Below are 69,495 nucleotides of genomic sequence, written 5' to 3' on the forward strand. Positions count from 1 at the left end.
AGCGGTTATATTTGAAAATAGTGATAAAAAAACTCAAAATGTGCTTCTCTGGTCGAGAAACGTCGATTTTGAAAATTCTATTAAAAATCGAGCTACATTTTTATTTATTGATCAATCGATATGAAATCACTTTTAATGAGTATTTCATAGGTATTTAAGCTAAATTCGGTCAAACATTTGTCCAGAAAAAATGCATTCAAAAGTGTACCGAAAAAATCGCATTTTTTTCTTCAAGATACAAAATCCGTGACAGCGATTTCTCATTGAAAATTGAATTTTAACAGTTTTTTGAAGGAATATCGTTATATTTGCTTGAATTAAAGCAAAAAGTACAAAAACTATGGTTTCAGCGGTTATATTTGAAAATATTAAAAAAACTCAAAATGTGCTTCTCTGGTCGAGAAACGTCGATTTTGAAAATTCTATAAAAAATCGAGGTAAATTTTTATTTATTGATCAATCGAGATGAAATAACTTTTAATGAGTATTTTATAGGTATTTAAGCCAAATTCCGTCAAATGTTTGTCCTGAAAAAAATGCATTCAAAAGTGTACCGAAAAAATCGCATTTTTTTCTTCAAGATACAAAATCCGTGACAACGATTTCTCATTGAAAATTGAATTTTAACAGTTTTTTGAATGAATATCGTTATATTTGCTTGAATTATAGCAAAAAGTACAAAAATAATGGTTTCAGCGGTTATATTTGAAAATAGTGATAAAAAAACTCAAAATGTGCTTCTCTGGTCGAGAAACGTCGATTTTGAAAATTCTATTAAAAATCGAGGTACATTTTTATTTATTGATCAATCGAGATGAAATCACTTTTAATGAGTATTTTATCGGTATTTAAGCTAAATTCGGTCAAAAATTTGTCCAGAAAAAAATGCATTCAAAAGTGTACCGAAAAAATCGCATGTTTTTTTTCTTCAAGATACAAAATCCGTGACAACGATTTCTTATTGAAAATTGAATTTGAACAGTTTTTTGAATGAATATCGTTATATTTGCTTGAATTAAAGCAAAAAGTACAAAAACTATGGTTTCAGCGGTTATATTTGAAAATATTAAAAAAAACTCAAAATGTGCTTCTCTGGTCGAGAAACGTCGATTTTGAAAATTCTATAAAAAATCGAGGTATATTTTTATTTATTGATCAATCGAGATGAAATCACTTTTAATGAGTATTTTATAGGTATTTAAGCCAAATTCCGTCAAAAGTTTGTCCAGAAAAAAATGCATTCAAAAGTGTACCGAAAAAATCGCATGTTTTTTTCTTCAAGATACAAAATCCGAGACAACGATTTCTTAAAGTAAAATTGAATTTTAACAGTTTTTTGAATGAAAATCGTTATATTTGCTTGAATTAAAGCAAAAAATACAAAAACTAAGGTTTTAGCGGTTATATTTGAAAATAGTGAAAAAAATCTCAAAATGTGCTTCTCTGGCCGAGAAACGTCGATTTTGAAAATTCTATTAAAAATCGAGGTACATTTTTATTTATTGATCAATCGAGATGAAATCGCTTTTAATGAGTATTTTATATGTATTTAAACTAAATTCGGTCAAAAATTTGTCCAGAAAAAAATGCATTAAAAAGTGTGCCGAAAAAATCGCATGTTTTTTTCTTCTTGATAAAAAATACGTGACAAAGATTTCTTATTGAAAATTGAATTTGAACAGTTTTGTGAATGAATATCGTTATATTTGCTTGAATTATAGCAAAAAGTACAAAAATAATGGTTTCAGCGGTTATATTTGAAAATAGTGATAAAAAAACTCAAAATGTGCTTCTCTGGTCGAGAAACGTCGATTTTGAAAATTCTATTAAAAATCGAGGTACATTTTTATTTTTTGATCAATCGATATCAGATCACTTTTAATGAGTATTTTATAGGTATTTAAGCTAAATTCGGTCAAAAATTTGTCTAGAAAAAAATGCATTCAAAAGTGTACCGAAAAAATCGCATTTTTTTTCTTCAAGATACAAAATCCGTGACAACGATTTCTCATTGAAAATTGAATTTTAACAGTTTTTTGAATGAATATCGTTATATTTGCTTGAATTATAGCAAAAAGTACAAAAATAATGGTTTCAGCGGTTATATTTGAAAATAGTGATAAAAACCTCAAAATGTGCTTCTCTGGTCGAGAAACGTCGATTTTGAAAATTCTATTAAAAATCGAGGTACATTTTTATTTACTGATCAATCGAGATGAAATCACTTTTAATGAGTATTTTACAGGTATTTAAGCTAAATTCGGTCAAAAATTTGTCCAGAAAAAAATGCATTCAAAATTGTACCGAAAAAATCGCATGTTTTTTTCTTCAAGATACAAAATCCGAGACAACGATTTCTTAAAGTAAAATTGAATTTTAACAGTTTTTTGAATGAAAATCGTTATATTTGCTTGAATTAAAGCAAAAAATACAAAAACTAAGGTTTTAGCGGTTATATTTGAAAATAGTGAAAAAAATCTCAAAATGTGCTTCTCTGGCCGAGAAACGTCGATTTTGAAAATTCTATTAAAAATCGAGGTACATTTTTATTTATTGATCAATCGAGATGAAATCGCTTTTAATGAGTATTTTATATGTATTTAAGCTAAATTCGGTCAAAAATTTGTCCAGAAAAAAATGCATTAAAAAGTGTGCCGAAAAAATCGCATGTTTTTTTCTTCTTGATAAAAAATACGTGACAACGATTTCTTATTGAAAATTGAATTTGAACAGTTTTGTGAATGAATATCGTTATATTTGCTTGAATTATAGCAAAAAGTACAAAAATAATGGTTTCAGCGGTTATATTTGAAAATAGTGATAAAAAAACTCAAAATGTGCTTCTCTGGTCGAGAAACGTCGATTTTGAAAATTCTATTAAAAATCGAGGTACATTTTTATTTATTGATCAATCGAGATGAAATCACTTTTAATGAGTATTTTATCGGTATTTAAGCTAAATTCGGTCAAACATTTGTCCAGAAAAAAATGCATTCAAAAGTGTACCGAAAAAATCGCATTTTTTTCTTCAAGATACAAAATCCGTGACAACGATTTCTCATTGAAAATTGAATTTTAACAGTTTTTTGAATGAATATCGTTATATTTGCTTGAATTATAGCAAAAAGTACAAAAATAATGGTTTCAGCGGTTATATTTGAAAATAGTGATAAAAAAACTCAAAATGTGCTTCTCTGGTCGAGAAACGTCTATTTTGAAAATTCTATTAAAAATCGAGGTACATTTTTATTTATTGATCAATCGAGATGAAATCACTTTTAATGAGTATTTTATCGGTATTTAAGCTAAATTCGGTCAAAAATTTGTCCAGAAATAAATTTCCATTAAAAAGTGTACCGAAAAAATCGCATGTTTTTTTTCTTCAAGAAACAAAATCCGTGACAACAATTTCTTAATGAAAATTGAATTTGAACAGTTTTTTGAATGAATATCGTTATATTTGCTTGAATTAAAGGAAAAAGTACAAAAACTATGGTTTCAGCTTTTATATTTGAAAATGGTATAAAAAACTCAAAATGTGCTTCTCTGGTCGAGAAACGTCGATTTTGAAAATGTTATTAAAAATCGAGGTACATTTTTACTTATTGATCAATCGATATGAAATCACTTTTAATGAGTATTTCATAGGTATTTAAGCTAAATTCGGTCAAACATTTGTCCAGAAAAAATGCATTCAAAAGTGTACCGAAAAAATCGCATTTTTTTTCTTCAAGATACAAAATCCGTGACAGCGATTTCTCATTGGAAATTGAATTTTAACAGTTTTTTGAATGAATATCGTTATATTTGCTTGAATTAAAGCAAAAAGTACAAAAACTATGGTTTCAGCGGTTATATTTGAAAATATTAAAAAAAACTCAAAATGTGCTTCTCTGGTCGAGAAACGTCGATTTTGAAAATTCTATAAAAAATCGAGGTATATTTTTATTTATTGATCAATCGAGATGAAATCACTTTTAATGAGTATTTTATAGGTATTTAAGCCAAATTCCGTCAAAAGTTTGTCCTGAAAAAAATGCATTAAAAAGTGTACCGAAAAAATCGCATGTTTTTTTCTTCTTGATAAAAAATCCGTGACAACGATTTCTTATTGAAAATTGAATTTGAACAGTTTTGTGAATGAATATCGTTATATTTGCTTGAATTAAAGCAAAAAATACAAAAACTAAGGTTTTAGCGGTTATATTTGAAAATAGTGAAAAAAATCTCAAAATGTGCTTCTCTGGCCGAGAAACGTCGATTTTGAAAAATGTTATTAAAAATCGAGGCACATTTTTATTTTTTGATCAATCGATATCAGATCACTTTTAATGAGTATTTTATAGGTATTTAAGCTAAATTCGGTCAAAAATTTGTCCAGAAAAAAATGCATTCAAAAGTGTACCGAAAAAATCGCATTTTTTTTCTTCAAGATACAAAATCCGTGACAACGATTTCTCATTGAAAATTGAATTTTAACAGTTTTTTGAATGAATATCGTTATATTTGCTTGAATTATAGCAAAAAGTACAAAAATAATGGTTTCAGCGGTTATATTTGAAAATAGTGATAAAAACCTCAAAATGTGCTTCTCTGGTCGAGAAACGTCGATTTTGAAAATTCTATTAAAAATCGAGTCACATTTTTATTTATTGATCAATCGAGATGAAATCGCTTTTAATGAGTATTTTATATGTATTTAAGCTAAATTCGGTCAAAAATTTGTCCAGAAAAAAATGCATTAAAAAGTGTGCCGAAAAAATCGCATGTTTTTTTCTTCTTGATAAAAAATCCGTGACAACGATTTCTTATTGAAAATTGAATTTGAACAGTTTTGTGAATGAATATCGTTAAATTTGCTTAAATTAAAGCAAAAAGTACACAAATAATGGTTCCAGTGATTATATATGAAAATAGCGAAAAAAAAACTCAAAATGTGCTTCTCTGGTCGAGAAACGTCGATTTTGAAAATGTTATTAAAAATCGAGGTATATTTTTATTTATTGATCAATCGAGATGAAATCACTTTTAATGAGTATTTTATATGTATTTAAACTAAATTGGGTCAAATATTTGTCCAGAAAAAAATGCATTCAAAAGTGTACCGAAAAAATCGCATGTTTTTATTCTTCAAGAAACAAAATCCGTGACAACAATTTCTTAATGAAAATTGAATTTGAACAGTTTTTTGAATGAATATCGTTATATTTGCTTGAATTAAAGGAAAAAGTACAAAAACTATGGTTTCAGCTTTTATATTTGAAAATGGTATAAAAAACTCAAAATGTGCTTCTCTGGTCGAGAAACGTCGATTTTGAAAATGTTATTAAAAATCGACGTACATTTTTACTTATTGATCAATCGATATGAAATCACTTTTAATGAGTATTTCATAGGTATTTAAGCTAAATTCGGTCAAACATTTGTCCAGAAAAAATGCATTCAAAAGTGTACCGAAAAAATCGCATTTTTTTTCTTCAAGATACAAAATCCGTGACAGCGATTTCTCATTGGAAATTGAATTTTAACAGTTTTTTGAATGAATATCGTTATATTTGCTTGAATTAAAGCAAAAAGTACAAAAACTATGGTTTCAGCGGTTATATTTGAAAATATTAAAAAAAACTCAAAATGTGCTTCTCTGGTCGAGAAACGTCGATTTTGAAAATTCTATAAAAAATCGAGGTATATTTTTATTTATTGATCAATCGAGATGAAATCACTTTTAATGAGTATTTTATAGGTATTTAAGCCAAATTCCGTCAAAAGTTTGTCCAGAAAAAAATGCATTAAAAAGTGTACCGAAAAAATCGCATGTTTTTTTCTTCTTGATAAAAAATCCGTGACAACGATTTCTTATTGAAAATTGAATTTGAACAGTTTAGTGAATGAATATCGTTAAATTTGCTTAAATTAAAGCAAAAAGTACACAAATAATGGTTTCAGTGATTATATTTGAAAATAGTGAAAAAAAACTCAAAATGTGCTTCTCTGCCGAGAAACGTCGATTTTGAAAATGTTATTAAAAATCGAGGCACATTTTTATTTTTTGATCAATCGATATCAAATCACTTTTAATGAGTATTTTATAGGTATTTAAGCTAAATTCGGTCAAACATTTGTCCAGAAAAAAATGCATTCAAAAGTGTACCGAAAAAATCGCATTTTTTTTTCTTCAAGATACAAAATCCGTGACAACGATTTCTCATTGAAAATTGAATTTTAACAGTTTTTTGAATGAATATCGTTATATTTGCTTGAATTATAGCAAAAAGTACAAAAATAATGGTTTCAGCGGTTATATTTGAAAATAGTGATAAAAAAACTCAAAATGTGCTTCTCTGGTCGAGAAACGTCGATTTTGAAAATTCTATTAAAAATCGAGGTACATTTTTATTTACTGATCAATCGAGATGAAATCACTTTTAATGAGTATTTTATCGGTATTTAAGCTAAATTCGATCAAAAATTTGTCCAGAAAAAAATGCATTCAAAAGTGTACCGAAAAAATCGCATTTTTTTCTTCAAGATACAAAATCCGTGACAACGATTTCTCATTGAAAATTGAATTTTAACAGTTTTTTGAATGAATATCGTTATATTTGCTTGAATTATAGCACAAAGTACAAAAATAATGGTTTCAGCGGTTATATTTGAAAATAGTGATAAAAAAACTCAAAATGTGCTTCTCTGGTCGAGAAACGTCAATTTTGAAAATTCTATTAAAAATCGAGGTACATTTTTATTTATTGATCAATCGAGATGAAATCACTTTTAATGAGTATTTTATCGGTATTTAAGCTAAATTCGGTCAAAAATTTGTCCAGAAAAAAATGCATTCAAAAGTGTACCGAAAAAATCGCATTTTTTTCTTCAAGATACAAAATCCGTGACAGCGATTTCTCATTGAAAATTGAATTTTAACAGTTTTTTGAATGAATATCGTTATATTTGCTTGAATTAAAGCAAAAAGTACAAAAACTTTGGTTTCAGCGGTTATATTTGAAAATATTAAAAAAAACTCAAAATGTGCTTCTCTGGTCGAGAAACGTCGATTTTGAAAATTCAATAAAAAATCGAGGTATATTTTTATTTATTGATCAATCGAGATGAAATCACTTTTAATGAGTATTTTATAGGTATTTAAGCCAAATTCCGTCAAAAGTTTGTCCAGAAAAAAATGCATTAAAAAGTGTACCGAAAAAATCGCATGTTTTTTCTTCTTGATAAAAAATCCGTGACAACGATTTCTTATTGAAAATTGAATTTGAACAGTTTTGTGAATTAATATCGTTATATTTGCTTGAATTATAGCAAAAAGTACAAAAATAATGGTTCCAGTGATTATATTTGAAAATAGCGAAAAAAAACTCAAAATGTGCTTCTCTGGTCGAGAAACGTCTATTTTGAAAATTCTATTAAAAATCGAGGTACATTTTTATTTATTGATCAATCGAGATGAAATCACTTTTAATGAGTATTTTATCGGTATTTAAGCTAAATTCGGTCAAAAATTTGTCCAGAAAAAAATGCATTCAAAAGTGTACCGAAAAAATCGCATTTTTTTTCTTCAAGATACAAAATCCGTGACAGCGATTTCTCATTGAAAATTGAATTTTAACAGTTTTTTGAATTAATATCGTTATATTTGCTTGAATTAAAGCAAAAAGTACAAAAACTATGGTTTCAGCGGTTATATTTGAAAATATTAAAAAAAACTCAAAATGTGCTTCTCTGGTCGAGAAACGTCGATTTTGAAAATTCAATAAAAAATCGAGGTATATTTTTATTTATTGATCAATCGAGATGAAATCACTTTTAATGAGTATTTTATAGGTATTTAAGCCAAATTCCGTCAAAAGTTTGTCCAGAAAAAAATGCATTAAAAAGTGTACCGAAAAAATCGCATGTTTTTTTCTTCTTGATAAAAAATCCGTGACAACGATTTCTTATTGAAAATTGAATTTGAACAGTTTTGTGAATGAATATCGTTAAATTTGCTTAAATTAAAGCAAAAAGTACACAAATAATGGTTCCAGTGATTATATTTGAAAATAGCGAAAAAAAACTCAAAATGTGCTTCTCTGGTCGAGAAACGTCGATTTTGAAAATGTTATTAAAAATCGAGGTATATTTTTATTTATTGATCAATCGAGATGAAATCACTTTTAATGAGTATTTTATATGTATTTAAGCTAAATTGGGTCAAATATTTGTCCAGAAAAAAATACATTCAAAAGTGTACCGAAAAAATCGCATGTTTTTTTTCTTCAAGAAACAAAATCCGTGACAACAATTTCTTAATGAAAATTGAATTGGAACAGTTTTTTGAATGAATATCGTTATATTTGCTTGAATTAAAGGAAAAAGTACAAAAACTATGGTTTCAGCTTTTATATTTAAAAATGGTATAAAAAACTCAAAATGTGCTTCTCTGGTCGAGAAACGTCGATTTTGAAAATGTTATTAAAAATCGAGGTACATTTTTATTTATTGATCAATCGATATGAAATCACTTTTAATGAGTATTTCATAGGTATTTAAGCTAAATTCGGTCAAACATTTGTCCAGAAAAAATGCATTCAAAAGTGTACCGAAAAAATCGCATGTTTTTTTTCTTCAAGATACAAAATCCGTGACAACGATTTCTTAAAGTAAAATTGAATTTTAACAGTTTTATGAATGAATATCGTTAAATTTGTTGAATTAAAGCAAAAAGTACAAAAATAATGGTTTCAGTGATTATATTTGAAAATAGTGAAAAAAAACTCAAAATGTGCTTCTCTGGCCGAGAAACGTCGATTTTGAAAATTCTATTAAAAATCAAGGTACATTTTTATTTATTGATCAATCGAGATGAAATCACTTTTAATGAGTATTTTATAGGTATTTAAGCTAAATTCGGTCAAAAATTTGTCCAGAAAAAAATGCAATCAAAATTGTACCGAAAAAATCGCATGTTTTTTTTCTTCATGATACAAAATCCGTGACAACGATTTCTTAAAGTAAAATAGAATTTTAACAGTTTTTTGAATGAAAATCGTTATATTTGCTTGAATTAAAGCAAAAAATACAAAAACTAAGGTTTTAGCGGTTATATTTGAAAATAGTGAAAAAAATCTCAAAATGTGCTTCTCTGGTCGAGAAACGTCGATTTTGAAAATTCTATTAAAAATCGAGGTACATTTTTATTTATTGATCAATCGAGATGAAATCACTTTTAATGAGTATTTTATCGGTATTTAAGCTAAATTCGGTCAAAAATTTGTCCAGAAAAAAATGCATTAAAAAGTGTACCGAAAAAATCGCATGTTTTTTCTTCTTGATAAAAAATCCGTGACAACGATTTCTTATTGAAAATTGAATTTGAACAGTTTTATGAATGACTATCGTTATATTTGCTTGAATTATAGCAAAACTTACAAAAACTATCTTTTCAGCGGTGATATTTGAAAATAGTGAAAAAACCCTCAAAATGTGCTTCTCTGGTCGAGAAACGTCGATTTTGAAAATGTTATTAAAAATCGAGGTATATTTTTATTTATTGATCAATCGAGATGAAATCACTTTTAATGATTATTTTATATGTATTTAAGCTAAATTGGGTCAAATATTTGTCCAGAAAAAAATGCATTCAAAAGTGTACCGAAAAAATCGCATGTTTTTTTTCTTCAAGAAACAAAATCCGTGACAACAATTTCTTAATGAAAATTGAATTTGAACAGTTTTTTGAATGAATATCGTTATATTTGCTTGAATTAAAGCAAAAAGTACAAAAACTATGGTTTCAGCTTTTATATTTGAAAATGGTATAAAAAACTCAAAATGTGCTTCTCTGGTCGAGAAACGTCGATTTTGAAAATGTTATTAAAAATCGAGGTACATTTTTATTTATTGATCAATCGATATGAAATCACTTTTAATGAGTATTTCATAGGTATTTAAGCTAAATTCGGTCAAAAATTTGTCCAGAAATAAATTTCCATTAAAAAGTGTACCGAAAAAATCGCATGTTTTTTTCTTCAAGATACAAAATCCGTGACAACGATTTCTCATTGAAAATTGAATTTTAACAGTTTTTTGAATGAATATCGTTATATTTGCTTGAATTATAGCAAAAAGTACAAAAATAATGGTTTCAGCGGTTATATTTGAACATAGTGATAAAAAAACTCAAAATGTGCTTCTCTGGTCGAGAAACGTCGATTTTGAAAATTCTATTAAAAATCGAGGTACATTTTTATTTATTGATCAATCGAGATGAAATCACTTTTAAAACTCTTACCTTTTACGTCACATCTGAGACCTTACAACACCGCTCCCGGATGGGCTCGATCCACCAACCTTTCGGGTAACAGCCGAACGCGCTAACCATTGCGCCACGGAAGCCCAAAAATTAAATGGTCGTCAGGTATTGTGGAAAAACTCTGACCTTTTACGTCACATCTGAGACCTTACAACACCGCTCCCGGATGGGTTCGATCCACCAACCTTTCGGTTAACAGTCAAACGCGCTAACCATTGAGCCACGGAAGCTCAGAAATTAAATGGTTGTCAGGTATTGTGGAGAAGTTATGACTTTACACGCTACATCTGAGACCCCATTACAACTCTCCCGGGTGGGCTCGAACGACCAACCTTTCGGTTAACAGGTGAACGCGGTAACCAATGCGCCACGGAAGCCCAAAAATTAAATGTTCGTCTGGTATTGTGGAAAACCTCTGTCATATTACGTTACATCTGAGACCTCACAACACCTCTCCCGGGTGGGCTCGAACCACCAACCTTTCGGTAAACAGGTGAACGCGCTAACCATTGCGCCACGGAAGCCCAAAAATTAAATGTTCGTCTGGTATTGTGGAAAAACTTTGGCTTTTCACGTTACATCTGAGACCCCACAACACCTCTCCCGGGTGGGCTCGAACCACCAACCTTTCGGTTAACAGCTGAACACGCTAACTATTGCGCCACGGAAGCTCAAAAATTAAATAATCGTCAGGTATTGTGGAAAAACTCTGACCTGTTACGTCACATCTGAGACCTTACAACACCGCTCCCGGATGGGCTCGAACCACCAACCTTTCGGTTAACTGCCGAACACGCTAATTATTGCGCCACGGAAGCCCAAAAATTAAATGGTCGTCAGGTATTGTGGAATAACTCTGATCTTTTACGTCACATTTGAGACCTTACAACACCGCTCCCGGATGGGCTCGATCCACCAACCTTTCGGTTAACAGCCGAACACGCTAACCACTGCGCCACGGAAGCCCAAAAATTAAATAATCGTCAGGTATTCTGGAAAAACTTTGACTTTTTACGTTACATCTGAGACCCCACAACATCTCTCCCGGGTGGGCTCGAACCACCAACCTTTCGGTTAACAGGTGAACGCGCTAACCATTGCGCTACGGAAGCCCAAAAATTAAACGTTCGTCAGGTATTGTGGAAAAACTCTGTCATATTACGTTACATCTGAGACCTCACAACACCGCTCCCGGATAGACTCGAACACCAACCTTTCGATTAACAGCCGAACGCGCTAACCATTGCGCCACGGAAGCCCAAAAATTAAATGTTCGTCAGGTATTGTGGAAAAACTCTTACCTTTTACGTCACATCTGAGACCTTACAACACCGCTCCCGGATGGGCTCGATCCACCAACCTTTCGGGTAACAGCCGAACGCGCTAACCATTGCGCCACGGAAGCCCAAAAATTAAATGGTCGTCAGGTATTGTGGAAAAACTCTGACCTTTTACGTCACATCTGAGACCTTACAACACCGCTCCCGGATGGGTTCGATCCACCAACCTTTCGGTTAACAGTCGAACGCGCTAACCATTGCGCCACGGAAGCCCAAAATTTAAATGTTCGTCAGGAATTGTGTAAAAACTCTGACATTTTACGTTACATCTGAGACCTCACAACCCCGCTCCCGGATAGGCTCGAACCATAAACCTATTGGTTAACAGCCGAACGCGCTAACCATTGAGCCACGGAAGCTCAGAAATTAAATGGTTGTCAGGTATTGTGGAGAAGTTATGACTTTTCACGCTACATCTGAGACCCCATTACACCTCTCCCGGGTGGGCTCGAACCACCAACCTTTCGGTTAACAGGTGAACGCGCTAACCATTGCGCCACGGAAGCCCAAAAATTAAATGTTCGTCTGGTATTGTGGAAAAACTTTGGCTTTTCACGTTACATCTGAGACCTCACAACACCTCTCCCGGGTGGGCTCGAACCACCAACCTTTCGGTTAACAGCTGAACACGCTAACTATTGCGCCACGGAAGCTCAAAAATTAAATAATCGTCAGGTATTGTGGAAAAACTCTAACACAATACCTGACTAACATTCAATTTTTGGGCTTCCGTGGCTCAATGGTTAGCGCGTTCGGCTGTTAACCGAAAGGTTGGTGGTTCGAGCCCACCCGGGAGAGGTGTTGTGGGGTCTCAGATGTAACGTAAAAAGTCATAACTTTTCCACAATACCTGACAACCATTTAATTTCCGAGCTTCCGTGGATCAATGATTAGCGCGTTCGGCTGTTAACCGAAAGGTTGGTGGTTCGAGCCGACCCGGGAGCAGTGTTGTGAGGTCTCAGATGTGACGTAAAAAGTCATAAATTTTCACAATACCTGACAACCATTTAATTTCTGAGCTTCCTTGGAGCAATGGTTAGTGCGCTCTGCTCTTATTCAAAAGGTTGATGGTTCGAGCCCACCCGGGAGCAGTGTTGTGAGGTCTCAGATGTGACGTAAAAAGTCAGAGTTTTTCCACAATACCTGACGACCATTTAATTTTTGGGCTTCCGTGGCGCAGTGGTTAGGCGTTCGGCTGTTAACCGAAAGGTTGGTGGTTTGAGCCCACCCGGAAGAGATGTTGTGGGGTCTCAGATGTAGCGTGAAAAGTCATAACTTTTCCACAATACCTGACAACCATTTAAGTTCCGAGCTTCCGTGGCTAAATGGCTAGCGCGTTCTGCTGTTAACCGAAAGGTTGGTGGTTCGAGCCCACCAGGGAGAGGTGTTGTGTGGTCTCAGATGTAGCGTGAAAAGTCATAACTTTTCCACAATACCTGACAACCATTTAATGTCTGAGCTTCCGTGGCTCAATGGTTAGCGCGTTCGGCTTTTAACCAATAGGTTGGTGGTTCGAGCCTATCCGGGAGCGGTGTTGTGAGGTCTCAGATGTAACATAAAATGTCAGAGATATCCACAATGCCTGACTAACATTCAATTTTTGGGCTTCCGTGGCTCAATGGTTAGCGCGTTCGGCTGTTAACCGAAAGGTTGGTGGTTCGAGCCCACCCGGGGAGGTGTTGTGTGTTCTCAGATGTAGCGTGAAAAGTCATAACTTTTCCACAATACCTGACAACCATTTAAGTTCCGAGCTTCCGAGGCTCAATGGTTAGCGCGTTCGGCTGTTAACCAATAGGTTGGTGGTTCGAGCCTATCTGGGAGCGGTGTTGTGAGGTCTCAGATGTAACGTAAAATGTCAGAGGTTTTCCACAATACCTGACTAACATTCAATTTTTGGGCTTCCGTGGCTCAATGGTTAGCGCGTTCGGCTGTTAACCGAAAGGTTGGTGGTTCGTGCCCACCCAGGAGAGGTGTTGTGGGGTCTCAGATGTAACGTAAAAAGCCAAAGTTTTTCCACAATACCTGACGAACACTTAATTTTTGGGCTTCCGTGACGCAATAGTTAGCGCGTTCAGCTGTTAACCGAAAGGTTGGTGGTTCGAGCCCACCAAGAAGAGGTGTTGTGGGGTCTCAGATGTAGCGTAAAAAGTCATAACCTTTCCACAATACCTGACAACCATTTAATTTCTGAGCTTCCGTGGCTCAATGGTTAGCGAGTTCGGCTGTTAACCAATAGGTTTGTTGTTCGAGCCTATCCGGGAGCGGTGTTGTGAGGTCTCAGATGTAACGTAAAATCTCAGAGTTTTTCCACAATACCTGACGAACATTTAATTTTTGGACTTCCGTGACGCAATGGTTAGCGCGTTCAGCTGTTAACCGAAAGGTTGGTGGTTCGAGCCCACCCAGAAGAGGTGTCGTGGGGTCTCAGATGTAGCGTGAAAAGTCATAACTTTTCCACAATACCTGACAACCATTTAATTTCTGAGCTTCCGTGGCTCAACGGTTAGCGCGTTCGGCTGTTAACCAATAGGTTTGTTGTTCGAGCCTATCCGGGAGCGGTGTTGTGAGGTCTCAGATGTAACGTAAAATGTCAGAGTTTTTCCACAATACCTGACTAACATTCAATTTTTGGGCTTCCTTGGCTCAATGGTTAGCGCGTTCGGCTGTTAACCGAAAGGTTGGTGGTTCGAGCCCATCCGGGGAGGTGTTGTGTGTTCTCAGATGTAGCGTGAAAAGTCATAACTTTTCCACAATACCTGACAACCATTTAATTTCCGAGCTTCCGTGGCTCAATGATTAGCGCGTTCGGCTGTTAACCGAAAGGTTGGTGGTTCGAGCCGACCCGGGAGCAGTGTTGTGAGGTCTCAGATGTGACGTAAAAAGTCATAAATTTTCACAATACCTGACAACCATTTAATTTCTGAGCTTCCTTGGAGCAATGGTTAGTGCGCTCTGCTCTTATTCAAAAGGTTGATGGTTCGAGCCCACCCGGGAGCAGTGTTGTGAGGTCTCAGATGTGACGTAAAAAGTCAGAGTTTTTCCACAATACCTGACGACCATTTAATTTTTGGGCTTCCGTGGCGCAGTGGTTAGCGCGTTCGGCTGTTAACCGAAAGGTTGGTGGTTTGAGCCCACCCGGAAGAGATGTTGTGGGGTCTCAGATGTAGCGTGAAAAGTCATAACTTTTCCACAATACCTGACAACCATTTAAGTTCCGAGCTTCCGTGGCTAAATGGCTAGCGCGTTCTGCTGTTAACCGAAAGGTTGGTGGTTCGAGCCCACCAGGGAGAGGTGTTGTGTGGTCTCAGATGTAGCGTGAAAAGTCATAACTTTTCCACAATACCTGACAACCATTTAATGTCTGAGCTTCCGTGGCTCAATGGTTAGCGCGTTCGGCTTTTAACCAATAGGTTGGTGGTTCGAGCCTATCCGGGAGCGGTGTTGTGAGGTCTCAGATGTAACATAAAATGTCAGAGATATCCACAATGCCTGACTAACATTCAATTTTTGGGCTTCCGTGGCTCAATGGTTAGCGCGTTCGGCTGTTAACCGAAAGGTTGGTGGTTCGAGCCCACCCGGGGAGGTGTTGTGTGTTCTCAGATGTAGCGTGAAAAGTCATAACTTTTCCACAATACCTGACAACCATTTAAGTTCCGAGCTTCCGAGGCTCAATGGTTAGCGCGTTCGGCTGTTAACCAATAGGTTGGTGGTTCGAGCCTATCTGGGAGCGGTGTTGTGAGGTCTCAGATGTAACGTAAAATGTCAGAGGTTTTCCACAATACCTGACTAACATTCAATTTTTGGGCTTCCGTGGCTCAATGGTTAGCGCGTTCGGCTGTTAACCGAAAGGTTGGTGGTTCGTGCCCACCCGGGAGAGGTGTTGTGGGGTCTCAGATGTAACGTAAAAAGCCAAAGTTTTTCCACAATACCTGACGAACACTTAATTTTTGGGCTTCCGTGACGCAATAGTTAGCGCGTTCAGCTGTTAACCGAAAGGTTGGTGGTTCGAGCCCACCAAGAAGAGGTGTTGTGGGGTCTCAGATGTAGCGTAAAAAGTCATAACCTTTCCACAATACCTGACAACCATTTAATTTCTGAGCTTCCGTGGCTCAATGGTTAGCGAGTTCGGCTGTTAACCAATAGGTTTGTTGTTCGAGCCTATCCGGGAGCGGTGTTGTGAGGTCTCAGATGTAACGTAAAATCTCAGAGTTTTTCCACAATACCTGACGAACATTTAATTTTTGGACTTCCGTGACGCAATGGTTAGCGCGTTCAGCTGTTAACCGAAAGGTTGGTGGTTCGAGCCCACCCAGAAGAGGTGTCGTGGGGTCTCAGATGTAGCGTGAAAAGTCATAACTTTTCCACAATACCTGACAACCATTTAATTTCTGAGCTTCCGTGGCTCAACGGTTAGCGCGTTCGGCTGTTAACCAATAGGTTTGTTGTTCGAGCCTATCCGGGAGCGGTGTTGTGAGGTCTCAGATGTAACGTAAAATGTCAGAGTTTTTCCACAATACCTGACTAACATTCAATTTTTGGGCTTCCTTGGCTCAATGGTTAGCGCGTTCGGCTGTTAACCGAAAGGTTGGTGGTTCGAGCCCATCCGGGGAGGTGTTGTGTGTTCTCAGATGTAGCGTGAAAAGTCATAACTTTTCCACAATACCTGACAACCATTTAATTTCCGAGCTTCCGTGGCTCAATGATTAGCGCGTTCGGCTGTTAACCGAAAGGTTGGTGGTTCGAGCCCACCCGGGAGAGGTGTTGTGTGGTCTCAGATGTAGCGTGAAAAGTCATAACTTTTCTACAATACCTGACAACCATTTAATTTCTGAGCTTCCGTGGCGCAATGATTAGCATGCTCAGCTGTTATTCAAAAGGTTGGTTCGAGCCCAACCGGGAGCAGTGTTGTGAGGTCTCAGATGTGACGTAAAAAGTCGGAGTTTTTCCACAATACCTGACGACCATTTAATTTTTGGGCTTCCGTGGCGCAATGGTTAGTGCGTTCGGCTGTTAACCGAAAGGTTGGTGGTTCGGGCCCACCCAGGAGAGGTGTTGTGGGGTCTCAGATGTGGCGTGAAAACTCATAACTTTTCCACAATACCAGACAACCATTTAATTTCCGAGCTTCCGTGGGTCAATGGTTAGCGCGTTCGGCTGTTATTAAAAAGGTTGGTGGTTCGAGCCCACCCGCGAGAGGTGTTGTGGGGTCTCAGATGTAACGTAAAAAGCCAAAGTTTTTCCACAATACCTGACGAACACTTAATTTTTGGGCTTCCGTGACGCAATAGTTAGCGCGTTCAGCTGTTAACCGAAAGGTTGGTGGTTCGAGCCCACCAAGAAGAGGTGTTGTGGGGTCTCAGATGTAGCGTGAAAAGTCATAACTTTTCCACAATACCTGACAACCATTTAATTTCTGAGCTTCCGTGGCGCAATGGTTAGCATGCTCAGCTGTTATTCAAAAGGTTGGTGGTTCGAGCCCACCCGGGAGCAGTGTTGTAGGTCTCAGATGTGACGTAAAAAGTCGGAGTTTTTCCTCAATACCTGACGACCATTTAATTTTTGGGCTTCCGTGGCGCAATGGTTAGTGCGTTCGGCTGTTAACCGAAAGGTTGGTGGTTCGGGCCCACCCAGGAGAGGTGTTGTGGGGTCTCAGATGTGGCGTGAAAACTCATAACTTTTCCACAATACCTGACAACCATTTAATTTCCGAGCTTCCGTGGGTCAATGGTTAGCGCGTTCGGCTGTTAACCGAAAGGTTGGTGGTTCGAGCCCACCCGGGAGAGGTATTGTGTGGTCTCAGATGTAGCGTGAAAAGTCATAACTTTTCCACAATACCTGACAACCATTTAATTTCTGAGCTTCCGTGGCGCAGTGGTTAGCGCGTTCAGCTGTTTACCGAAAGGTTGGTGGTTCGAGCCCACCCGGAAGAGGTGTTGTGGGGTCTCAGATGTAGCGTGAAAAGTCATAACTTTTCCACAATACCTTACAACCATTTAAGTTCCGAGCTTCCGTGGCTCAATGGTTGGCGCGTTCGGCTGTTAATTGAAAGGTTGGTGGTTCGAGCCCACCCGGGAGAGGTGTTGTGGGGTCTCAGATGTAGCGTGAAAAGTCATAACTTTTCCACAATACCTGACATCCATTTAAGTTCCGAGCTTCCGTGGCTCAATGGTTAGCGCGTTAAGCTGATAACCGAAAGGTTGGTGGTTCGAGCCCACCCGGGAGAGGTGTTGTGTGGTCTCAGATGTAGCGTGAAAAGTCATAACTTTTCCACAATACCTGACAACCATTTAATTTCTGAGCTTCCGTGGCGCAATGGTTAGCGCGCTCAGCTGTTATTCAAAAGGTTGGTGGTTCGAGCCCACCCGGGAGCAGTGTTGTGAGGTCTCAGATGTGACGTAAAAAGTCGGAGTTTTTCCACAATACCTGACGACCATTTAATTTTTGGGCTTCCGTGGCGCAATGGTAAGCGCGTTCAGCTGTTAACCGAAAGGTTGGTGTTTCGAGCCCACCCGGAAGAGGTGTTGTGGGGTCTCAGATGTAGCGTGAAAAGTCATAACTTTTCCACAATACCTTACAACCATTTAAGTTCCGAGCTTCTGTGGCTCAATGGTTAGCGCGTTCGGCTGTTAATTGAAAGGTTGGTGGTTCGAGCCCACCCGGGAGAGGTCTTGTAGGGTCTCAGATGCAGCGTGAAAAGTCATAACTTTTCCACAATACCTGACAACCATTTAATTTCTGAGCTTCCGTGGCGCAATGGTTAGCGCGCTCAGCTGTTATTCAAAAGGTTGGTGGTTCGAGCCCACCCGGGAGCAGTGTTGTGTGGTCCCAGATGTGACGTAAAAAGTCGGAGATTTTCCACAATACCTGCCGACCATTCAATTTTTGGGCTTCCGTTGCGCAATGGTTAGCGCGTTCGGCTGTTAACCGAAAGGTTGGTGGTTCGAGCCGACCCGGGAGAGGTGTTGTGGGGTCTCAGATGTAACGTAAAAAGCCAAAGTTTTTCCACAATTCCTGACGAACATTTAATTTTTGGGCTTCCGTGACGCGATGGTTAGCGCGATCAGCTGTTAACCGAAAGGTTGGTTGTTCGAGCCCACCCTGGAGAGGTGTTGTGGGGTCTCAGATGTAACGTAAAAAGTCAAAGTTTTTCCAGAATACCTGACGAACATTTAATTTTCGGGCTTCCGTAGCGCAATAGTTAGCGCGTTCAGCTGTTAACCGAAAGGTTGGTGGTTCGAGCCCACCCGGAAGAGGTGTTGTGGGGTCTCAGATGTAGCGTGAAAAGTCATAACTTTTCCACAATACCTTACAACCATTTAAGTTCCGAGCTTCCGTGGCTCAATGGTTAGCGCGTTCGGCTGATAACCGAAAGGTTGGTGGTTCGAGCCCACCCGGAAGAGGTGTTGTGGGGTCTCAGATGTAGCGTAAAAAGTCATAACTTTTCCACAATACCTTACAACCATTTAAGTTCCGAGCTTCCGTGGCTCAATGGTTAGCGCGTTCGGCTGTTAATTGAAAGGTTGGTGGTTCGAGCCCACCCGGGAGAGGTGTTGTGGGGTCTCAGATGTAGCGTGAAAAGTCATAACTTTTCCACAATACCTGACATCCATTTAAGTTCCGAGCTTCCGTGGCTCAATGGTTAGCGCGTTTGGCTGATAACCGAAAGGTTGGTGGTTCGAGCCCACCCGGGAGAGGTGTTGTGTGGTCTCAGATGTAGCGTGAAAAGTCATAACTTTTCCACAATACCTGACAACCATTTAATTTCTGAGCTTCCGTGGCGCAATGGTTAGCGCGCTCAGCTGTTATTCAAAAGGTTGGTGGTTCGAGCCCACCCGGGAGCAGTGTTGTGAGGTCTCAGATGTGACGTAAAAAGTCGGAGTTTTTCCACAATACCTGACGACCATTTAATTTTTGGGCTTCCGTGGCGCAATGGTAAGCGCGTTCAGATGTTAACCGAAAGGTTGGTGTTTCGAGCCCACCCGGAAGAGGTGTTGTGGGGTCTCAGATGTAGCGTGAAAAGTCATAACTTTTCCACAATACCTTACAACCATTTAAGTTCCGAGCTTCCGTGGCTCAATGGTTAGCGCGTTCGGCTGTTAATTGAAAGGTTGGTGGTTCGAGCCCACCCGGGAGAGGTCTTGTAGGGTCTCAGATGCAGCGTGAAAAGTCATAACTTTTCCACAATACCTGACAACCATTTAATTTCTGAGCTTCCGTGGCGCAATGGTTAGCGCGCTCAGCTGTTATTCAAAAGGTTGGTGGTTCGAGCCCACCCGGGAGCAGTGTTGTGTTGTCCCAGATGTGACGTAAAAAGTCGGAGATTTTCCACAATACCTGCCGACCATTCAATTTTCGGGCTTCCGTTGCGCAATGGTTAGCGCGTTCGGCTGTTAACCGAAAGGTTGGTGGTTCGAGCCGACCCGGGAGAGGTGTTGTGGGGTCTCAGATGTAACGTAAAAAGCCAAAGTTTTTCCACAATTCCTGACGAACATTTAATTTTTGGGCTTCCGTGACGCGATGGTTAGCGCGATCAGCTGTTAACCGAAAGGTTGGTTGTTCGAGCCCACCCTGGAGAGGTGTTGTGGGGTCTCAGATGTAACGTAAAAAGTCAAAGTTTTTCCAGAATACCTGACGAACATTTAATTTTTGGGCTTCCGTGGCGCAATAGTTAGCGCGTTCAGCTGTTAACCGAAAGGTTGGTGGTTCGAGCCCACCCGGAAGAGGTGTTGTGGGGTCTCAGATGTAGCGTGAAAAGTCCTAACTTTTCCACAATACCTTACAACCATTTAAGTTCCGAGCTTCCGTGGCTCAATAGTTAGCGCGTTCGGCTGATAACCGAAAGGTTGGTGGTTCGAGCCCACCCGGAAGAGGTGTTGTGGGGTCTCAGATGTAGCGTGAAAAGTCATAACTTTTCCACAATACCTTACAACCATTTAAGTTCCGAGCTTCCGTGGCTCAATGGTTAGCGCGTTCGGCTGTTAACCGAAAGGTTGGTGGTTCGAGCCGACCCGGGAGAGGTGTTGTGGGGTCTCAGATGTAACGTAATAAGCCAAAGTTTTTCCACAATTCCTGACGAACATTTAATTTTTGGGCTTCCGTGACGCAATGGTTAGCGCGTTCAGCTGTTTACCGAAAGGTTGGTGGTTCTGACCCACCCGAGAGAGATGTTGTGGGGTCTCAGATGTAACGAAAAAAGTCAAAGTTTTTCCAGAATACCTGACGAACATTTAATTTTTGGGCTTCCGTGGCGCAATAGTTAGCGCGTTCAGCTGTTAACCGAAAGGTTGGTGGTTCGAGTCCACCCGGAAGAGGTGTTGTGGGGTCTCAGATGTAGCGTGAAAAGTCATAACTTTTCCACAATACCTTACAACCATTTAAGTTCCGAGCTTCCGTGGCCCAATGGTTAGCGCGTTCGGCTGATAACCGAAAGGTTGGTGGTTCGAGCCCACCCGGGAGAGGTGTTGTGTGGTCTCAGATGTAGCGTGAAAAGTCATAACTTTTCCAGAATAACTGACAACCATTTAATTTCTGAGCTTCCGTGGCGCAATGGTTAGCGCGCTCAGCTGTTATTCAAAAGGTTGGTGGTTCGAGCCCACCCGGGAGCAGTGTTGTGAGGTCTCAGATGTAACGTAAAAAGCCAAAGTTTTTCCACAATTCCTGACGAACATTTAATTTTTGGGCTTCCGTGACGCAATGGTTAGCGCGTTCAGCTGTTAACCGAAAGGTTGGTGGTTCGAGCCTACCCGGAAGAGGTGTTGTGGGGTCTCAGATGTAGCGTGAAAAGTCATAACTTTTCCACAATACCTTACAACCATTTAAGTTCCGAGCTTCCGTGGCTCAATGGTTAGCGCGTTCGGCTGTTAATTGAAAGGTTGGTGGTTCGAGACCACCCAGAAGAGGTGTTGTGGGTTCTCAGATGTAGCGTGATAAGTCAAAGTTTTTCCACAATACCTGACGACCATTTAATTTTTCGGCTTCCGTTGCGCAATGGTTAGCGCGTTCGGCTGTTAACCGAAAGGTTGGTGGTTCGAGCCCACCCGGGAGCAGTGTTGTGTGGTCCCAGATGTGACGTAAAAAGTCGGAGATTTTCCACAATACCTGACGACCATTCAATTTTTGGGCTTCCGTTGCGCAATGGTTAGCGCGTTCGGCTGTTAACCGAAAGGTTGGTGGTTCGAGCCGACCCGGGAGAGGTGTTGTGGGGTCTCAGATGTAACGTAAAAAGCCAAAGTTTTTCCACAATTCCTGACGAACATTTAATTTTTGGGCTTCCGTGACGCGATGGTTAGCGCGTTCAGCTGTTAACCGAAAGGTTGGTGGTTCGAGCCCACCCTGGAGAGGTGTTGTGTAGTCTCAGATGTAGCGTGAAAAGTCAGAGTTTTTCCACAATACCTGACGAACGTTTAATTTTTGGGCTTCCGTGACGCAATGGTTAGCGCGTTCAGCTGTTAACCGAAAGGTTGGTGGTTCGAGCCCACCCTGGAGAGGTGTTGTGTAGTCTCAGATGTAGCATGAAAAGTCAGAGTTTTTCCACAATACCTGACGAACGTTTAATTTTTGGGCTTCCGTAGCGCAATGGTTAGCGCGTTCAGCTGTTAACCGAAAGGTTGGTGGTTCGAGCCTACCCGGAAGAGGTGTTGTGGGGTCTCAGATGTAGCGTGAAAAGTCATAACTTTTCCACAATACCTGACAACCATTTAAGTTCCGAGCTTCCGTGGCTCAATGGTTAGCGCGTTCGGCTATTAACCGAAAGGTTGGTTCGAGCCCACCAGGGAGAGGTGTTGTGTGGTCTCAGATGTAGCGTGAAAAGTCATAACTTTTCCACAATACCTGACATCCTTTTAATTTCTGAGCTTCCTTGGCGCAATGGTTAGCGCGCTCAGCTGTTATTCATAAGGTTGGTGGTTCGAGCCCACCCGGGAGCAGTGTTGTGAGGTCTCAGACGTGACGTAAAAAGTCAGAGTTTTTACACAATACCTGACGACCATTTAATTTTTGGGCTTCCGTAGCGCAATGGTTTGCGCGTTCGGCTGTTAACCGAAAGGTTGGTGGTTCGGGCCCACCCAGGAGAGGTGTTGTGGGGTCTCAGATGTAGCGTGAAAAGTCATAACTTTTCCACAATACCTGACAACCATTTAATTTCCGAGCTTCCGTGGGTCAATGGTTAGCGCGTTCGGCTGTTAACCGAAAGGTTGGTGGTTCGAGCCCACCCGGGAGAGGTGTTGTGTGGTCTCAGACGTAGCGTGAAAAATCAGAGTTTTTCCACAATACCTGACGAACGTTTAATTTATTGGGCTTCCGTAGCGCAATGGTTAGCGCGTTCAGCTGTTAACCGAAAGGTTGGTGGTTCGAGCCTGCCCAGAAGAGGTGTTGTGGGGTCTCAGATGTAGCGTGAAAAGTCATAACTTTTCCACAATACCTGACAACCATTTAATTTCGGAGCTTCCGTGGCTCAATAGTTAGCGCGTTCGGCTGTTAACCGAAAGGTTGGTGGTTCGAGCCCACCCGGGAGAGATGTTGTGGGGTCTCAGATGTAACGTAAAAAGTCAAAGTTTTTCCAGAATACCTGAAGAACATTTAATTTTTGGGCTTCCGTGGCGCAATGGTTAGCGCGCTCAGCTGTTATTCAAAAGGTTGGTGGTTCGAGCCCACCCGGGAGCAGTGTTGTGAGGTCTCAGATGTGACGTAAAAAGTCGGAGTTATTCCACAATACCTGACGACCATTTAATTTTTGGGCTTCCGTGGCGCAATGGTTTGCGCGTTTGGCTGTTAACCAAAAGGTTGGTGGTTCGAGCCCACCCAGGAGCGGTGTTGTGGGGTCTCAGATGTAGCGTGAAAAGTCATAACTTTTCCACAATACCTGACAACCATTTAATTTCTGAACTTCCTTGGCGCAATGGTTAGCGCGCTCAGCTGTTATTCAAAAGGTTGGTGGTTCGAGCCCACCCGGGAGCAGTGTTGTGAGGTCTCAGGTGTGACGTAAAAAGTCAGAGTTTTTCCGCAATACCTGACGACCATTTAATTTTTGGGCTTCTGTGGCGCAGTGGTTAGCGCGTTCGGCTGTTAACCGAAAGGTTGGTGGTTCGAGCCCACCCGGGAGAGGTGTTGTGGGGTCTCAGATGTAGCGTGAAAAGTCATAACTTTTCCACAATACCTGACAACCATTTAAGTTCCGAGCCTCCGTGGCTCAATGGTTAGCGCGTTCGCCTGTTAACCGAAAGGTTGGTGGTTCGAGCCCACCCGGGAGAGGTGTTGTGTAGTCTCAGATGTAGCGTGAAAAGTCATAACTTTTCCACAATACCTGACAACCATTTAATTTCTGAGCTTCCGTGGCGCAATGGTTAGCGCGCTCAGCTGTTATTCAAAAGGTTGGTGGTTCGAGCCCACCCGGGAGCAGTGTTGTGATGTCTCAGATGTGACGTAAAAAGTCGGAGTTTTTCCACAATACCTGACGACCATTTAACTTTTGGGCTTCCGTTGCGCAATGGTTAGCGCGTTCGGCTGTTAACCGAAAGGTTGGTGGTTCGGGCCCACCCAGGAGAGGTGTTGTGGGGTCTCAGATGTAGCGTGAAAAGTCATAACTTTTCCACAATACCTGACAAACATTTAATTTCCGAGCTTCCGTGGCTCAATGGTTAGCGCGTTCGGCTGTTAACCGAAAGGTTGGTGGTTCGAGCCCACCCGGGAGAGGTGTTGTGGGGTCTCAGATGTAGCGTGAAAAGTCATAACTTTTCCACAATACCTGACAACCATTTAAGTTCCGAGCCTCCGTGGCTCAATGGTTAGCGCGTTCGCCTGTTAACCGAAAGGTTGGTGGTTCGAGCCCACCCGGGAGAGGTGTTGTGTAGTCTCAGATGTAGCGTGAAAAGTCATAACTTTTCCACAATACCTGACAACCATTTAATTTCTGAGCTTCCGTGGCGCAATGGTTAGCGCGCTCAGCTGTTATTCAAAAGGTTGGTGGTTCGAGCCCACCCGGGAGCAGTGTTGTGATGTCTCAGATGTGACGTAAAAAGTCGGAGTTTTTCCACAATACCTGACGACCATTTAACTTTTGGGCTTCCGTTGCGCAATGGTTAGCGCGTTCGGCTGTTAACCGAAAGGTTGGTGGTTCGGGCCCACCCAGGAGAGGTGTTGTGGGGTCTCAGATGTAGCGTGAAAAGTCATAACGTTTCCACAATACCTGACAAACATTTAATTTCCGAGCTTCCGTGGCTCAATGGTTAGCGCGTTCGGCTGTTAATTGAAAGGTTGGTGGTTCGAGCCCACCCGGGAGCAGTGTTGTGAGGTCTCAGACGTGACGTAAAAAGTCAGAGTTTTTCCACGATACCTGACGACCATTTAATTTTTGGGCTTCCGTGGCGCAGTGGTTAGCGCGTTCGGCTGTTAACCGAAAGGTTGGTGGTTCGAGCCCACCCGGGAGAGGTGTTGTGGGGTCTCAGATGTAACGTAAAAACCCAAAGTTTTTCCACAATTCCTGACGAACATTTAATTTTTGGGCTTCCGTGACGCAATGGTTAGCGCGTTCAGCTGTTAACCGAAAGGTTGGTGGTTCGAACCCACCCGGAAGAGGTGTTGTGGGGTCTCAGATGTAGCGTGAAAAGTCATAACTTTTCCACAATACCTGACAACCATTTAAGTTCCGAGCTTCCGTGGCTCAATGGTTAGCGCGTTCGGCTGTTACCCGAAAGGTTGGTGGTTCGAGCCCACCAGGGAGAGGTGTTGTGTGGTCTCAGATGTAGCGTGAAAAGTCATAACTTTTCCACAATACCTGACAACCATTTAATTTCTGAGCTTCCGTGGCGCAATGGTTAGCGCGCTCAGCTGTTATTCAAAAGGTTGGTGGTTCGAGCCCACCCGGGAGCAGTGTTGTGAGGTCTCAGATGTGACGTAAAAAGTCGGAGTTTTTCCACAATACCTGACGACCATTTAATTTTTGGGCTTCCGTGGCGCAATGGTAAGCGCGTTCAGCTGTTAACCGAAAGGTTGGTGGTTCGAGCCCACCCGGAAGAGGTGTTGTGGGGTCTCAGATGTAGCGTGAAAAGTCATAACTTTTCCACAATACCTTACAACCATTTAAGTTCCGAGCTTCCGTGGCTCAATGGTTAGCGCGTTCGGCTGTTAATTGAAAGGTTGGTGGTTCGAGCCCACCCGGGAGAGGTGTTGTGGGGTCTCAGATGTAGCGTGAAAAGTCATAACTTTTCCACAATACCTGACAACCATTTAAGTTCCGAGCTTCCGGGGCTCAATGGTTAGCGCGTTCGGCTGATAACCGAAAGGTTGGTGGTTCGAGCCCACCCGGGAGAGGTGTTGTGTGGTCTCAGATGTAGCGTGAAAAGTCATAACTTTTCCACAATACCTGACAACCATTTAATTTCTGAGCTTCCGTGGCGCAATGGTTAGCGCGCTCAGCTGTTATTCAAAAGGTTGGTGGTTCGAGCCCACCCGGGAGCAGTGTTGTGAGGTCTCAGATGTGACGTAAAAAGTCAGAGTTTTTCCACAATACCTGACGACCATTTAATTTTTGGGCTTCCGTGGCGCAGTGGTTAGCGCGTTCGGCTGTTAACCGAAAGGTTGGTGGTTCGAGCCCACCCGGGAGAGGTGTTGTGGGGTCTCAGATGTAACGTAAAAACCCAAAGTTTTTCCACAATTCCTGACGAACATTTAATTTTTGGGCTTCCGTGACGCAATGGTTAGCGCGTTCAGCTGTTAACCGAAAGGTTGGTGGTTCGAGCCCACCCGGAAGAGGTGTTGTGGGGTCTCAGATGTAGCGTGAAAAGTCATAACTTTTCCACAATACCTGACAACCATTTAATTTCTGAGCTTCCGTGGCGCAATGGTTAGCGCGCTCAGCTGTTATTCAAAAGGTTGGTGGTTCGAGCCCACCCGGAAGAGGTGTTGTGGGGTCTCAGATGTAGCGTGAAAAGTCATAACTTTTCCACAATACCTTACAACCATTTAAGCTCCGAGCTTCCGTGGCTCAATGGTTAGCGCGTTCGGCTGTTAATTGAAAGGTTGGTGGTTCGAGCCCACCCGGGAGAGGTCTTGTAGGGTCTCAGATGCAGCGTGAAAAGTCATAACTTTTCCACAATACCTGACAACCATTTAATTTCTGAGCTTCCGTGGCGCAATGGTTAGCGCGCTCAGCTGTTATTCAAAAGGTTGGTGGTTCGAGCCCACCCGGGAGCAGTGTTGTGTGGTCCCAGATGTGACGTAAAAAGTCGGAGATTTTCCACAATACCTGCCGACCATTCAATTTTTGGGCTTCCGTTGCGCAATGGTTAGCGCGTTCGGCTGTTAACCGAAAGGTTGGTGGTTCGAGCCGACCCGGGAGAGGTGTTGTGGGGTCTCAGATGTAACGTAAAAAGCCAAAGTTTTTCCACAATTCCTGACGAACATTTAATTTTTGGGCTTCCGTGACGCGATGGTTAGCGCGTTCAGCTGTTAACCGAAAGGTTGGTGGTTCGAGCCCACCCTGGAGAGGTGTTGTGGGGTCTCAGATGTAACGTAAAAAGTCAAAGTTTTTCCAGAATACCTGACGAACATTTAATTTTTGGGCTTCCGTGGCGCAATAGTTAGCGCGTTCAGCTGTTAACCGAAAGGTTGGTGGTTCGAGCCCACCCGGGAGAGGTGTTGTGGGGTCTCAGATGTAACGTAAAAACCCAAAGTTTTTCCACAATTCCTGACGAACATTTAATTTTTGGGCTTCCGTGACGCAATGGTTAGCGCGTTCAGCTGTTAACCGAAAGGTTGGTGGTTCGAGCCCACCCGGAAGAGGTGTTGTGGGGTCTCAGATGTAGCGTGAAAAGTCATAACTTTTCCACAATACCTGACAACCATTTAATTTCTGAGCTTCCGTGGCGCAATGGTTAGCGCGCTCAGCTGTTATTAAAAAGGTTGGTGGTTCGAGCCCACCCGGAAGAGGTGTTGTGGGGTCTCAGATGTAGCGTGAAAAGTCATAACTTTTCCACAATACCTTACAACCATTTAAGCTCCGAGCTTCCGTGGCTCAATGGTTAGCACGTTCGGCTGTTAATTGAAAGGTTGGTGGTTCGAGCCCACCCGGGAGAGGTCTTGTAGGGTCTCAGATGCAGCGTGAAAAGTCATAACTTTTCCACAATACCTGACAACCATTTAATTTCTGAGCTTCCGTGGCGCAATGGTTAGCGCGCTCAGCTGTTATTCAAAAGGTTGGTGGTTCGAGCCCACCCGGGAGCAGTGTTGTGTGGTCCCAGATGTGACGTAAAAAGTCGGAGATTTTCCACAATACCTGCCGACCATTTAATTTTTGGGCTTCCGTTGCGCAATGGTTAGCGCGTTCGGCTGTTAACCGAAAGGTTGGTGGTTCGAGCCGACCCGGGAGAGGTGTTGTGGGGTCTCAGATGTAACGTAAAAAGCCAAAGTTTTTCCACAATTCCTGACGAACATTTAATTTTTGGGCTTCCGTGACGCGATGGTTAGCGCGTTCAGCTGTTAACCGAAAGGTTGGTGGTTCGAGCCCACCCTGGAGAGGTGTTGTGGGGTCTCAGATGTAACGTAAAAAGTCAAAGTTTTTCCAGAATACCTGACGAACATTTAATTTTTGGGCTTCCGTGGCGCAATAGTTAGCGCGTTCAGCTGTTAACCGAAAGGTTGGTGGTTCGAGCCCACCCGGAAGAGGTGTTGTGGGGTCTCAGATGTAGCGTGAAAAGTCATAACTTTTCCACAATACCTTACAACCATTTAAGTTCCGAGCTTCCGTGGCTCAATGGTTAGCGCGTTCGGCTGATAACCGAAAGGTTGGTGGTTCGAGCCCACCCGGAAGAGGTGTTGTGGGGTCTCAGATGTAGCGTGAAAAGTCATAACTTTTCCACAATACCTTACAACCATTTAAGTTCCGAGCTTCCGTGGCTCAATGGTTAGCGCGTTCGGCTGTTAACCGAAAGGTTGGTGGTTCGAGCCGACCCGGGAGAGGTGTTGTGGGGTCTCAGATGTAACGTAAAAAGCCAAAGTTTTTCCACAATTCCTGACGAACATTTAATTTTTGGGCTTCCGTGACGCAATGGTTAGCGCGTTCAGCTGTTAACCGAAAGGTTGGTGGTTCGAGCCCACCCTGGAGAGGTGTTGTGTAGTCTCAGATGTAGCATGAAAAGTCAGAGTTTTTCCACAATACCTGACGAACGTTTAATTTTTGGGCTTCCGTAGCGCAATGGTTAGCGCGTTCAGCTGTTAACCGAAAGGTTGGTGGTTCGAGCCCACCCAGAAGAGGTGTTGTGGGGTCTCAGATGTAGCGTGAAAAGTCATAACTTTTCCACAATACCTGACAACCATTTAATTTCTGAGCTTCCGTGGCTCAATAGTTAGCGCGTTCGGCTGTTAACCAATAGGTTGGTGGTTCGAGCCTATCCGGGAGCGGTGTTGTGAGGTCTCAGATGTAACGTAAAATGTCAGAGTTTTTCCACAATACCTGACTAACATTCAATTTTTGGGCTTCCGTAGCGCAATGGTTAGCGCGTTCAGCTGTTTACCGAAAGGTTGGTGGTTCGAGCCCACCCGGGAGAGATGTTGTGGGGTCTCAGATGTAACGAAAAAAGTCATAACTTTTCCACAATACCTTACAACCATTTAAGTTCCTAGCTTCCGTGGCTCAATGGTTAGCGCGTTCGGCTGTTAATTGAAAGGTTGGTGGTTCGAGCCCACCCGGGAGAGGTGTTGTGGGGTCTCAGATGTAGCGTGAAAAGTCATAATTTTTCCACAATACCTGACAACCATTTAAGTTCCGAGCTTCCGTGGCTCAATGGTTAGCGCGTTCGGCTGATAACCGAAAGGTTGGTGGTTCGAGCCCACCCAGAAGAGGTGTTGTGGGGTCTCAGATGTAGCGTGAAAAGTCATAACTTTTCCACAATACCTGACAACCATTTAATTTCTGAGCTTCCGTGGCTCAATAGTTAGCGCGCTCAGCTGTTATTCAAAAGGTTGGTGGTTCGAGCCCACCCGGGAGCAGTGTTGTGAGGTCTCAGATGTGACGTAAAAAGTCGGAGTTTTTCCACAATACCTGACGACCATTTAATTTTTGGGCTTCCGTAGCGCAATGGTTAGCGCGTTCAGCTGTTTACCGAAAGGTTGGTGGTTCGAGCCCACCCGGAAGAGGTGTTGTGGGGTCTCAGATGTAGCGTGAAAAGTCATAACTTTTCCACAATACCTGACAACCATTTAAGTTCCGAGCTTCCGTGGCTCAATGGTTAGCGCGTTCGGCTGATAACCGAAAGGTTGGTGGTTCAAGCCCACCCGGGAGAGGTGTTGTGTGGTCTCAGATGTAGCGTGAAAAGTCATAACTTTTCCACAATACCTGACAACCATTTAATTTCTGAGCTTCCGTGGCGCAATGGTTAGCGCGCTCAGCTGTTATTCAAAAGGTTGGTGGTTCGAGCCCACCCGGGAGCAGTGTTGTGAGGTCTCAGATGTGACGTAAAAAGTCGGAGTTTTTCCACAATACCTGACGACCATTTAATTTTTGGGCTTCCGTGGCGCAATGGTAAGCGCGTTCAGCTGTTAACCGAAAGGTTGGTGGTTCGAGCCCACCCGGAAGAGGTGTTGTGGGGTCTCAGATGTAACGTAAAAAGCCAAAGTTTTTCCACAATTCCTGACGAACATTTAATTTTTGGGCTTCCGTGACGCGATGGTTAGCGCGTTCAGCTGTTAACCGAAAGGTTGGTGGTTCGAGCCCACCCTGGAGAGGTGTTGTGTAGTCTCAGATGTAGCATGAAAAGTCAGAGTTTTTCCACAATACCTGACGAACGTTTAATTTTTGGGCTTCCGTAGCGCAATGGTTAGCGCGTTCAGCTGTTAACCGAAAGGTTGGTGGTTCGAGCCCACCCAGAAGAGGTGTTGTGGGGTCTCAGATGTAGCGTGAAAAGTCATAACTTTTCCACAATACCTGACAACCATTTAATTTCTGAGCTTCCGTGGCTCAATAGTTAGCGCGTTCGGCTGTTAACCAATAGGTTGGTGGTTCGAGCCTATCCGGGAGCGGTGTTGTGAGGTCTCAGATGTAACGTAAAATGTCAGAGTTTTTCCACAATACCTGACTAACATTCAATCTTTGGGCTTCCGTAGCGCAATGGTTAGCGCGTTCAGCTGTTTACCGAAAGGTTGGTGGTTCGAGCCCACCCGGGAGAGATGTTGTGGGGTCTCAGATGTAACGAAAAAAGTCAAAGTTTTTCCAGAATACCTGACGAACATTTAATTTTTGGGCTTCCGTGGCGCAATAGTTAGCGCGTTCAGCTGTTAACCTAAAGGTTGGTGGTTCGAGCCCACCCGGAAGAGGTGTTGTGGGGTCTCAGATGTAGCGTGAAAAGTCATAACTTTTCCACAATACCTTACAACCATTTAAGTTCCGAGCTTCCGTGGCTCAATGGTTAGCGCGTTCGGCTGATAAACGAAAGGTTGGTGGTTCGAGCCCACCCGGGAGAGGTGTTGTGTGGTCTCAGATGTAGCGTGAAAAGTCATAACTTTTCCAGAATAACTGACAACCATTTAATTTCTGAGCTTCCGTGGCGCAATGGTTAGCGCGCTCAGCTGTTTTTCAAAAGGTTGGTGGTTCGAGCCCACCCGGGAGCAGTGTTGTGAGGTCTCAGATGTAACGTAAAAAGCCAAAGTTTTTCCACAATTCCTGACGAACATTTAATTTTTGGGCTTCCGTGACGCAATGGTTAGCGCGTTCAGCTGTTAACCGAAAGGTTGGTGGTTCGAGCCTACCCGGAAGAGGTGTTGTGGGGTCTCAGATGTAGCGTGAAAAGTCATAACTTTTCCACAATACCTTACAACCATTTAAGTTCCGAGCTTCCGTGGCTCAATGGTTAGCGCGTTCGGCTGTTAATTGAAAGGTTGGTGGTTCGAGACCACCCAGAAGAGGTGTTGTGGGGTCTCAGATGTAGCGTGATAAGTCAAAGTTTTTCCACAATACCTGACGACCATTTAATTTTTCGGCTTCCGTTGCGCAATGGTTAGCGCGTTCAGCTGTTAACCGAAAGTTTGGTGGTTCGAGCCCACCCGGGAGCAGTGATGTGTGGTCCCAGATGTGACGTAAAAAGTCGGAGATTTTCCACAATACCTGACGACCATTCAATTTTTGGGCTTCCGTTGCGCAATGGTTAGCGCGTTCGGCTGTTAACCGAAAGGTTGGTGGTTCGAGCCCACCCTGGAGAGGTGTTGTGTAGTCTCAGATGTAGCGTGAAAAGTCAGAGTTTTTCCACAATACCTGACGAACGTTTAATTTTTGGGCTTCCGTGACGCAATGGTTAGCGCGTTCAGCTGTTAACCAAAAGGTTGGTGGTTCGAGCCCACCCTGGAGAGGTGTTGTGTAGTCTCAGATGTAGCATGAAAAGTCAGAGTTTTTCCACAATACCTGACGAACGTTTAATTTTTGGGCTTCCGTAGCGCAATGGTTAGCGCGTTCAGCTGTTAACCGAAAGGTTGGTGGTTCGAGCCCACCCAGAAGAGGTGTTGTGGGGTCTCAGATGTAGCGTGAAAAGTCATAACTTTTCCACAATACCTGACAACCATTTAATTTTTGAGCTTCCGTGGCTCAATAGTTAGCGCGTTCGGCTGATAACCGAAAGGTTGGTGGTTCGAGCCCACCCGGGAGAGGTGTTGTGTGGTCTCAGATGTAGCGTGATAAGTCAAAGTTTTTCCACAATACCTGACGACCATTTAATTTTTCGGCTTCCGTTGCGCAATGGTTAGCGCGTTCAGCTGTTAACCGAAAGTTTGGTGGTTCGAGCCCACCCGGGAGCAGTGTTGTGTGGTCCCAGATGTGACGTAAAAATTCGGAGATTTTCCACAATACCTGACGACCATTCAATTTTTGGGCTTCCGTTGCGCAATGGTTAGCGCGTTCGGCTGTTAACCGAAAGGTTGGTGGTTCGAGCCCACCCTGGAGAGGTGTTGTGTAGTCTCAGATGTAGCATGAAAAGTCAGAGTTTTTCCACAATACCTGACGAACGTTTAATTTTTGGGCTTCCGTAGCGCAATGGTTAGCGCGTTCAGCTGTTAACCGAAAGGTTGGTGGTTCGAGCCCACCCAGAAGAGGTGTTGTGGGGTCTCAGATGTAGCGTGAAAAGTCATAACGTTTCCACAATACCTGACAACCATTTAATTTTTGAGCTTCCGTGGCTCATTAGTTAGCGCGTTCGGCTGATAACCGAAAGGTTGGTGGTTCGAGCCCACCCGGGAGAGGTGTTGTGGGGTCTCAGATGTAACGTAAAAAGCCAAAGTTTTTCCACAATTCCTGACGAACATTTAATTTTTGGGCTTCCGTGACGCGATGGTTAGCGCGTTCAGCTGTTAACCGAAAGGTTGGTGGTTCGAGCCCACCCTGGAGAGGTGTTGTGTAGTCTCAGATGTAGCGTGAAAAGTCAGAGTTTTTCCACAATACCTGACGAACGTTTAATTTTTGGGCTTCCGTAGCGCAATGGTTAGCGCGTTCAGCTGTTAACCGAAAGGTTGGTGGTTCGAGCCCACCCAGAAGAGGTGTTGTGGGGTCTCAGATGTAGCGTGAAAAGTCATAACTTTTCCACAATACCTGACAACCATTTAATTTTTGAGCTTCCGTGGCTCAATAGTTAGCGCGTTCGGCTGATAACCGAAAGGTTGGTGGTTCGAGCCCACCCGGGAGAGGTGTTGTGTGGTCTCAGATGTAGCGTGATAAGTCAAAGTTTTTCCACAATACCTGACGACCATTTAATTTTTCGGCTTCCGTTGCGCAATGGTTAGCGCGTTCAGCTGTTAACCGAAAGTTTGGTGGTTCGAGCCCACCCGGGAGCAGTGTTGTGTGGTCCCAGATGTGACGTAAAAATTCGGAGATTTTCCACAATACCTGACGACCATTCAATTTTTGGGCTTCCGTTGCGCAATGGTTAGCGCGTTCGGCTGTTAACCGAAAGGTTGGTGGTTCGAGCCCACCCTGGAGAGGTGTTGTGTAGTCTCAGATGTAGCGTGAAAAGTCAGAGTTTTTCCACAATACCTGACGAACGTTTAATTTTTGGGCTTCCGTGACGCAATGGTTAGCGCGTTCAGCTGTTAACCGAAAGGTTGGTGGTTCGAGCCCACCCTGGAGAGGTGTTGTGTAGTCTCAGATGTAGCATGAAAAGTCAGAGTTTTTCCACAATACCTGACGAACGTTTAATTTTTGGGCTTCCGTAGCGCAATGGTTAGCGCGTTCAGCTGTTAACCGAAAGGTTGGTGGTTCGAGCCCACCCAGAAGAGGTGTTGTGGGGTCTCAGATGTAGCGTGAAAAGTCATAACGTTTCCACAATACCTGACAACCATTTAATTTTTGAGCTTCCGTGGCTCAATAGTTAGCGCGTTCGGCTGATAACCGAAAGGTTGGTGGTTCGAGCCCACCCGGGAGAGGTGTTGTGGGGTCTCAGATGTAACGTAAAAAGCCAAAGTTTTTCCACAATTCCTGACGAACATTTAATTTTTGGGCTTCCGTGACGCGATGGTTAGCGCGTTCAGCTGTTAACCGAAAGGTTGGTGGTTCGAGCCCACCCTGGAGAGGTGTTGTGTAGTCTCAGATGTAGCGTGAAAAGTCAGAGTTTTTCCACAATACCTGACGAACGTTTAATTTTTGGGCTTCCGTGACGCAATGGTTAGCGCGTTCAGCTGTTAACCGAAAGGTTGGTGGTTCGAGCCCACCCTGGAGAGGTGTTGTGTAGTCTCAGATGTAGCATGAAAAGTCAGAGTTTTTCCACAATACCTGACGAACGTTTAATTTTTGGGCTTCCGTAGCGCAATGGTTAGCGCGTTCAGCTGTTAACCGAAAGGTTGGTGGTTCGAGCCCACCCAGAAGAGGTGTTGTGGGGTCTCAGATGTAGCGTGAAAAGTCATAACTTTTCCACAATACCTGACAACCATTTAATTTTTGAGCTTCCGTGGCTCAATAGTTAGCGCGTTCGGCTGATAACCGAAAGGTTGGTGGTTCGAGCCCACCCGGGAGAGGTGTTGTGTGGTCTCAGATGTAGCGTGAAAAGTCATAACTTTTCCAGAATAACTGACAACCATTTAATTTCTGAGCTTCCGTGGCGCAATGGTTAGCGCGCTCAGCTGTTATTCAAAAGGTTGGTGGTTCGAGCGCACCCGGGAGCAGTGTTGTGAGGTCTCAGATGTAACGTAAAAAGCCAAGGTTTTTCCACAATTCCTGACGAACATTTAATTTTTGGGCTTCCGTGACGCAATGGTTAGCGCGTTCAGCTGTTAACCGAAAGGTTGATGGTTCGAGCCTACCCGGAAGAGGTGTTGTGGGGTCTCAGATGTGGCGTGAAAATTCATAACTTTTCCACAATACCTGACAACCATTTAAGTTCCGAGCTTCCGTGGCTCAATGGTTAGCGCGTTCGGCTGTTAACCGAAAGGTTGGTGGTTCGAGCCCACCAGGGAGAGGTGTTGTGTGGTCTCAGATGTAGCGTGAAAAGTCATAACTTTTCCACAATACCTGACATCCTTTTAATTTCTGAGCTTCCTTGGCGCAATGGTTAGCGCGCTCAGCTGTTATTCATAAGGTTGGTGGTTCGAGCCCACCCGGGAGCAGTGTTGTGAGGTCTCAGACGTGACGTAAAAAGTCAGAGTTTTTCCACAATACCTGACGACCATTTAATTGTTGGGCTTCCGTGGCGCAGTGGTTAGCGCGTTCGGCTTTTAACCGAAAGGTTGGTGGTTCGAGCCCACCCGGGAGAGGTGTTGTGGGGTCTCAGATGTAACGTAAAAAGCCAAAGTTTTTCCACAATTCCTGACGAACATTTAATTTTTGGGCTTCCGTGACGCAATGGTTAGCGCGTTCAGCTGTTAACCGAAAGGTTGGTGGTTCGAGCCCACCCGGAAGAGGTGTTGTGGGGTCTCAGATGTAGCGTGAAAAGTCATAACTTTTCCACAATACCTGACAACCATTTAAGTTCCGAGCTTCCGTGGCTCAATGGTTAGCGCGTTCGGCTGTTAACCGAAAGATTGGTGGTTCGAGCCAACCCGGGAGAGGTGTTGTGGGGTCTCAGATGTAGCGTGAAAAGTCATAACTTTTCCACAATACCTGACAACCATTTAATTTCCGAGCTTCCGTGGCTCAATGGTTAGCGCGTTCGGCTGTTAAATGAAAGGTTGGTGGTTCGAGCCCACCCGGGAGAGGTGTTGTGTGGTCTCAGATGTAGCGTGAAAAGTCATAACTTTTCCACAATACCTGACAACCATTTAATTTCTGTGCTTCCTTCGAGCAATGGTTAGCGCGCTCAGCTGTTATTCAAAAGGTTGGTGGTTCGAGCCCACCCGGGAGCAGTGTTGTGAGGTCTCAGATGTGACGTAAAAAATCAGAGTTTTTCCACAATACCTGACGACCATTTAATTTTTGGGCTTCCGTGGCGAAGTGGTTAGCGTGTTCGGCTGTTAACCGAAAGGTTGGTGGTTCGAGCCCACCCGGGAGAGGTGTTGTGGGGTCTCAGATGTAACGTAAAAAGCCAAAGTTTTTCCACAATTCCTGACGAACATTTAAGATCCGAGCTTCCGTGGCTCAATGGTTAGCGAGTTCGGCTGTTTACCGAAAGGCTGGTGGTTCGAGCCCACCAGGGAGAGGTGTTGTGTGGTCTCAGATGTAGCGTGAAAAGTCATAACTTTTTCACAATACCTGACAAGCATTTAATTTCTGAGCATCCGTGGCGCAATGGTTAGCGCGCTCAGCTGTTATTCAAAAGGTTGGTGGTTCGAGCCCACCCGGGAGCAGTGTTGTGAGGTCTCAGATGTAACGTAAAAAGCCAAAGTTTTTCCACAATTCCTGACGAACATTTAATTTTTGGGCTTCCGTGACGCAATGGTTAGCGCGTTCAGCTGTTAACCGAAAGGTTGGTGGTTCGAGCCTACCCGGAAGAGGTGTTGTGGGGTCTCAGATGTAGCGTGAAAAGTCATAACTTTTCCACAATACCTGACAACCATTTAAGTTCCGAGCTTCCGTGGCTCAATGGTTAGCGCGTTCGGCTGTTAACCGAAAGGTTGGTGGTTCGAGCCCACCAGGGAGAGGTGTTGTGTGGTCTCAGATGTAGCGTGAAAAGTCATAACTTTTCCACAATACCTGACATCCTTTTAATTTCTGAGCTTCCTTGGCGCAATGGTTAGCGCGCTCAGCTGTTATTCATAAGGTTGGTGGTTCGAGCCCACCCGGGAGCAGTGTTGTGAGGTCTCAGACGTGACGTAAAAAGTCAGAGTTTTTCCACAATACCTGACGACCATTTAATTTTTGGGCTTCCGTAGCGCAATGGTTAGCGCGTTCAGCTGTTAACAGAAAGGTTGGTGGTTCGAGCCCCCCCAGAAGAGGTGTTGTGGGGTCTCAGATGTAGCGTGAAAAGTCATAACTTTTCCACAATACCTGACAACCATTTAATTTCGGAGCTTCCGTGGCTCAATAGTTAGCGCGTTCGGCTTTTAACCAATAGGTTGGTGGTTCGAGCCTATCCGGGAGCGGTGTTGTGGGGTCTCAGATGTAACGTAAAATGTCAGAGTTTTTCCACAATACCTGACTAACATCCAATTTTTGGGCTTCCGTAGCGCAATGGTTAGCGCGTTCAGCTGTTAACCGAAAGGTTGGTGGTTCGAGCCCACCCGGGAGAGATGTTGTGGGGTCTCAGATGTAACGTAAAAAGTCAAAGTTTTTCCAGAATACCTGAAGAACATTTAATTTTTGGGCTTCCGTGGCGCAATGGTTAGCGCGTTAAGCTGTTAACCGAAAGGTTGGTGGTTCGAGCCCACCCAGAAGAGGTGTTGTGGGGTCTCAGATGTAGCGTAAAAAGTCATAACTTTTCCACAATACCTGACAACCATTTAATTTCTGAGCTTCCGTGGCTCAATTGTTAGCGCGTTCGGCTGTTAACCGAAAGGTTGGTGGTTCGCGCACATCTTGGAGCGGTTTTGTGAGGTCTCAGATGTGACGTAAACAGTCAGAGTTTTTCCACATTACCTGACGAACATTTAATTTTTGGGCTTCCGTGGCGCAATTGTTAGCGCGTTCACCTGTTAACCGAAAGGTTGGTGGTTCGAGCCCACCCGGGAGAGATGTTGTGGGGTCTCAGATGTAACGTAAAAAGTCAAAGTTTTTCCAGAATACCTGACAAACATTTAATTTTTGGGCTTCCGTGGCGCGATGGTTAGCGCGTTCAGCTGGTAACCGAAAGGTTGGTGGTTCGAGCCCACCCAGGAGAGGTGTTGTGAAGTCTCAGATGTAGCGTGAAAAGTCAAAGTTTTTCCAGAATACCTGACGAACATTTAATTTCTGAGATTCCGTGACGCAATGGTTAGCGTGTTCAGCTGTTAACCGAAAGGTTGGTGGTTCGAGCCCACCCGGGAGAGATGTTGTGGGGTCTCAGATGTAACGTAAAATGTCAGAGTTTTTCCACAATACCTGACTAACATTCAATTTTTGGGCTTCCGTAGCGCAATGGTTAGCGCGTTCAGCTGTTAACCGAAAGGTTGGTGGTTCGAGCCCACCCGGGAGAGATGTTGTGGGGTCTCAGATGTAACGTAAAAAGTCAAAGTTTTTCCAGAATACCTGAAGAACATTTAATTTTTGGGCTTCCGTGGCGCAATGGTTAGCGCGCTCAGCTGTTATTCAAAAGGTTGGTGGTTCGAGCCCACCCGGGAGCAGTGTTGTGAGGTCTCAGATGTGACGTAAAAAGTCGGAGTTATTCCACAATACCTGACGACCATTTAATATTTGGGCTTCCGTGGCGCAATGGTTTGCGCGTTCGGCTGTTAACCGAAAGGTTGGTGGTTCGGGCCCACCCAGGAGAGGTGTTGTGGGGTCTCAGATGTAGCGTGAAAAGTCATAACTTTTCCACAATACCTGACAACCATTTAATTTCTGAGCTTCCGTGGCTCAATAGTTAGCGCGTTCGGCTTATAACCAATAGGTTGTTGGTTCGAGCCTATCCGGGAGCGGTGTTGTGAGGTCTCAAATGTGACGTAAAAGATCAGAGTTATTCCACAATACCTGACGACCATTTAATTTTTGGGCTTCCGTGGCGCAATGATTAGCGTGTTCGGCTGTTAACCGAAAGGTTGGTGGTTCGAGCCCATCCGGGAGCGGTGTTGTAAGGTCTCAGATGTGACGTAACAGGTCAGAGTTTTTCCACAATACCTGACGATTATTTAATTTTTGAGCTTCCGTGGCGCAATAGTTAGCGTGTTCAGCTGTTAACCGAAAGGTTGGTGGTTCGAGCCCACCCGGGAGAGGTGTTGTGGGGTCTCAGATGTAACGTGAAAAGCCAAAGTTTTTCCACAATACCAGACGAACATTTAATTTTTGGGCTTCCGTGGCGCAATGGTTAGCGCGTTCACCTGTTTACCGAAAGGTTGGTGGTTCGAGCCCACCCGGGAGAGGTGTTGTGAGGTCTCAGATGTAACGTAATATGACAGAGGTTTTCCACAATACCAGACGAACATTTAATTTTTGGGCTTCCGTGGCGCATTGGTTAGCGCGTTCACCTGTTAACCGAAAGGTTGGTGGTTCGAGCCCACCCGGGAGAGGTGTAATGGGGTCTCAGATGTAGCGTGAAAAGTCATAACTTCTCCACAATACCTGACAACCATTTAATTTCTGAGCTTCCGTGGCTCAATGGTTAGCGCGTTCGGCTGTTAACCAATAGGTTTATGGTTCGAGCCTATCCGGGAGCGGGGTTGTGAGGTCTCAGATGTAACGTAAAATTTCAGAGTTTTTACACAATTCCTGACGAACATTTAATTTTTGGGCTTCCGTAGCGCAATGGTTTGCGCGTTCGGCTGTTAACCGAAAGGTTGGTGGTTCGGGCCCACCCAGGAGAGGTGTTGTGGGGTCTCAGATGTAGCGGGAAAAGTCATAACTTTTCCACAATACCTGACAACCATTTAATTTCGGAGCTTCCGTGGGTCAATGGTTAGCGCGTTCGGCTGTTAACCAATAGATTGGTTGTTCGAGCCTATCCGGGAGCGGGGTTGTGAGTTCTCAGATGTAACGTAAAATGTCAGAGTTTTTACACAATTCCTGACGAACATTTAAATTTTGGGCTTCCGTGGCGCAATGGTTAGCGCGTTCGACTGTTAACCGAAAGGTTGGTGGATCGAACCCATCCGGGAGCGGTGTTGAAAGGATCCAGATGTGACGTAAAAGGTCAGAGTTTTTCCACAATACCTGACGACCATTTAATTTTTGGGCTTCCCTGGCGCAATGGTTAGCGCGTTCGGCTGTTACCCGAAAGGTTGGTGGATCGAGCCCATACGGGAGCGGTGTTGTAAGGTCTGTAAAAGGTAAGAGTTTTTCCACAATACCTGACGAACATTTAATTTTTGGGCTTCCGTGGCGCAATGGTTAGCGCGTTCGGCTGTTAATCGAAAGGTTGGTGTTCGAGTCTATCCGGGAGCGGTGTTGTGAGGTCTCAGATGTAACGTAATATGACAGAGTTTTTCCACAATACCTGACGAACGTTTAATTTTTGGGCTTCCGTAGCGCAATGGTTAGCGCGTTCAGCTGTTAACCGAAAGGTTGGTGGTTCGAGCCCACCCGGGAGAGATGTTGTGGGGGCTCAGATGTAACGTAAAAAGTCAAAGTTTTTCCAGAATACCTGACGATTATTTAATTTTTGGGCTTCCGTGGCGCAGTGGTTAGCGTGTTCGGCTGTTAACCGAAAGGTTGGAGGATCGAGCCCATCCGGGAGCGGTGTTGTAAGGTCTCAAATGTGACGTAAAAGATCAGAGTTATTCCACAATACCTGACGACCATTTAATTTTTGGGCTTCCGTGGCGCAATGATTAGCGTGTTCGGCTGTTAACCGAAAGGTTGGTGGTTCGAGCCCATCCGGGAGCGGTGTTGTAAGGTCTCAGATGTGACGTAACAGGTCAGAGTTTTTCCACAATACCTGACGATTATTTAATTTTTGAGCTTCCGTGGCGCAATAGTTAGCGTGTTCAGCTGTTAACCGAAAGGTTGGTGGTTCGAGCCCACCCGGGAGAGGTGTTGTGGGGTCTCAGATGTAACGTGAAAAGCCAAAGTTTTTCCACAATACCAGACGAACATTTAATTTTTGGGCTTCCGTGGCGCAATGGTTAGCGCGTTCACCTGTTTACCGAAAGGTTGGTGGTTCGAGCCCACCCGGGAGAGGTGTTGTGAGGTCTCAGATGTAACGTAATATGACAGAGGTTTTCCACCATACCAGACGAACATTTAATTTTTGGGCTTCCGTGGCGCATTGGTTAGCGCGTTCACCTGTTAACCGAAAGGTTGGTGGTTCGAGCCCACCCGGGAGAGGTGTAATGGGGTCTCAGATGTAGCGTGAAAAGTCATAACTTCTCCACAATACCTGACAACCATTTAATTTCTGAGCTTCCGTGGCTCAATGGTTAGCGCGTTCGGCTGTTAACCAATAGGTTTATGGTTCGAGCCTATCCGGGAGCGGTGTTGTGAGGTCTCAGATGTAACGTAAAATGTCAGAGTTTTTACACAATTCCTGACGAACATTTAAATTTTGGGCTTCCGTGGCGCAATGGTTAGCGCGTTCGACTGTTAACCGAAAGGATGGTGGATCGAGCCCATCCGGGAGCGGTGTTGTAAGGTCTCAGATGTGACGTAAAAGGTCAGAGTTTTTCCACAATACCTGACGACCATTTAATTTTTGGGCTTCCGTGGCGCAATGGTTAGCGCGTTCGGCTGTTACCCGAAAGGTTGGTGAATCGAGCCCATCCGGGAGCGGTGTTGTAAGGTCTCAGATGTGACGTAAAAGGTAAGAGTTTTTCCACAATACCTGACGAACATTTAGTTTTTGGGCTTCCGTGGCGCAATGGTTAGCGCGTTCGGCTGTTAATCGAAAGGTTGGTGTTCGAGTCTATCCGGGAGCGGTGTTGTGAGGTCTCAGATGTAACGTAATATGACAGAGTTTTTCCACAATACCTGACGAACGTTTAATTTTTGGGCTTCCGTAGCGCAATGGTTAGCGCATTCAGCTGTTAACCGAAAGGTTGGTGGTTCGAGCCCTCCCGGGAGAGATGTTGTGGGGTCTCAGATGTAACGTAAAAAGTCAAAGTTTTTCCAGAATACCTGACGATTATTTAATATTTGGGCTTCCGTGGCGCAGTGGTTAGCGTGTTCGGCTGTTAACCGAAAGGTTGGTGGATCGAGCCCATCCGGGAGCGGTGTTGTAAGGTCTCAAATGTGACGTAAAAGATCAGAGTTTTTCCACAATACCTGACGATTATTTAATTTTTGAGCTTCCGTGGCGCAATAGTTAGCGTGTTCAGCTGTTAACCGAAAGGTTGGTGGTTCGAGCCCACCCGGGAGAGGTGTTGTGGGGTCTCAGATGTAACGTGAAAAGCCAAAGTTTTTCCACAATACCAGACGAACATTTAATTTTTGGGCTTCCGTGGCGCATTGGTTAGCGCGTTCACCTGTTTACCGAAAGGTTGGTGGTTCGAGCCCACCCGGGAGAGGTGTTGTGAGGTCTCAGATGTAACGTAATATGACAGAGGTTTTCCACAATACCAGACGAACATTTAATTTTTGGGCTTCCGTGGCGCATTGGTTAGCGCGTTCACCTGTTAACCGAAAGGTTGGTGGTTCGAGCCCACCCGGGAGAGGTGTAATGGGGTCTGAGATGTAGCGTGAAAAGTCATAACTTCTCCACAATACCTGACAACCATTTAATTTCTGAGCTTCCGTGGCTCAATGGTTAGCGCGTCCGGCTGTTAACCAATAGGTTTATGGTTCGAACCTATCCGGGAGCGGTGTTGTTAGGTCTCAGATGTAACGTAAAATGTCAGAGTTTTTACACAATTCCTGACGAACATTTAATTTTTGGGCTTCCGTGGCGCAATGGTTAGCGCGTTCGACTGTTAACCGAAAGGTTGGTGGATCGAGCCCATCCGGGAGCGGTGTTGTAAGGTCTCAGATGTGACGTAAAATGTCAGAGTTTTTCCACAATACCTGACGACCATTTAATTTTTGGGCTTCCGTGGCGCAATGGTTAGCGCGTTCGGCTGTTACCCGAAAGGTTGGTGGATCGAGCCCATCCGGGAGCGGTGTTGTAAGGTCTCAGATGTGACGTAAAAGGTAAGAGTTTTTCCACAATACCTGACGACCATTTAATTTTTGGGCTTCCGTGGCGCATTGGTTAGCGCGTTCACCTGTTTACCGAAAGGTTGGTGGTTCGAGCCCACCCGGGAGAGGTGTTGTGAGGTCTCAGATGTAACGTAATATGACAGAGGTTTTCCACAATACCAGACGAACATTTAATTTTTGGGCTTCCGTGGCGCATTGGTTAGCGCGTTCACCTGTTAACCGAAAGGTTGGTGGTTCGAGCCCACCCGGGAGAGGTGTAATGGGGTCTCAGATGTAGCGTGAAAAGTCATAACTTCTCCACAATACCTGACAACCATTGAATTTCTGAGCTTCCGTGGCTCAATGGTTAGCGCGTCCGGCTGTTAACCAATAGGTTTATGGTTCGAGCCCACCCGGGAGAGATGTTGTGTGGTCTCAGATGTAGCGTGAAAAGTCATAACTTTTCCACATTACCTGATTACCATTTAATTTCTGAGCTTCCGTGGCTCAATAGTTAGCGCGTTCGGCTGTTAACCAATAGGTTGGTGGTTCGAGCCTATCCGGGAGCGGTGTTGTGAGGTCTCAGATGTAACGTAAAATGTCAGAGTTTTTCCACAATACCTGACTAACATTCAATTTTTGGGCTTCCGTGGCTCAATGGTTAGCGCGTTCGGCTGTTAACCGAAAGGTTGGTGGTTCGAGCCCACCCGGGAGAGATGTTGTGGGGTCTCAGATGTAGCGTGAAAAGTCATAACTTCTCCACAATACCTGACAACCATTTAATATCCGAGCTTCCGTGGCTCAATGGTTAGCGCGTTCGGCTGTTAACCGATAGGTTGGTGGTTCGAGCCCACCCGGGAGAGATGTTGTGTGGTCTCAGATGTAGCGTGAAAAGTCATAACTTTTCCACATTACCTGATTACCATTTAATTTCTGAGCTTCCGTGGCTCAATAGTTAGCGCGTTCGGCTGTTAACCAATAGGTTGGTGGTTCGAGCCTATCCGGGAGCGGTGTTGTGAGGTCTCAGATGTAACGTAAAATGTCAGAGTTTTTCCACAATACCTGACTAACATTCAATTTTTGGGCTTCCGTGGCTCAATGGTTAGCGCGTTCGGCTGTTAACCGAAAGGTTGGTGGTTCGAGCCCACCCGGGGAGGTGTTGTGTGTTCTCAGATGTAGCGTGAAAAGTCATAACTTTTCCACAATACCTGACAACCATTTAATTTTTGGGCTTCCGTGGCGCAATGGTTAGCGCGTTCGGCTGTTATTTGAAAGGTTGGTGGTTCGAGCCCACCCGGGAGAGGTAATGTGGCGTCTCAGATGTAACGTTAAAAGCCAAATTTTTTCCACAATACCTGACGAACATTTAATTTTTGGGCTTCCGTGACACAATGGTTAGCGCGTTCAGCTGTTAACCGATAGGTTGGTGGTTCGCTCTAATCTTGGGGCGGTTTTGTGAGGTCTCAGATGTGACGTAAAAAGTCAGAGTTTTTCCACATTACCTGACGAACATTTAATTTTTGGGCTTCCGTGGCGCAATGTTTTGCGAGTTCAGCTGTTAACCGAAAGGTTGGTGTTTCCAGCCCATCCAGGAGAGGTGTTGTGGGGTCTCAGATGTAGCGTAAAAAGTCAAAACTTTTCCACAATACGTAACAACCATTTAATATCTGAGCTTCCGCGGCTCAATAGTTAGCGCGTTCGGCTGTTAACCAATAGCGCTCAGCTGTTATTCAAAAGGGTGGTGGTTCGAGCCCACCCGGGAGCAGTGTTGTGAGGTCTCAGGTGTGACGTAAAAAGTCAGAGTTTTTCCGCAATACCTGACGACCATTTAATTTTTGGGCTTCTGTGGCGCAGTGGTTAGCGCGTTCGGCTGTTAACCGAAAGGTTGGTGGTTCGAGCTCACCCGGGAGAGGTGTTGTGGGGTCTCAGATGTAGCGTGAAAAGTCATAACTTTTCCACAATACCTGACAACCATATAAGTTCCGAGCCTCCGTGGCTCAATGGTTAGCGCGTTCGCCTGTTAACCGAAAGGTTGGTGGTTCGAGCCCACCCGGGAGAGGTGTTGTGTAGTCTCAGATGTAGCGTGAAAAGTCATAACGTTTCCACAATACCTGACAACCATTTAATTTCTGAGCTTCCGTGGCGCAATGGTTAGCGCGCTCAGCTGTTATTCAAAAGGTTGGTGGTTCGAGCCCACCCGGGAGCAGTGTTGTGATGTATCAGATGTGACGTAAAAAGTCGGAGTTTTTCCACAATACCTGACGACCATTTAATTTTTGGGCTTCCGTGGCGCAGTGGTTAGCGTGTTCGGCTGTTAACCAAAAGGTTGGTGGTTCGAGCCCACCCAGGAGAGGTGTTGTGGGGTCTCAGATGTAGCGTGAAAAGTCATTACTTTTCCACAATACCTGACAACCATTTAATTTCTGAGCTTCCTTGGCGCAATGGTTAGCGCGCTCAGCTGTTATTCAAAAGGTTGGTGGTTCGAGCCCACCCGGGAGCAGTGTTGTGAGGTCTCAGATGTGACGTAAAAAGTCAGAGTTTTTCCACAATACCTGACGACCATTTAATTTTTGGGCTTCCGTGGCGTAGTGGTTAGCGCGTTCGGCTGTTAACCGAAAGGTTGGTGGTTCGAGCCCACCCGGGAGAGGTGTTGTGGGGTCTCAGATGTAACGTAAAAAGCCAAAGTTTTTCAACAATTCCTGACGAACATTTAATTTTTGGGCTTCCGTGACGCAATGGTTAGCGCGTTCAGCTGTTAACCGAAAGGTTGGTGGTTCGAGCCCACCCGGAAGAGGTGTTGTGGGGTCTCAGATGTAGCGTGAAAAGTCATAACTTTTCCACAATACCTGACAACCATTTAAGTTCCGAGCTTCCGTGGCGCAGTGGTTAGCGCGTTTGGCTGTTAACCAAAAGGTTGGTGGTTCGAGCCCACCCAGGAGAGGTGTTGTGGGGTCTCAGATGTAGCGTGAAAAGTCATAACTTTTCCACAATACCTGACAACCATTTAATTTCTGAGCTTCCTTGGCGCAATGGTTAGCGCGCTCAGCTGTTATTCAAAAGGTTGGTGGTTCGAGCCCACCCGGGAGCTGTAACGATAAGATATACCAGATGTCGCTAGTGATACCCCTCAGCGATGTATGTAGGCTACTCTCTAGCGAGACGCAGAGAGAACCGGGACAGTGACGAAATAAAACGTAGTTATTCATGTTTACATCCGTAGTAGTAATTTCTAAACAACGTTAACTAATAGTACGTTAAACTAATGATAACGACACAGTAACACAGTTTAGTAAACAAGAAAACATTACATGGTGCCAGAATTTTCGACATCACTTTTTTTTTCGAGGAGAACGAGAGTAGTAAGCCTCGGTCAGGGTGCGTAATAGCAAACCTAGTAAGCCTCGGTCAGGGTGCGTAATAGCAAAACCAAAACCAAAACCAAAACTAAAAACAATATGGCGGAACACGTGAAGTCACCCCCGGAACTTCGTTTGCGGTCTGGAAATGCACAACACGCATGGAAAGTTTTTCTGCAACGTTTTGAATTGTACGAAATGGCAACAGAACCAGCAGCAGCAAGATCAGATAAGCAAAAACTTTCCCTATTTTTAACTATCGCGGGTCAGGAAGCTATCGATGTGTATAACACTTTCACATTCGCTGCACCAACGGATAGAACTTATGACAATGTTGTCGCGCTGTTTCAAGCTTATTGCACGCCAAAAGGCAATGAAGCCCATGATCGCTACGTCTTTCTATGTCGTTTACAAATGGAACACGAGTCGATCGAACAATATGTCGTTGCATTACGGCTATTAGCACAGTCATGCAATTATCAAGCACAAGAGGACTCAATCATACGAGATCAAATTCTTGCGGGCATAAGAGATGTCAGGGTGCGTAAACAGTTATTGGCAGAGACCGATTTAACGTATAAGAAAGCCATGGCGATATGCCAAGCAGCGGAAACACTTCAGAAGCAAATGAAATCCTTCGAGGAACAAGAATCATCTTCGGCAGACAACCAGCAAATTGATTTTGTTCACAAAACTACGGCAAAGAAACAAGGGAAGCGAAGCCAGTTTGACACTAGGAAGGCCCCTAATCAAGGGAAAAATACCACAGCGTGTCCCCCTGCCAAACCGCAGGGTAAGGGCTTCATAAAGAATTGCTTTCGTTGTTTGGGAAGTCACGAGCGACGCAAGTGTCCTGCGTATAACCAGGAATGCCTACTTTGCCACGGGAGGAATCATTTTGCTAAAGCCTGCAAAAGCAACAGTAAAGGAAAGATACATGACGTAAGGGAAGATGAAGAAAACGACTTTATTATCGGTACGGCAGTCGAAGAACAAGAGACCGTTACCAAGATTTCAAGGTCACGCGACTGGATGGAGGAAATGTCACTGCAAAATCTCCCGGTCACATTCAAAATCGATACGGGTGCGCAAACGAACTTACTGCCAGTCAACCTGTTCAATCAACTGAAACCAAAGCCAGAGCTAGTTGCACGGAAGGCAAATTTAACTGCGTATGGAGGATCCCAAATCAACTCGTTAGGATCGTTTGAGGCAAATGTCAAGTACAAAGACTTTACCATCAGAACGAGTTTTGTCCTAGTCGACGCACACTTAGTACCACTCTTGGGGCTAAGAACTTCGGAAGAGTTGGGTTTGGTGAATCGAGTCAGTACTGCAGCGGTTACGTTAGAAGACGAACAGGAAGATTTCAGAAAGACAATACTAAAGGAATTCCCTAAGGTCTTTTGAGGAATTGGTTGTTTAGCCACGTCATGCAACATAAAACTAGAAGCCAACGCTGTACCAGTAGTGGTACCACCACGAAGAGTACCGTTTGCTCTGAAGGAAGGCCTTAAACAGGAGCTACAGCGTTTGGAAAACCTGGGCATTATCAGGAAAGTAGATGAACCTACTAGTTGGGTTAGTCCCCTAGTCATAGTTGAAAAGAAAGACAAAACAACAGACAATGGTCAGGAAAAGCGGCAAGATCCTAAACTTAGATTGTGTCTTGACCCACAAGTACTGAATCAAAACATCAGGCGAGAACATTATCAAATCCCGACAAAGGAGGAAATTCAAGCCGAATTGGCAGGTGCTGGCTATTTTTCAAAGCTCGATGCGGCATCGGGATTTTACCAAATTCCGTTGGACGACGACAGCCAGTTGTTAACAACATTTAACACGCCTTACGGTCGATACTGTTTCCGGCGGTTACCATTTGGAATATCGTCCGCTCCGGAAATATTTTACAAAGTATTTAGTCAAATTTTTGATGGTGTCAAGAGAGCTCGCCCAATTCATGACGATGTTTTGGTCTGGGGTTTAACATTGGAGGATCATGACAAGCAGTTACGTGCAGCGCTCAAGCGGCTGGAACAAGCAAATGCAACCTTAAATCCGGCTAAATGCGTTTTCCGTGCTACGGAATTACGATATATGGGGGAGATTATCTCAAAGGAAGGAATGAGGCCAGACCCCAGCAAAGTAGCGGCTGTGATGCACATGCCGACACCACAAACAAAGGCTGAAGTTCAAAGAGCTTTAGGTCTCGTCAACTTCGTGGGAAAGTATATCCCAAACCTCTCATCAAACACAAGGTATCTACGCACGCTGCTCAAGGACGACACTGATCCACAGAAGCTGCCTCAGCACGACAAGGAATGGCAGTATATCAAGGATACACTAACAAGTAGTCCCGTTTTGACCTTCTACGACCCAAGTCTACCTACGAAACTGTCTACGGATGCATCGAACAGTGGCTTGGGATCTGTTCTACTGCAGCAAAACAAGGAGGGACATTGGAAACCGGTTGCATACGCTTCTCGAGCCCTCACAGATGCCGAGACGCGTTATGCGCAGATTGAGAAAGAGTGCCTTGGTCTTGTTTATGCTTGTCAAAAATTTCACACATACGTGTACGGCAAAACCTTTATTTTAGAAACAGATCATAAACCACTCATAACAATGGGTAAACGAGTTTTGGCGGAAGTCCCACCTCGACTCCAAAGACTGTTTCTCAAGTTAGCCAGGTACCAATATACCATGGTGTACAAGCCGGGAAAGGACTTGGTAGTGGCCGACGCATTTTCTAGAGCCAGTTTACCTATCACGAAGGAGGAACATGAGCTGTGCGAGGAAACAAGTGAAGAGTTGCAAGTACATATCAACTCAATCGTGCGATCACTGCCAGTCAGCGAGAATATGCTTCAGGAAATACAAGAAGCAACCCGACTTGATCCAGTTTTGCATAGGGTCAAGGAACAAATTCGCAACGGATGGGTAGATACGGACAGACTAACGTCAACGTACGCTCCAATGAGATCCGAACTAACAGAAGCCAATGGCATAGTGCTGAAAGGTACAAGAATTGTCATACCCAAATCGCTACGAGGGCGTATTCTGGAACTCATACATGATGTACACATGGGGATCGAAAAATGCAGACGTCGCGCACGACAGGCGCTGTATTGGCCAAATTTAAACAGGGATATTGAAAATGCTTGCAAGAGTTGCCCCACCTGCAACAAGTTTCAATATACACAGACGCAAGAGCCGTTACTAATGCGCCCCACCCCAGCCAATCCATGGGAACGGGTGGGAACAGATATATTCCATTGTAACAATAAGGATTATCTTGTGGTCATCGATGCCTACTCCAACTACTTGGAGGTAGAAGAACTTAAATCCCTGAGCGCTCCTGCTGTGATCAAGACCATGAAGAAGATTTTTGGAAGACACGGCATTCCATTGGAGGTATTGTCCGACAACGTTCCCTACGGGTCTTCAGAGTTCGCAGAGTTTTCAAGAACGTATGGTTTCAGACATACCACGTCGAGTCCTAAGTACCCCCAGTCCAACGGCTTGGCCGAAAAGGGTGTGCAGATCGCGAAGCGATTGTTAAAAAAGTCCCTGGATTCCGGTCAAGACTACGACCTGGCTCTGTTAAGTTTTCGAACAACCCCCCAAGAACATGGACACTCGCCTGCCGAGTTGTTGATGGGTCGATCGTTGCGAACGCGGCTACCTGAGTACAAACCTCACGCTACAGGAATCGCGATACGGAAACAGACTCAAGCCATAAAAGGCAAAGAACACTCTAAGCTGAAGAAAGGGATGGCGGATCGCATTCGCAATCAGCAAGGCGTTTGGAATAGGGCTGCGGTTGTAGTCAAGGAAACCGCGCCAAGGTCCTATATCGTCGAAATGGAAGACGGTACTACGCTTCGTCGAAACAGAAGGCAGCTACGGCACGTTATCGAGCAACCATCTCCAAAACGGGTTAGCCAAACACCACTGAGACCACAGATGATAGCAACCCCGAAGTCGCCAGTCAGAGTTGCACCTACACCAGTTCAAACAACTCCTACAAGATCTCAAGAAGTTCCTATACGTTATCAAGAAACTCCGACACGGGTAGTTCCGGATGCTACACCCCAAGCTAACGTAACGGTACAATCATCGCCACTTGAAGATGCACAAGTCGGAAGAACGAACGGCGACACTTCGCGGACACATGACACCCTAACGCCAGGGTCAAAGAGTATTAGACGGTCTACCAGAAACGTCAGACCACCGAAAAGACTGAACCTTTAACTTTCAATTCAATTTAACTGTCTAGCCACTGGAGTAACAATATAGTACAAAAGTATTAAAACTAATGATAAATAACTTAACGTGTCTAAAACAAAATTTAAGCTTAATATATCAAAGGTTGTGTAACTTAAATCTAAACTGACATGTGATAAATGTAAAACAAATAATCCTTGGTTAAATGATTATCTGAGGGGAAAGATGTAACGATAAGATATACCAGATGTCGCTAGTGATACCCCTCAGCGATGTATGTAGGCTACTCTCTAGCGAGACGCAGAGAGAACCGGGACAGTGACGAAATAAAACGTAGTTATTCATGTTTACATCCGTAGTAGTAATTTCTAAACAACGTTAACTAATAGTACGTTAAACTAATGATAACGACACAGTAACACAGTTTAGTAAACAAGAAAACATTACAGGAGCAGTGTTGTGAGGTCTCAGGTGTGACGTAAAAAGTCAGAGTTTTTCCGCAATACCTGACGACCATTTAATTCTTGGGCTTCTGTGGCGCAGTGGTTAGCGCGTTCGGCTGTTAACCGAAAGGTTGGTGGTTCGAGCCCACCCGGGAGAGGTGTTGTGGGGTCTCAGATGTAGCGTGAAAAGTCATAACTTTTCCACAATACCTGACAACCATTTAAGTTCCGAGCCTCCGTGGCTCAATGGTTAGCGCGTTCGGCTGTTAACCGAAAGGTTGGTGGTTCGGGCCCACCCAGGAGAGGTGTTGTGGGGTCTCAGATGTAGCGTGAAGAGTCATAACTTTTCCACAATACCTGACGAACATTTAATTTCCGAGCTTCCGTGGCTCAATGGTTAGCGCGTTCGGCTGTTAATTGAAAGGTTGGTGGTTCGAGCCCACCCGGGAGAGGTGTTGTGGGGTCTCAGATGTAGCGTGAAAAGTCATAACTTTTCCACAATACCTGACAACCATTTAATTTCTGAGCTTCCTTGGCGCAATGGTTAGCGCGCTCAGCTGTTATTCATAAGGTTGGTGGTTCGAGCCCACCCGGGAGCAGTGTTGTGAGGTCTCAGACGTGACGTAAAAAGTCAGAGTTTTTCCACAATACCTGACGACCATTTAATTTTTGGGCTTCCGTGGCGCAGTGGTTAGCGCGTTCGGCTGTTAACCGAAAGGTTGGTGGTTCGAGCCCACCCGGGAGAGGTGTTGTGGGGTCTCAGATGTAACGTAAAAAGCCAAAGTTTTTCCACATTTCCTGACGAACATTTAATTTTTGGGCTTCCGTGACGCAATGGTTAGCGCGTTCAGCTGTTAACCGAAAGGTTGGTGGTTCGAGCCCACCCGGAAGAGGTGTTGTGGGGTCTCAGATGTAGCGTGAAAAGTCATAACTTTTCCACAATACCTGACAACCATTTAAGTTCCGAGCTTCCGTGGCTCAATGGTTAGCGCGCTCAGCTGTTATTCAAAAGGTTGGTGGTTCGAGCCTACCCGGGAGCAGTGTTGTGAGGTCTCAGGTGTGACGTAAAAAGTCAGAGTTTTTCCGCAATACCTGACGACCATTTAATTTTTGGGCTTCTGTGGCGCAGTGGTTAGCGCGTTCGGCTGTTAACCGAAAGGTTGGTGGTTCGAGCTCACCCGGGAGAGGTGTTGTGGGGTCTCAGATGTAGCGTGAAAAGTCATAACTTTTCCACAATACCTGACAACCATTTAAGTTCCGAGCCTCCGTGGCTCAATGGTTAGCGCGTTCGCCTGTTAACCGAAAGGTTGGTGGTTCGAGCCCACCCGGGAGAGGTGTTGTGTAGTCTCAGATGTAGCGTGAAAAGTCATAACTTTTCCACAATACCTGACAACCATTTAATTTCTGAGCTTCCGTGGCGCAATGGTTAGCGCGCTCAGCTGTTATTCAAAAGGTTGGTGGTTCGAGCCCACCCGGGAGCAGTGTTGTGATGTCTCAGATGTGACGTAAAAAGTCGGAGTTTTTCCACAATACCTGACGACCATTTAATTTTTGGGCTTCCGTTGCGCAATGGTTAGCGCGTTCGGCTGTTAACCGAAAGGTTGGTGGTTCGGGCCCACCCAGGAGAGGTGTTGTGGGGTCTCAGATGTAGCGTGAAAAGTCATAACTTTTCCACAATACCTGACGAACATTTAATTTCCGAGCTTCCGTGGCTCAATGGTTAGCGCGTTCGGCTGTTAATTGAAAGGTTGGTGGTTCGAGCCCACCCGGGAGAGGTGTTGTGGGGTCTCAGATGTAGCGTGAAAAGTCATAACTTTTCCACAATACCTGACAACCATTTAATTTCTGAGCTTCCTTGGCGCAATGGTTAGCGCGCTCAGCTGTTATTCATAAGGTTGGTGGTTCGAGCCCACCCGGGAGCAGTGTTGTGAGGTCTCAGACGTGACGTAAAAAGTCAGAGTTTTTCCACAATACCTGACGACCATTTAATTTTTGGGCTTCCGTGGCGCAGTGGTTAGCGCGTTCGGCTGTTAACCGAAAGGTTGGTGGTTCGAGCCCACCCGGGAGAGGTGTTGTAGGGTCTCAGATGTAACGTAAAAAGCCAAAGTTTTTCCACATTTCCTGACGAACATTTAATTTTTGGGCTTCCGTTACGCAATGGTTAGCGCGTTCAGCTGTTAACCGAAAGGTTGGTGGTTCGAGCCGACCCGGAAGAGGTGTTGTGGGGTCTCAGATGTAGCGTGAAAAGTCATAACTTTTCCACAATACCTGACAACCATTTAAGTTCCGAGCTTCCGTGGCTCAATGGTTAGCGCGCTCAGCTGTTATTCAAAAGGTTGGTGGTTCGAGCCCACCCGGGAGCAGTGTTGTGAGGTCTCAGGTGTGACGTAAAAAGTCAGAGTTTTTCCGCAATACCTGACGACCATTTAATTTTTGGGCTTCTGTGGCGCAGTGGTTAGCGCGTTCGGCTGTTAACCGAAAGGTTGGTGGTTCGAGCTCACCCGGGAGAGGTGTTGTGGGGTCTCAGATGTAGCGTGAAAAGTCATAACTTTTCCACAATACCTGACAACCATTTAAGTTCCGAGCCTCCGTGGCTCAATGGTTAGCGCGTTCGCCTGTTAACCGAAAGGTTGGTGGTTCGAGCCCACCCGGGAGAGGTGTTGTGTAGTCTCAGATGTAGCGTGAAAAGTCATAACTTTTCCACAATACCTGACAACCATTTAATTTCTGAGCTTCCTTGGCGCAATGGTTAGCGCGCTCAGCTGTTATTCAAAAGGTTGGTGGTTCGAGCCCACCCGGGAGCAGTGTTGTGAGGTCTCAGATGTGACGTAAAAAGTCAGAGTTTTTCCACAATACCTGACGACCATTTAAGTTTTGGGCTTCCGTAGCGTAGTGGTTAGCGCGTTCGGCTGTTAACCGAAAGGTTGGTGGTTCGAGCCCACCCGGAAGAGGTGTTGTGGGGTCTCAGATGTAGCGTGAAAAGTCATAACTTTTCCACAATACCTCACAACCATTTAAGTTCCGAGCTTCCGTGGCGCAGTGGTTAGCGCGTTTGGCTGTTAACCAAAAGGTTGGTGGTTCGAGCCCACCCGGGAGAGGTGTTGTGTAGTCTCAGATGTAGCGTGAAAAGTCATAACTTTTCCACAATACCTGACAACCATTTAATTTCTGAGCTTCCGTGGCGCAATGGTTAGCGCGCTCAGCTGTTATTCAAAAGGTTGGTGGTTCGAGCCCACCTGGGAGCAGTGTTGTGAGCTCTCAGATGTGACGTAAAAAGTCAGAGTTTTTCCACAATACCTGACGACCATTTGATTTTGGGCTTCCGTGGCGTAGTGGTTAGCGCGTTCGGCTGTTAACCGAAAGGTTGGTGGTTCGAGCCCACCCGGGAGAGTTGTTGTGGGGTCTCAGATGTAACGTAAAAAGCCAAAGTTTTTCAACAATTCCTGACGAACATTTAATTTCTGAGCTTCCTTGGCGCAATGGTTAGCGCGCTCAGCTGTTATTCAAAAGGTTGGTGGTTCGAGCCCACCTGGGAGCAGTGTTGTGAGGTCTCAGATGTGACGTAAAAAGTCAGAGTTTTTCCACAATACCTGACGACCATTTAATTTTTGGGCTTCCGTGGCGTAGTGGTTAGCGCGTTCGGCTGTTAACCGAAAGGTTGGTGGTTCGAGCTCACCCGGGAGAGGTGTTGTGGGGTCTCAGATGTAGCGTGAAAAGTCATAACTTTTCCACAATACCTGACAACCATTTAAGTTCCGAGCTTCCGTGGCTCAATGGTTAGCGCGCTCAGCTGTTATTCAAAAGGTTGGTGGTTCGAGCCCACCCGGGAGCAGTGTTGTGAGGTCTCAGGTGTGACGTAAAAAGTCAGAGTTTTTCCGCAATACCTGACGACCATTTAATTTTTGGGCTTCTGTGGCGCAGTGGTTAGCGCGTTCGGCTGTTAACCGAAAGGTTGGTGGTTCGAGCTCACCCGGGAGAGGTGTTGTGGGGTCTCAGATGTAGCGTGAAAAGTCATAACTTTTCCACAATACCTGACAACCATTTAAGTTCCGAGCCTCCGTGGCTCAATGGTTAGCGCGTTCGCCTGTTAACCGAAAGGTTGGTGGTTCGAGCCCACCCGGGAGAGGTGTTGTGTAGTCTCAGATGTAGCGTGAAAAGTCATAACTTTTCCACAATACCTGACAACCATTTAATTTCTGAGCTTCCGTGGCGCAATGGTTAGCGCGCTCAGCTGTTATTCAAAAGGTTGGTGGTTCGAGCCCACCCGGGAGCAGTGTTGTGATGTCTCAGATGTGACGTAAAAAGTCGGAGTTTTTCCACAATACCTGACGACCATTTAATTTTTGGGCTTCCGTTGCGCAATGGTTAGCGCGTTCGGCTGTTAACCGAAAGGTTGGTGGTTCGGGCCCACCCAGGAGAGGTGTTGTGGGGTCTCAGATGTAGCGTGAAAAGTCATAACTTTTCCACAATACCTGACGAACATTTAATTTCCGAGCTTCCGTGGCTCAATGGTTAGCGCGTTCGGCTGTTAATTGAAAGGTTGGTGGTTCGAGCCCACCCGGGAGAGGTGTTGTGGGGTCTCAGATGTAGCGTGAAAAGTCATAACTTTTCCACAATACCTGACAACCATTTAAGTTCCGAGCTTCCGTGGCGCAGTGGTTAGCGCGTTTGGCTGTTAACCAAAAGGTTGGTGGTTCGAGCCCACCCAGGAGAGGTGTTGTGTAGTCTCAGATGTAGCGTGAAAAGTCATAACTTTTCCACAATACCTGACAACCATTTAATTTCTGAGCTTCCGTGGCGCAATGGTTAGCGCGCTCAGCTGTTATTCAAAAGGTTGGTGGTTCGAGCCCACCTGGGAGCAGTGTTGTGAGGTCTCAGATGTGACGTAAAAAGTCAGAGTTTTTCCACAATACCTGACGACCATTTAATTTTTGGGCTTCCGTGGCGTAGTGGTTAGCGCGTTCGGCTGTTAACCGAAAGGTTGGTGGTTCGAGCCCACCCGGGAGAGTTGTTGTGGGGTCTCAGATGTAACGTAAAAAGCCAAAGTTTTTCAACAATTCCTGACGAACATTTAATTTCTGAGCTTCCTTGGCGCAATGGTTAGCGCGCTCAGCTGTTATTCAAAAGGTTGGTGGTTCGAGCCCACCTGGGAGCAGTGTTGTGAGGTCTCAGATGTGACGTAAAAAGTCAGAGTTTTTCCACAATACCTGACGACCATTTAATTTTTGGGCTTCCGTGGCGTAGTGGTTAGCGCGTTCGGCTGTTAACCGAAAGGTTGGTGGTTCGAGCTCACCCGGGAGAGGTGTTGTGGGGTCTCAGATGTAGCGTGAAAAGTCATAACTTTTCCACAATACCTGACAACCATTTAAGTTCCGAGCTTCCGTGGCTCAATGGTTAGCGCGCTCAGCTGTTATTCAAAAGGTTGGTGGTTCGAGCCCACCCGGGAGCAGTGTTGTGAGGTCTCAGGTGTGACGTAAAAAGTCAGAGTTTTTCCGCAATACCTGACGACCATTTAATTTTTGGGCTTCTGTGGCGCAGTGGTTAGCGCGTTCGGCTGTTAACCGAAAGGTTGGTGGTTCGAGCTCACCCGGGAGAGGTGTTGTGGGGTCTCAGATGTAGCGTGAAAAGTCATAACTTTTCCACAATACCTGACAACCATTTAAGTTCCGAGCCTCCGTGGCTCAATGGTTAGCGCGTTCGCCTGTTAACCGAAAGGTTGGTGGTTCGAGCCCACCCGGGAGAGGTGTTGTGTAGTCTCAGATGTAGCGTGAAAAGTCATAACTTTTCCACAATACCTGACAACCATTTAATTTCTGAGCTTCCGTGGCGCAATGGTTAGCGCGCTCAGCTGTTATTCAAAAGGTTGGTGGTTCGAGCCCACCCGGGAGCAGTGTTGTGATGTCTCAGATGTGACGTAAAAAGTCGGAGTTTTTCCACAATACCTGACGACCATTTAATTTTTGGGCTTCCGTTGCGCAATGGTTAGCGCGTTCGGCTGTTAACCGAAAGGTTGGTGGTTCGGGCCCACCCAGGAGAGGTGTTGTGGGGTCTCAGATGTAGCGTGAAAAGTCATAACTTTTCCACAATACCTGAAAACCATTTAATTTCTGAGCTTCCTTGGCGCAATGGTTAGCGCGCTCAGCTGTTATTCATAAGGTTGGTGGTTCGAGCCCACCCGGGAGCAGTGTTGTGAGGTCTCAGACGTGACGTAAAAAGTCAGAGTTTTTCCACAATACCTGACGACCATTTAATTTTTGGGCTTCCGTGGCGCAGTGGTTAGCGCGTTCGGCTGTTAACCGAAAGGTTGGTGGTTCGAGCCCACCCGGGAGAGGTGTTGTAGGTTCTCAGATGTAACGTAAAAAGCCAAAGTTTTTCCACATTTCCTGACGAACATTTAATTTTTGGGCTTCCGTTACGCAATGGTTAGCGCGTTCAGCTGTTAACCGAAAGGTTGGTGGTTCGAGCCCACCCGGAAGAGGTGTTGTGGGGTCTCAGATGTAGCGTGAAAAGTCATAACTTTTCCACAATACCTGACAACCATTTAAGTTCCGAGCTTCCGTGGCTCAATGGTTAGCGCGCTCAGCTGTTATTCAAAAGGTTGGTGGTTCGAGCCCACCCGGGAGCACTGTTGTGAGGTCTCAGGTGTGACGTAAAAAGTCAGAGTTTTTCCGCAATACCTGACGACCATTTAATTTTTGGGCTTCTGTGGCGCAGTGGTTAGCGCGTTCGGCTGTTAACCGAAAGGTTGGTGGTTCGAGCTCACCCGGGAGAGGTGTTGTGGGGTCTCAGATGTAGCGTGAAAAGTCATAACTTTTCCACAATACCTGACAACCATTTAAGTTCCGAGCCTCCGTGGCTCAATGGTTAGCGCGTTCGCCTGTTAACCGAAAGGTTGGTGGTTCGAGCCCACCCGGGAGAGGTGTTGTGTAGTCTCAGATGTAGCGTGAAAAGTCATAACTTTTCCACAATACCTGACAACCATTTAATTTCTGAGCTTCCTTGGCGCAATGGTTAGCGCGCTCAGCTGTTATTCAAAAGGTTGGTGGTTCGACCCCACCCGGGAGCAGTGTTGTGAGGTCTCAGATGTGACGTAAAAAGTCAGAGTTTTTCCACAATACCTGACGACCATTTAAGTTTTGGGCTTCCGTAGCGTAGTGGTTAGCGCGTTCGGCTGTTAACCGAAAGGTTGGTGGTTCGAGCCCACCCGGAAGAGGAGTTGTGGGGTCTCAGATGTAGCGTGAAAAGTCATAACTTTTCCACAATACCTGACAACCATTTAAGTTCCGAGCTTCCGTGGCGCAGTGGTTAGCGCGTTTGGCTGTTAACCAAAAGGTTGGTGGTTCGAGCCCACCCAGGAGAGGTGTTGTGTAGTCTCAGATGTAGCGTGAAAAGTCATAACTTTTCCACAATACCTGACAACCATTTAAGTTCCGAGCTTCCGTGGCTCAATGGTTAGAGCGTTCGGCTGTTGCCCGAAAGGTTGGTGGTTCGAGCCCACCCGGGAGAGGTGTTGTGGGGTCTCAGATGTAGCGTGAAAAGTCATAACTTTTCCACAATACCTGACAACCATTTAATTTCTGAGCTTCCGTGGCGCAATGGTTAGCGCGCTCAGCTGTTATTCAAAAGGTTGGTGGTTCGAGCCCACCTGGGAGCAGTGTTGTGAGGTCTCAGATGTGACGTAAAAAGTCAGAGTTTTTCCACAATACCTGACGACCATTTAATTTTTGGGCTTCCGTGGCGTAGTGGTTAGCGCGTTCGGCTGTTAACCGAAAGGTTGGTGGTTCGAGCCCACCCGGGAGAGTTGTTGTGGGGTCTCAGATGTAACGTAAAAAGCCAAAGTTTTTCAACAATTCCTGACGAACATTTAATTTCTGAGCTTCATTGGCGCAATGGTTAGCGCGCTCAGCTGTTATTCAAAAGGTTGGTGGTTCGAGCCCACCTGGGAGCAGTGTTGTGAGGTCTCAGATGTGACGTAAAAAGTCAGAGTTTTTCCACAATACCTGACGACCATTTAATTTTTGGGCTTCCGTGGCGTAGTGGTTAGCGCGTTCGGCTGTTAACCGAAAGGTTGGTGGTTCGAGCCCACCCGGGAGAGGTGTTGTGGGGTCTCAGTTGTAACGTAAAAAGCCAAAGTTTTTCAACAATTCCTGACGAACATTTAATTTTTGGGCTTCCGTGACGCAATGGTTAGCGCGTTCAGCTGTTAACCGAAAGGTTGGTGGTTCGAGCCCACCCGGAAGAGGTGTTGTGGGGTCTCAGATGTAGCGTGAAAAGTCATAACTTTTCCACAATACCTGACAACCATTTAAGTTCCGAGCTTCCGTGGCGCAGTGGTTAGCGCGTTTGGCTGTTAACCAAAAGGTTGGTGGTTCGAGCCCACCCAGGAGAGGTGTTGTGGGGTCTCAGATGTAGCGTGAAAAGTCATAACTTTTCCACAATACCTGACAACCATTTAATTTCTGAGCTTCCTTGGCCCAATGGTTAGCGCGCTCAGCTGTTATTCAAAAGGTTGGTGGTTCGAGCCCACCTGGGAGCAGTGTTGTGAGGTCTCAGATGTGACGTAAAAAGTCAGAGTTTTTCCACAATACCTGACGACCATTTGATTTTGGGCTTCCGTGGCGTAGTGGTTAGCGCGTTCGGCTGTTAACCGAAAGGTTGGTGGTTCGAGCCCACCCGGGAGAGTTGTTGTGGGGTCTCAGATGTAACGTAAAAAGCCAAAGTTTTTCAACAATTCCTGACGAACATTTAATTTCTGAGCTTCCTTGGCGCAATGGTTAGCGCGCTCAGCTGTTATTCAAAAGGTTGGTGGTTCGAGCCCACCTGGGAGCAGTGTTGTGAGGTCTCAGATGTGACGTAAAAAGTCAGAGTTTTTCCACAATACCTGACGACCATTTAATTTTTGGGCTTCCGTGGCGTAGTGGTTAGCGCGTTCGGCTGTTAACCGAAAGGTTGGTGGTTCGAGCTCACCCGGGAGAGGTGTTGTGGGGTCTCAGATGTAGCGTGAAAAGTCATAACTTTTCCACAATACCTGACAACCATTTAAGTTCCGAGCTTCCGTGGCTCAATGGTTAGCGCGCTCAGCTGTTATTCAAAAGGTTGGTGGTTCGAGCCCACCCATGAGCAGTGTTGTGAGGTCTCAGGTGTGACGTAAAAAGTAAGAGTTTTTCCGCAATACCTGACGACCATTTAATTTTTGGGCTTCTGTGGCGCAGTGGTTAGCGCGTTCGGCTGTTAACCGAAAGGTTGGTGGTTCGAGCTCACCCGGGAGAGGTGTTGTGGGGTCTCAGATGTAGCGTGAAAAGTCATAACTTTTCCACAATACCTGACAACCATTTAAGTTCCGAGCCTCCGTGGCTCAATGGTTAGCGCGTTCGCCTGTTAACCGAAAGGTTGGTGGTTCGAGCCCACCCGGGAGAGGTGTTGTGTAGTCTCAGATGTAGCGTGAAAAGTCATAACTTTTCCACAATACCTGACAACCATTTAATTTCTGAGCTTCCGTGGCGCAATGGTTAGCGCGCTCAGCTGTTATTCAAAAGGTTGGTGGTTCGAGCCCACCCGGGAGCAGTGTTGTGATGTCTCAGATGTGACGTAAAAAGTCGGAGTTTTTCCACAATACCTGACGACCATTTAATTTTTGGGCTTCCGTTGCGCAATGGTTAGCGCGTTCGGCTGTTAACCGAAAGGTTGGTGGTTCGGGCCCACCCAGGAGAGGTGTTGTGGGGTCTCAGATGTAGCGTGAAAAGTCATAACTTTTCCACAATACCTGACGAACATTTAATTTCCGAGCTTCCGTGGCTCAATGGTTAGCGCGTTCGGCTGTTAATTGAAAGGTTGGTGGTTCGAGCCCACCCGGGAGAGGTGTTGTGGGGTCTCAGATGTAGCGTGAAAAGTCATAACTTTTCCACAATACCTGACAACCATTTAATTTCTGAGCTTCCTTGGCGCAATGGTTAGCGCGCTCAGCTGTTATTCATAAGGTTGGTGGTTCGAGCCCACCCGGGAGCAGTGTTGTGAGGTCTCAGACGTGACGTAAAAAGTCAGAGTTTTTCCACAATACCTGACGACCATTTAATTTTTGGGCTTCCGTGGCGCAGTGGTTAGCGCGTTCGGCTGTTAACCGAAAGGTTGGTGGTTCGAGCCCACCCGGGAGAGGTGTTGTAGGGTCTCAGATGTAACGTAAAAAGCCAAAGTTTTTCCACATTTCCTGACGAACATTTAATTTTTGGGCTTCCGTTACGCAATGGTTAGCGCGTTCAGCTGTTAACCGAAAGGTTGGTGGTTCGAGCCGACCCGGAAGAGGTGTTGTGGGGTCTCAGATGTAGCGTGAAAAGTCATAACTTTTCCACAATACCTGACAACCATTTAAGTTCCGAGCTTCCGTGGCTCAATGGTTAGCGCGCTCAGCTGGTATTCAAAAGGTTGGTGGTTCGAGCCCACCCGGGAGCAGTGTTGTGAGGTCTCAGGTGTGACGTAAAAAGTCAGAGTTTTTCCGCAATACCTGACGACCATTTAATTTTTGGGCTTCTGTGGCGCAGTGGTTAGCGCGTTCGGCTGTTAACCGAAAGGTTGGTGGTTCGAGCTCACCCGGGAGAGGTGTTGTGGGGTCTCAGATGTAGCGTGAAAAGTCATAACTTTTCCACAATACCTGACAACCATTTAAGTTCCGAGCCTCCGTGGCTCAATGGTTAGCGCGTTCGCCTGTTAACCGAAAGGTTGGTGGTTCGAGCCCACCCGGGAGAGGTGTTGTGTAGTCTCAGATGTAGCGTGAAAAGTCATAACTTTTCCACAATACCTGACAACCATTTAATTTCTGAGCTTCCTTGGCGCAATGGTTAGCGCGCTCAGCTGTTATTCAAAAGGTTGGTGGTTCGAGCCCACCCTGGAGCAGTGTTGTGAGGTCTCAGATGTGACGTAAAAAGTCAGAGTTTTTCCACAATACCTGACGACCATTTAAGTTTTGGGCTTCCGTAGCGTAGTGGTTAGCGCGTTCGGCTGTTAACCGAAAGGTTGGTGGTTCGAGCCCACCCGGAAGAGGTGTTGTGGGGTCTCAGATGTAGCGTGAAAAGTCATAACTTTTCCACAATACCTCACAACCATTTAAGTTCCGAGCTTCCGTGGCGCAGTGGTTAGCGCGTTTGGCTGTTAACCAAAAGGTTGGTGGTTCGAGCCCACCCGGGAGAGGTGTTGTGTAGTCTCAGATGTAGCGTGAAAAGTCATAACTTTTCCACAATACCTGACAACCATTTAATTTCTGAGCTTCCGTGGCGCAATGGTTAGCGCGCTCAGCTGTTATTCAAAAGGTTGGTGGTTCGAGCCCACCTGGGAGCAGTGTTGTGAGGTCTCAGATGTGACGTAAAAAGTCAGAGTTTTTCCACAATACCTGACGACCATTTGATTTTGGGCTTCCGTGGCGTAGTGGTTAGCGCGTTCGGCTGTTAACCGAAAGGTTGGTGGTTCGAGCCCACCCGGGAGAGTTGTTGTGGGGTCTCAGATGTAACGTAAAAAGCCAAAGTTTTTCAACAATTCCTGACGAACATTTAATTTCTGAGCTTCCTTGGCGCAATGGTTAGCGCGCTCAGCTGTTATTCAAAAGGTTGGTGGTTCGAGCCCACCTGGGAGCAGTGTTGTGAGGTCTCAGATGTGACGTAAAAAGTCAGAGTTTTTCCACAATACCTGACGACCATTTAATTTTTGGGCTTCCGTGGCGTAGTGGTTAGCGCGTTCGGCTGTTAACCGAAAGGTTGGTGGTTCGAGCTCACCCGGGAGAGGTGTTGTGGGGTCTCAGATGTAGCGTGAAAAGTCATAACTTTTCCACAATACCTGACAACCATTTAAGTTCCGAGCTTCCGTGGCTCAATGGTTAGCGCGCTCAGCTGTTATTCAAAAGGTTGGTGGTTCGAGCCCACCCGGGAGCAGTGTTGTGAGGTCTCAGGTGTGACGTAAAAAGTCAGAGTTTTTCCGCAATACCTGACGACCATTTAATTTTTGGGCTTCTGTGGCGCAGTGGTTAGCGCGTTCGGCTGTTAACCGAAAGGTTGGTGGTTCGAGCTCACCCGGGAGAGGTGTTGTGGGGTCTCAGATGTAGCGTGAAAAGTCATAACTTTTCCACAATACCTGACAACCATTTAAGTTCCGAGCCTCCGTGGCTCAATGGTTAGCGCGTTCGCCTGTTAACCGAAAGGTTGGTGGTTCGAGCCCACCCGGGAGAGGTGTTGTGTAGTCTCAGATGTAGCGTGAAAAGTCATAACTTTTCCACAATACCTGACAACCATTTAATTTCTGAGCTTCCGTGGCGCAATGGTTAGCGCGCTCAGCTGTTATTCAAAAGGTTGGTGGTTCGAGCCCACCCGGGAGCAGTGTTGTGATGTCTCAGATGTGACGTAAAAAGTCGGAGTTTTTCCACAATACCTGACGACCATTTAATTTTTGGGCTTCCGTTGCGCAATGGTTAGCGCGTTCGGCTGTTAACCGAAAGGTTGGTGGTTCGGGCCCACCCAGGAGAGGTGTTGTGGGGTCTCAGATGTAGCGTGAAAAGTCATAACTTTTCCACAATACCTGACGAACATTTAATTTCCGAGCTTCCGTGGCTCAATGGTTAGCGCGTTCGGCTGTTAATTGAAAGGTTGGTGGTTCGAGCCCACCCGGGAGAGGTGTTGTGGGGTCTCAGATGTAGCGTGAAAAGTCATAACTTTTCCACAATACCTGACAACCATTTAAGTTCCGAGCTTCCGTGGCGCAGTGGTTAGCGCGTTTGGCTGTTAACCAAAAGGTTGGTGGTTCGAGCCCACCCAGGAGAGGTGTTGTGTAGTCTCAGATGTAGCGTGAAAAGTCATAACTTTTCCACAATACCTGACAACCATTTAATTTCTGAGCTTCCGTGGCGCAATGGTTAGCGCGCTCAGCTGTTATTCAAAAGGTTGGTGGTTCGAACCCACCTGGGAGCAGTGTTGTGAGGTCTCAGATGTGACGTAAAAAGTCAGAGTTTTTCCACAATACCTGACGACCATTTAATTTTTGGGCTTCCGTGGCGTAGTGGTTAGCGCGTTCGGCTGTTAACCGAAAGGTTGGTGGTTCGAGCCCACCCGGGAGAGTTGTTGTGGGGTCTCAGATGTAACGTAAAAAGCCAAAGTTTTTCAACAATTCCTGACGAACATTTAATTTCTGAGCTTCCTTGGCGCAATGGTTAGCGCGCTCAGCTGTTATTCAAAAGGTTGGTGGTTCGAGCCCACCTGGGAGCAGTGTTGTGAGGTCTCAGATGTGACGTAAAAAGTCAGAGTTTTTCCACAATACCTGACGACCATTTAATTTTTGGGCTTCCGTGGCGTAGTGGTTAGCGCGTTCGGCTGTTAACCGAAAGGTTGGTGGTTCGAGCTCACCCGGGAGAGGTGTTGTGGGGTCTCAGATGTAGCGTGAAAAGTCATAACTTTTCCACAATACCTGACAACCATTTAAGTTCCGAGCTTCCGTGGCTCAATGGTTAGCGCGCTCAGCTGTTATTCAAAAGGTTGGTGGTTCGAGCCCACCCGGGAGCAGTGTTGTGAGGTCTCAGGTGTGACGTAAAAAGTCAGAGTTTTTCCGCAATACCTGACGACCATTTAATTTTTGGGCTTCTGTGGCGCAGTGGTTAGCGCGTTCGGCTGTTAACCGAAAGGTTGGTGGTTCGAGCTCACCCGGGAGAGGTGTTGTGGGGTCTCAGATGTAGCGTGAAAAGTCATAACTTTTCCACAATACCTGACAACCATTTAAGTTCCGAGCCTCCGTGGCTCAATGGTTAGCGCGTTCGCCTGTTAACCGAAAGGTTGGTGGTTCGAGCCCACCCGGGAGAGGTGTTGTGTAGTCTCAGATGTAGCGTGAAAAGTCATAACTTTTCCACAATACCTGACAACCATTTAATTTCTGAGCTTCCGTGGCGCAATGGTTAGCGCGCTCAGCTGTTATTCAAAAGGTTGGTGGTTCGAGCCCACCCGGGAGCAGTGTTGTGATGTCTCAGGTGTGACGTAAAAAGTCGGAGTTTTTCCACAATACCTGACGACCATTTAATTTTTGGGCTTCCGTTGCGCAATGGTTAGCGCGTTCGGCTGTTAACCGAAAGGTTGGTGGTTCGGGCCCACCCAGGAGAGGTGTTGTGGGGTCTCAGATGTAGCGTGAAAAGTCATAACTTTTCCACAATACCTGACGAACATTTAATTTCCGAGCTTCCGTGGCTCAATGGTTAGCGCGTTCGGCTGTTAATTGAAAGGTTGGTGGTTCGAGCTCACCCGGGAGAGGTGTTGTGGGGTCTCAGATGTAGCGTGAAAAGTCATAACTTTTCCACAATACCTGACAACCATTTAAGTTCCGAGCTTCCGTGGCTCAATGGTTAGCGCGCTCAGCTGTTATTCAAAAGGTTGGTGGTTCGAGCCCACCCGGGAGCAGTGTTGTGAGGTCTCAGGTGTGACGTAAAAAGTCAGAGTTTTTCCGCAATACCTGACGACCATTTAATTTTTGGGCTTCTGTGGCGCAGTGGTTAGCGCGTTCGGCTGTTAACCGAAAGGTTGGTGGTTCGAGCTCACCCGGGAGAGGTGTTGTGGGGTCTCAGATGTAGCGTGAAAAGTCATAACTTTTCCACAATACCTGACAACCATTTAAGTTCCGAGCCTCCGTGGCTCAATGGTTAGCGCGTTCGCCTGTTAACCGAAAGGTTGGTGGTTCGAGCCCACCCGGGAGAGGTGTTGTGTAGTCTCAGATGTAGCGTGAAAAGTCATAACTTTTCCACAATACCTGACAACCATTTAATTTCTGAGCTTCCGTGGCGCAATGGTTAGCGCGCTCAGCTGTTATTCAAAAGGTTGGTGGTTCGAGCCCACCCGGGAGCAGTGTTGTGATGTCTCAGGTGTGACGTAAAAAGTCGGAGTTTTTCCACAATACCTGACGACCATTTAATTTTTGGGCTTCCGTTGCGCAATGGTTAGCGCGTTCGGCTGTTAACCGAAAGGTTGGTGGTTCGGGCCCACCCAGGAGAGGTGTTGTGGGGTCTCAGATGTAGCGTGAAAAGTCATAACTTTTCCACAATACCTGACGAACATTTAATTTCCGAGCTTCCGTGGCTCAATGGTTAGCGCGTTCGGCTGTTAATTGAAAGGTTGGTGGTTCGAGCCCACCCGGGAGAGGTGTTGTGGGGTCTCAGATGTAGCGTGAAAAGTCATAACTTTTCCACAATACCTGAAAACCATTTAATTTCTGAGCTTCCTTGGCGCAATGGTTAGCGCGCTCAGCTGTTATTCATAAGGTTGGTGGTTCGAGCCCACCCGGGAGCAGTGTTGTGAGGTCTCAGACGTGACGTAAAAAGTCAGAGTTTTTCCACAATACCTGACGACCATTTAATTTTTGGGCTTCCGTGGCGCAGTGGTTAGCGCGTTCGGCTGTTAACCGAAAGGTTGGTGGTTCGAGCCCACCCGGGAGAGGTGTTGTAGGTTCTCAGATGTAACGTAAAAAGCCAAAGTTTTTCCACATTTCCTGACGAACATTTAATTTTTGGGCTTCCGTTACGCAATGGTTAGCGCGTTCAGCTGTTAACCGAAAGGTTGGTGGTTCGAGCCCACCCGGAAGAGGTGTTGTGGGGTCTCAGATGTAGCGTGAAAAGTCATAACTTTTCCACAATACCTGACAACCATTTAAGTTCCGAGCTTCCGTGGCTCAATGGTTAGCGCGCTCAGCTGTTATTCAAAAGGTTGGTGGTTCGAGCCCACCCGGGAGCACTGTTGTGAGGTCTCAGGTGTGACGTAAAAAGTCAGAGTTTTTCCGCAATACCTGACGACCATTTAATTTTTGGGCTTCTGTGGCGCAGTGGTTAGCGCGTTCGGCTGTTAACCGAAAGGTTGGTGGTTCGAGCTCACCCGGGAGAGGTGTTGTGGGGTCTCAGATGTAGCGTGAAAAGTCATAACTTTTCCACAATACCTGACAACCATTTAAGTTCCGAGCCTCCGTGGCTCAATGGTTAGCGCGTTCGCCTGTTAACCGAAAGGTTGGTGGTTCGAGCCCACCCGGGAGAGGTGTTGTGTAGTCTCAGATGTAGCGTGAAAAGTCATAACTTTTCCACAATACCTGACAACCATTTAATTTCTGAGCTTCCTTGGCGCAATGGTTAGCGCGCTCAGCTGTTATTCAAAAGGTTGGTGGTTCGACCCCACCCGGGAGCAGTGTTGTGAGGTCTCAGATGTGACGTAAAAAGTCAGAGTTTTTCCACAATACCTGACGACCATTTAAGTTTTGGGCTTCCGTAGCGTAGTGGTTAGCGCGTTCGGCTGTTAACCGAAAGGTTGGTGGTTCGAGCCCACCCGGAAGAGGAGTTGTGGGGTCTCAGATGTAGCGTGAAAAGTCATAACTTTTCCACAATACCTGACAACCATTTAAGTTCCGAGCTTCCGTGGCGCAGTGGTTAGCGCGTTTGGCTGTTAACCAAAAGGTTGGTGGTTCGAGCCCACCCAGGAGAGGTGTTGTGTAGTCTCAGATGTAGCGTGAAAAGTCATAACTTTTCCACAATACCTGACAACCATTTAAGTTCCGAGCTTCCGTGGCTCAATGGTTAGAGCGTTCGGCTGTTGCCCGAAAGGTTGGTGGTTCGAGCCCACCCGGGAGAGGTGTTGTGGGGTCTCAGATGTAGCGTGAAAAGTCATAACTTTTCCACAATACCTGACAACCATTTAATTTCTGAGCTTCCGTGGCGCAATGGTTAGCGCGCTCAGCTGTTATTCAAAAGGTTGGTGGTTCGAGCCCACCTGGGAGCAGTGTTGTGAGGTCTCAGATGTGACGTAAAAAGTCAGAGTTTTTCCACAATACCTGACGACCATTTAATTTTTGGGCTTCCGTGGCGTAGTGGTTAGCGCGTTCGGCTGTTAACCGAAAGGTTGGTGGTTCGAGCCCACCCGGGAGAGTTGTTGTGGGGTCTCAGATGTAACGTAAAAAGCCAAAGTTTTTCAACAATTCCTGACGAACATTTAATTTCTGAGCTTCATTGGCGCAATGGTTAGCGCGCTCAGCTGTTATTCAAAAGGTTGGTGGTTCGAGCCCACCTGGGAGCAGTGTTGTGAGGTCTCAGATGTGACGTAAAAAGTCAGAGTTTTTCCACAATACCTGACGACCATTTAATTTTTGGGCTTCCGTGGCGTAGTGGTTAGCGCGTTCGGCTGTTAACCGAAAGGTTGGTGGTTCGAGCCCACCCGGGAGAGGTGTTGTGGGGTCTCAGTTGTAACGTAAAAAGCCAAAGTTTTTCAACAATTCCTGACGAACATTTAATTTTTGGGCTTCCGTGACGCAATGGTTAGCGCGTTCAGCTGTTAACCGAAAGGTTGGTGGTTCGAGCCCACCCGGAAGAGGTGTTGTGGGGTCTCAGATGTAGCGTGAAAAGTCATAACTTTTCCACAATACCTGACAACCATTTAAGTTCCGAGCTTCCGTGGCGCAGTGGTTAGCGCGTTTGGCTGTTAACCAAAAGGTTGGTGGTTCGAGCCCACCCAGGAGAGGTGTTGTGGGGTCTCAGATGTAGCGTGAAAAGTCATAACTTTTCCACAATACCTGACAACCATTTAATTTCTGAGCTTCCTTGGCCCAATGGTTAGCGCGCTCAGCTGTTATTCAAAAGGTTGGTGGTTCGAGCCCACCCGGGAGCAGTGTTGTGAGGTCTCAGGTGTGACGTAAAAAGTCAGAGTTTTTCCGCAATACCTGACGACCATTTAATTTTTGGGCTTCTGTGGCGCAGTGGTTAGCGCGTTCGGCTGTTAACCGAAAGGTTGGTGGTTCGAGCCCACCCGGGAGAGGTGTTATGGGGTCTCAGATGTAGCGTGAAAGTCATAACTTTTCCACAATACCTGACAACCATTTAAGTTCCGAGCTTCCTTGGCGCAATGGTTAGCGCGCTCAGCTGTTATTCAAAAGGTTGGTGGTTCGAGCCCACCTGGGAGCAGTGTTTTGAGGTCTCAGATGTGACGTAAAAAGTCAGAGTTTTTCCACAATACCTGACGACCATTTAATTTTTGGGCTTCCGTGGCGTAGTGGTTAGCGCGTTCGGCTGTTAACCGAAAGGTTGGTGGTTCGAGCCCACCCGGGAGAGGTGTTGTGGGGTCTCAGTTGTAACGTAAAAAGCCAAAGTTTTTCAACAATTCCTGACGAACATTTAATTTTTGGGCTTCCGTGACGCAATGGTTAGCGCGTTCAGCTGTTAACCGAAAGGTTGGTGGTTCGAGCCCACCCGGAAGAGGTGTTGTGGGGTCTCAGATGTAGCGTGAAAAGTCATAACTTTTCCACAATACCTGACAACCATTTAAGTTCCGAGCTTCCGTGGCGCAGTGGTTAGCGCGTTTGGCTGTTAACCAAAAGGTTGGTGGTTCGAGCCCACCCAGGAGAGGTGTTGTGGGGTCTCAGATGTAGCGTGAAAAGTCATAACTTTTCCACAATACCTGACAACCATTTAATTTCTGAGCTTCCTTGGCCCAATGGTTAGCGCGCTCAGCTGTTATTCAAAAGGTTGGTGGTTCGAGCCCACCCGGGAGCAGTGTTGTGAGGTCTCAGGTGTGACGTAAAAAGTCAGAGTTTTTCCGCAATACCTGACGACCATTTAATTTTTGGGCTTCTGTGGCGCAGTGGTTAGCGCGTTCGGCTGTTAACCGAAAGGTTGGTGGTTCGAGCCCACCCGGGAGAGGTGTTGTGTAGTCTCAGATGTAGCGTGAAAAGTCATAACTTTTCCACAATACCTGACAACCATTTAATTTCTGAG

At 45.2% G+C, this 69,495-nt stretch overlaps 12 non-coding genes across 12 annotated transcripts; all 12 read left to right on the forward strand.

Annotated features, from left to right (window-relative positions):
- Positions 1-18,973: 18,973 nt before the first annotated feature.
- Positions 18,974-19,046, forward strand: TRNAI-GAU (transfer RNA isoleucine (anticodon GAU)). The gene has a single exon. It is a non-coding gene; the product is annotated as a tRNA-Ile (tRNA).
- A 221-nt stretch (positions 19,047-19,267) lies between these two features.
- On the forward strand, positions 19,268-19,340 carry TRNAI-GAU (transfer RNA isoleucine (anticodon GAU)). Its single transcript has one exon. It is a non-coding gene; the product is annotated as a tRNA-Ile (tRNA).
- Positions 19,341-20,443: 1,103 nt separating this feature from the next.
- TRNAI-GAU (transfer RNA isoleucine (anticodon GAU)) lies at positions 20,444-20,516 on the forward strand. The gene has a single exon. It is a non-coding gene; the product is annotated as a tRNA-Ile (tRNA).
- Positions 20,517-21,031: 515 nt separating this feature from the next.
- On the forward strand, positions 21,032-21,104 carry TRNAI-GAU (transfer RNA isoleucine (anticodon GAU)). The gene has a single exon. It is a non-coding gene; the product is annotated as a tRNA-Ile (tRNA).
- Positions 21,105-28,379: 7,275 nt separating this feature from the next.
- TRNAI-GAU (transfer RNA isoleucine (anticodon GAU)) lies at positions 28,380-28,452 on the forward strand. The gene has a single exon. It is a non-coding gene; the product is annotated as a tRNA-Ile (tRNA).
- A 959-nt stretch (positions 28,453-29,411) lies between these two features.
- On the forward strand, positions 29,412-29,481 carry TRNAI-GAU (transfer RNA isoleucine (anticodon GAU)). The gene has a single exon. It is a non-coding gene; the product is annotated as a tRNA-Ile (tRNA).
- Positions 29,482-29,849: 368 nt separating this feature from the next.
- Positions 29,850-29,922, forward strand: TRNAI-GAU (transfer RNA isoleucine (anticodon GAU)). The gene has a single exon. It is a non-coding gene; the product is annotated as a tRNA-Ile (tRNA).
- Positions 29,923-32,201: 2,279 nt separating this feature from the next.
- On the forward strand, positions 32,202-32,274 carry TRNAI-GAU (transfer RNA isoleucine (anticodon GAU)). The gene has a single exon. It is a non-coding gene; the product is annotated as a tRNA-Ile (tRNA).
- A 956-nt stretch (positions 32,275-33,230) lies between these two features.
- On the forward strand, positions 33,231-33,303 carry TRNAI-GAU (transfer RNA isoleucine (anticodon GAU)). Its single transcript has one exon. It is a non-coding gene; the product is annotated as a tRNA-Ile (tRNA).
- Positions 33,304-33,965: 662 nt separating this feature from the next.
- Positions 33,966-34,038, forward strand: TRNAI-GAU (transfer RNA isoleucine (anticodon GAU)). The gene has a single exon. It is a non-coding gene; the product is annotated as a tRNA-Ile (tRNA).
- Positions 34,039-34,553: 515 nt separating this feature from the next.
- TRNAI-GAU (transfer RNA isoleucine (anticodon GAU)) lies at positions 34,554-34,626 on the forward strand. The gene has a single exon. It is a non-coding gene; the product is annotated as a tRNA-Ile (tRNA).
- A 662-nt stretch (positions 34,627-35,288) lies between these two features.
- TRNAK-UUU (transfer RNA lysine (anticodon UUU)) lies at positions 35,289-35,361 on the forward strand. Its single transcript has one exon. It is a non-coding gene; the product is annotated as a tRNA-Lys (tRNA).
- The last annotated feature ends 34,134 nt before the right edge of the window (positions 35,362-69,495 follow it).

The sequence above is a fragment of the Phalangium opilio genome, unplaced genomic scaffold (genome assembly GCF_054372755.1).
Source record: "Phalangium opilio isolate 3A_F unplaced genomic scaffold, DU_Popi_V2 ptg000209l_1, whole genome shotgun sequence".
In the NCBI taxonomy this organism is placed as follows: domain Eukaryota; kingdom Metazoa; phylum Arthropoda; class Arachnida; order Opiliones; family Phalangiidae; genus Phalangium; species Phalangium opilio.